This window comes from Chanodichthys erythropterus, chromosome 2 (assembly GCF_024489055.1).
Source record: "Chanodichthys erythropterus isolate Z2021 chromosome 2, ASM2448905v1, whole genome shotgun sequence".
NCBI classification, from domain to species: domain Eukaryota; kingdom Metazoa; phylum Chordata; class Actinopteri; order Cypriniformes; family Xenocyprididae; genus Chanodichthys; species Chanodichthys erythropterus.
The window spans coordinates 5,300,200-5,367,659 of record NC_090222.1 but is presented as its reverse complement, the minus strand read 5'-3'; the positions used below and the strand labels follow the sequence as shown (position 1 = coordinate 5,367,659).

Genomic DNA, 67,460 nt, shown 5'->3' with positions numbered 1-67,460 from the left:
ACAATAATAATTGTGTTAATTGCAGTGACAATGAATGAAGAACTCACTATTTGTATATAGACTATTAATATATTAATGTAGAGAATACAATATATTAACTATGAATGAACTATAAACTAATAGTTTGCAAATGATTTGTAAGTAGGCTACGTTATTACTGTATACTTATTATAAAGTGTTACCAAAAGGGTAATTACAAAAAAAAAAAAAAAATGCTGTTTTCTAATTTATTCCTGTGTGAATTTTCAGCATCATTACTCCAGTCTTCAGTCTCACATGATCCTTCAGAAATCATTCTATGATTTGCTGCTTAAGAAACATTAATTATTATTATTATCAATGTTGTTATCAAACAGCTTAATATTTTTGATATGATACCATTCAAAAGTAAGCAAGGACACATTAAATCAAACAATAGTGACAGTAAAGATATTTATAATGTTACAAAAGATTTTTATATCTATTTCAAATAAATGTTGTTCTTTTGAACTTTATATTCATCAAAGAATCCTGAAAAAATGAAGCAGCGCAACTGTTTTGAACTGGTTTTGTATATGTATGTGTACAGTATATATACAGTATAGACAAGACAAGAGAGGTCAGATGGAGTCTGACTGAATGTGTGTCAGTATGTGATGGCAATGGCATCAGGTCATTATTGTAACCTACATGTGAGGTGACTGCTGGATCACTGTGTTTGTATTGTACTGTTTGGTAGGTCATTGTAAAAGATACATGCATGTTTACAGCGCAGCTTCTTATATGAAACACAGACATGAGAGGTGAGTTAAGGTAATGCTATGAAGGATTCAGTGGTTTATCATAATGCCGTATATCCTGCACACACTCAGGGGTCGTCTGCGTAGACATGAGGTTAATTCTCCTTCACTCGCCGTCAGCGCAGATCTGAGCTACAGTATGAGATGTTACTGCATGCGGAGGATGAAGCCTTCAGTCATATGAGACGCACAAAGACATGCAAAAAGTGGAATATGTTTTGATAAATATTTCTATACATTACAGATAAATTGTTTGCAGGCAATTTTTTTTATTTCAATGGACCACTCTAGACATTCTACTAACTATAAGTAACTTTACAACTACATGTAAACTAACTCTCATTAGAGTATTAGTAGACTGTCTTTTCAATATCTGCTAAGATTTTATTTTGATGCTCCCAACAGACATTCTTCTGACTATAAGTGACTTTGCAACTACATGTCAACTTATTCTACTAACTCAACAGACTACTAACAGTCTACTTCAGTCTTCTGATACTCTAATGAGAGTCAGTTGACATATAGTTGCAAGGTTACTTATAGATAGTAGAATGTGCAAAGTGGACCATCGAAATAAAGTGTAACCATAAAAATGTATACTTTCATTCAGGTTTCATTTAAGACTTACATTTTTACACACACACACACACACACACACACACACACACACACACACACACACACACACTCACACACTCTGTTGTGAATGGAGACTCAAGCAGGGAATCCAAGTGCAGCGTTTATTTAGTAACAAGAGTGGTCGTACAGGCAGGGTCAAAACAGGAGCAAACGGAGGATTATGGGAAATGGAGTCCGGAGTGAGTATGAACGTGACAGGAACAGATGGTGATCGTTACACACACACCCAAAAAGGAGACTTTTTTTAAAAAATTCTATCTACTGAAAATTCTGAACAGTAGTGCATGTTTTTACTATAATTTTATACAGACTGCACATTGTAGAACAAAAAGAGATGTTTTATACACTGCTCACATTACATATAGGGTAAAACCTGTTTGCCATGCCCATATTGTCAAAAGATCCTCAAATGATAAAATGATTAAATTAAATGTTAATTTACTTTAGTAAAGTATTTTGTCGTGGACATTCTCAATACGAATCTGACTTCACCACGGACAATTTAAACAACTCCTAGTTGTTAATATAATACTACAGTATCTCGAGGTAATTCCCTGAATTCCTGAATACTTACAGTACAATCCAATAGTTCCCTTAAGTATGGTGATGGCGTCCCATCAAGAAGGTACAGTGCTCAGCGTAAATGAAAACACACCCTTTGAAAAGTAACATTTTAAACAATATCTCAATGAACACAAAAACAATTTCCAAAATTTTGACAAGACTAAGTTTTATATAACATTTGTTTAACTTATAACAATGAAGTAAGGTTAATAATATAACTTAGAGAACAAAATTTTCAGTTTTACTCAAATTAGGATGATGCAAAAATGAGAACACCCAACTGAAAGTCTCTGGAGCAATGCTAAATTTTAGACTAAAAAAGTCTATTTTAACAAGAATTCAACCACAGTTGAGTCTAATTATTCATTACCCAGGTGTCCAGCAGACAGCTGACTATAAAAGGGTGTTAAAACCCCTTCCCATGTCGTGCTGTCAGCAATGGCACCACATGAAAGATAAATGTCACAAGACCTGAGAAAGAAAATAATTTCTTTACACCAGAAAGGTGAAGGCTACAAGAAGAACAGCAAATCTTTACTTAGCAGTCAGAATACTGTAGCAAAAGTGGTACAAATTTTTAAAAAAGATTGAACTGCAACCATCTCACAGAGATGTCCAGGTCGTCCACAGAAGTTAACACCTCGACAGGAGCGTCTTCTGACGAGAAGGGTTGAAGAAATCGGCATGCAAGTTCACTGCAGTTATCTAAAGGAGTAGAAAGCCAAACTGGGGTGACTATTTCCCATGACACAGTACGGCGTACACTGCAGAGGAATGGCATGCATGGGTGCCGTCCACGAAAGAAGCCTCTCCTAAAGCCCAGGCACAAAAATGAGTTTGCCAGGGCTCATGCTGACAAAGATGAAGACTACTGGGACTCTGGAGTGATGAGACCAAGATAAATGTTTTTGGAACTGATGGCTTCAAAACTGTATGGCGTCACAAAGGTGAGGAATACAAAGAAAAATGCATGCTGCCTACAGTGAAACATGGTGATGGCAGTGTCCTTATGTGGGGCTGCATGAGTGCTGCTGGTGTCGGGAGTTGCATTTCATTGATGGCATCATGAATTCACAGATGTACTGCTCTATACTGAAAGAGAAGATGCTACCATCACTCCGTGCCCTTGGTCGTCGTGCACTTTCCCAACATGACAATGATCCTAAACACACATCTAAGGCCACTGTTGGATTTCTGAAGAAGAACAGGGTGAAAGTGATTCAGTGGCTCCTGATCTGGACCCAATCGAACACCTATGGGGAATTCTGAAGAGACAAGTTGAGCATCACTCTCCATCCAGCATCCAGTCTCTAAAAGAGTTCATTCTTGAAGAATGGAAAAAGATAGATGTTGCAAAATGTCGCCAACTTGTTCATTTCATGCCTAGTAGTCTTGGTGCTGTCATTAAAAATCATGGAGGCCATACAATGTACTAGATGTAGTAGTTTTTGTTGTGGGGTGTACTAATTTTTACATCACCCTAATTTAAGTAAAACAGAAAAATGTGTAATCTACGTTATATTATTAACCTTACTTTCATGCTATAAGTTAAACAGATGTTATATTAAACATTTTGGAAATTGTTTTTGTGTTCATTGAGATATTGTTTAAAATATTACTTTTCAAAGGGGGTGTACTCATTTACGCTAAACACTGTACTATCACTACCTCAATCACACTTTAGCTGTTACTTTTGATGTCCTTTGAGTGTAGTACTTCTATTCCTCAGCTGCGCAGCATATACCTGACACAACTTTCAAGTTGCTCTTTCCAGAAATTAAGTTTTATTTATGGCCGGGAGATCACTGGTAACAACCGAGTGAGTCTCAATGAATAGAAAGATACATGCACATTTAAGTCTTACAGTTGAGTAAAAATCAATGTCTTCTTCAATGTGATTTGTACTGGCGATTGGTTTGTTATGATCTAAGCTAATCATGAGACTTTTTGGGTATGTTTACATGGTCTTTGACCTGAGCATCCTTAGTCTGTATTTTTTGTACATTTCATTTTGAAAATACATACAATACTATTAGATAAAATATTTCTATCACAACTTCAAAGTACTTTAAAAAACACACTGACAACCACCGGAATAATACAATTACCAAATAAAATGTAATTCTAACCATTTATTTATTTATTTATTTTTTTTACAGTATTTTACAGTAAAAATTACTTCCATGGTCTTGTTACTTCTAAAATAAGCTGAATAAGGTAACTTGTAATTAATGAAGTAAAATATTTCTGTAGCCTTTTTACATTCCGTTTGTGTTTTCTCCAACTAAAAATATCGCAGATGTTCAGGCTGAATATTCAGAAAGCTTCAAATGACCTACACTGAAAAAAGTAGTGACCTGTTTTACTGTGTAACTAAAGGAGTGTCAAGTTCAATGAATGCTAACAAATTAAATGAAATAAATAAAAGTTGTTTTCTGCAAGTAACTCTGTATCGTACCTCCAAGTGAACTTATCTGAGTGTTGCCAGTACAGGACAGTCACATTTGAGCTGATCTTTGACCTCTGGCTGTGTGCCGAGCAGATTTCTTTCTTCCTGGAAACAGAACCAGAGCTGACACACAAACAACCAAAGTCCCTTTAAGACAAGTCATTTCACTCGGCGGCCATCTTAGAAATGCCTCTCAGGCATTCAAGTGCAGCTCCTAGCTCTTTGGTATTCTCCAAAACTGTTTGTCAAGCTTTTGATTAAATATTTTATATTTGAAATCACCACTGAAATCTATATTTCTATAAATTTCTATAATCTATAAAATTTATATTCTTCAGGCTGGATCAAGCGAATGCGCATGCATAGTCCTAAATGCGAGTCTCTTGTGACTCATTTCAGAGGCGCGATTGTGACTGTTTCTATAAGAACTGTAGCTTCTAACAGCCGCTGCAGTGACACAATGACTTTACCAATTGGTGATTGGCTGTTATTTAGAAGGCGGGACTTATTCCGCAATATTGCGCGTTGCACTTTTTCCCATTCAAAACAATACGAGTGATGCATCTTGTGTTATTCTATAGTCTTTGACACAACTGACCTGACTGCAGAATGATGAGATAATCATACTTATGTCATAATGCCATGTAATTTGAATTTACATATTGTGTACTAGAGTAGCTACTAGTTTTCAATAGCTGATATTAGGTTACGCTTTATTTTGATGGTCCACTTTAGACATTCTACTAACTATATAAGTAACTTTAGTTAACATGAAACAGAAGTTGCGATAGTCTTTTCCTTATTGTGACGTATATCCAAGTGAAATTGCCTTTCAAACAAGAACAAATGTAGGGCGGGGCTTGATTTGTCCATTAGGAATTGATTGGATGGTTGTGGTTTGCTATTGGTGGATCTCATGTGAGTGACAGGTTGCCCCGCCCTCATGCCAGTAAACACATCATCAGTGAAGAGAAGAGAGGGAGGGAAAGTTATTTTGATTAAAAATTATTGTGATGTGCATGCACAAATCATTTTGAAAAAAAAAAAAAAAAAATACTGCAATATTCCATTAAAAAACAATCGTCCATTTTGATTTCTTGGTGACTTTATATAATTGATAAAGTGATTTCATATATTACTGTGCTAGTTTCATATCTCTCATATCATTTTTTCTTCACAGATAATTAGACAGCACTCAAATCAATTTCTCGTGTTCCTAATGTTTTTCTTGCCTTTCTTTATTCTTTTTGTTCGTCACAGTTGCATTTCTGTTCTTTTAAATAGAAGCTTTTTAAGCATCATAATTTTATCTAACTTTAAACCAGTTTTTAGCCTTCAGTATGCTTGTTTGACACAGATGGAGGTTTATGAATGATCACAGTACAGTGTGCATTGTCACATTTTATTTTATGCACAGCGATCCTCTGAGCTGTCTGTTACATTGTTAGACCTACATGGTAATTAATGAGTCTCTAATGTGAGCCAAAGTCTGTCCCGTTCACTTTTCTCTCAGTCTTTCTGCTTTGTGTATGTGCATGTAGCCTATTCCCTCTGACCTCAATCAGCGTCCATCTGTCTCTGTGGCTGCTGTGCTGGATTTCTGCTCAGACTTTAATTAGGCCGGTTATCTTGTTAAGACCTATGACAGCATGTGGCCTAATGTCCAGTCTGAGGAGTTTCCTGGACAGTGGATACACAGCATGTGCACATGCAAATGAACAAGTTGTAGACAAAAAAGTTGTATAGTGAGTAACACTATCAAAACTTTGCTGAAAAATCTGTTGCACAAAATCTGCTCCATGCTTTCTGTCGCCTGATTGATAGTTTATACTTTTTTTAGCAAGTAAAATGCCTTTCAGTATAATTGTACAAATGTCCACCTTCAGCTCTTGATTCATGTCTTTTTGCTGTGAGATCTTTAATGATTTCTATAAAACAAATGTAATAATAAATGGAGATATAATTAATTTTGAAGATTTATTAAGTGTTAACAATGAGATTATGTGGTTTTTATAATCAATTAACACTGCTTTTGTCATTTATGACAAGATGGACAAAATCAAAGTCCCTTTAAGACAAGTCATTTAACTCGGCGGCCATCTTTGAAACGCCTCTCGGGCATCCTGGGCAGCTCCTATCTCTTTGAATGGGGAAACATCAAATTCTCCAAAACTGTTCGCCAACCTTACGATTAAATTTCATATTTGAAATCACCAATGAAATCTAACAACAACCGGTTCATAAATTTAGTTTCTAAACGCTTGAATCATGACAAAAAAACTGTATTTTTCAGGCTGGATCAAGCTCATGCGCAGACCTAAATTCACGTCTCTTCGGAGGCACGCGTCTGACTGTTTCTATAGAAACCGATGATTCTAACTGCCGCTGAACTGACACGATGACTTTACCAGTTGGCGATTGGCTCTTATTTAGAAGGCGGGACTTATTCCGCCATATTGCGCCTTACACTTTCTCCCATTCAAAACAATACGAGTGACACGTCTTGTGTTATTCTATAGTCTTTGACAAAATTTGCCACCAAAAAAGTCATTCGGTTTAACCAAAATTTCGGGTTTACCGAATTAAATTTTTGGTTATACCAAATGATGATATTTTCATGCTGATATCTAGCTAGCTAGTTAGTTAGCTTGCTAGTTATCTAGCAAAATGACAATCCAACATTTTATATTCAGTACAAGTTTTTAAAATATTACAACATTTTCCATGTTTTATAGCGGTTGTCCCGAATGACCTGATGTTTCGGGACATGCGTATGATGAAGTGAAAACATTAATTGTTTAAAGAGTTAAAAGAGAGTTAGTTACTATCCTTCATGACCATGTGGTCCTTTGCAGGTGTCTTAATGATGTCACATCCTGTCACAAGATATTGACCGCATGACTTGACACAAAATGGTCCCTTTATATTGGTTACTCCAAATGACATCAATGAAATTCATTTTTCCGGACATTCTTTCTCATAACAAAGCAATGACTTCTACACATAATTTTAATACTATTTTGCACTATGTTGATATACGCTGTTATAAAATCATGCAGAAAAATATATACATTTATTACATTTTAAGATATTTTAATCACAAATAAAGTGGCCTTTGGACGGTTAAACCAAATGACTTTTTGACACTTGAAAATCTTTAAAATACATTTATATGTAGCAAAATATAATTAAAACCTTTTTGGTTCAATAAGAGATCTAGTTGTACTACCTTACATACTTTGGATGTCATATCTTGTTTTTTTTAACATTATTTAGGCCTTTGGACAAAAAAAAAAAAAAAAGACCCATCACGTCATTGACCCATATTTAAAAAAATCGGACTATTATTTAATATGTCAGGCTTTACAGGGTTAAAACCAGGTTAAAATTTATCTTAATTTTGCAGTTAAACTCTTCCCTGAAATTGTCATAATAATCATGTAATTTTGTTATATATATAAAAAAAGAAAATATTTTTCACTAGTGCTTTTGGATTCTGCTGTGTATCAGCCACTCTAACAGGTAAAACAGGATTATTATGACACCCTTCAAGATAACAACACTTGTCAGATCTAAAGGTCTTGGCGGCACATCCCAAACATTTCGGTGAAACTGTCATGAAATTGCTAAATGCAGATTCTTGAGGCCTTTGGGTTGTTAATGTGCACAGGACAAAATGGATTTTAATTGCTGTTTAGCAATGGGGGTGACAGAAAAAAGCAGTTAAGTGGAGGAGGAAGAAAAGAGGAGGAGAGAAACAGAGGGGAGGCGAGTTTTAAAGAGACTCTTCTGGATTAATTCCCTTACAAGCTGTTTGGTGACTGAGTTGGAATAGTACAGGACTTACTAGTGACAGGACAAACAGAGAGAGACCTGCAGGAGACCACACATCAAGACAAATGAGCTGACAGCATCTGTAACATTACTGTAAGTCTCCATTAGTAGCAGATTTTTTATGGATATCATAGACCTATCTCTATATATCTATAGCTCAGGTAAGGAGATTGAGATTGTCTGATGTTTTACTGAGAGATTATGTGTTTTACTTGAGTGTGTGATATTGATGGATGTGTTCCAGTTCTCTGTGTCTGTTTATATTATACTGTCTATGATTATATTTCATGAGCAGTGTCTATGTAGGGTTGCTATAAGGCATTATTTATCACATGCATTTCTTTGAGAACTGCCTTTTTCTTCTTTGCAGATTTGTTTTCTATATGAATTGTGCTTTTGTGCAGCTGTTGAAGTTATGATTAAGGACTTTTTTTGACAGTGGTTGACAACAAGTTACTACATGATTTGCTGGTGGACATTGTTATTAACACTGCATTTAAAGACTGGAATACCCTTGTGAAAAGGAAGTGTGCTTAATTGTACTGAATGTTCACTTGTAGTGTACTTCAAATCTTAAAAGTATATATATATTTTAAAACCTGTACAGACAAAATTATATTAATGAAATAAAAAGGCCACTTGCTCTTAAAGAGATTGACTGTTTCTTAACTCACTTAAGTGCACTTTTAAAAAGTACACTTTGTAATAATGCCAAATGAAACGTTTTTACACATTAAATCATTATTTTTTTTAAATAATCTTTTGTGGTGCTCTAAAGAAGTACACTTATTTTGATGTGTTGACTAACATACTAAAGCAAGTTTACATGATTATAATTTTAAAGGTATTATTCAATATTACATTTGAAGTTAATATATTTAACATAATAACTCACAACTTAATCACTGCAAGTTACAAATATTGTAATTACAAATATATTTAAATACATGACATACAAGTATATTGTAGTTTACCAGAAATGCTTGTCAGTACATTCAGCAGTACACTTAAATCAGTTATCAAAGAATTTATTATGAAATTAAATATAACAATGTACTAAAGTATGTTCTTAAGTATGTAAAAATATAAATATAATATAAATTTAAACTAAAACATTACATTCAGTTTGCATATTGTTAGTGTATTAGTAATAGTTATAGTGTATTACTTCTGTAATAAGTGTTCTTTTTAAACATATGCTAAAGTTTACTTCTTCTTCACAGGGGTAGTTGTACCTCTCAGATATTCTTTTTGCCATAATTCTGTAGCATTTCACAGTAAGTTTGGTGTTTTTAAATGTTGTGACTGCAACAGCCACTGTTTTGCTCAGCCATTTGCTGTTCCAGATGAAGATCCAGATGGTTCTTTACTAGACTAGAGTTGGTTGTTTAATACTATTTTATGGATTCAGCAGAAGGCGAATTAAACTGCATTGTGTGTCTCTGACTTAAAGTTCTGCCTTCGTTCGAACCCAACAATCAGGCTAATCAAGTGGATTTAGACTGGAAGATAAACCGAGATGAAGTGAGGATTGAGAGAGACTGGGGAAACGGCTTCATGCTGTTCTCAACTGCTGCCATCTGTCTTGCTTTCTAAGCTCATGACACGCATGATCTTACTGCACACACATTCACGCGAGCACACGACCTGTGTGAGAGGGGTCTAAAACACAATGTATTTAATTAATAGGATATTCTTGCTGTATATGTGTGGGTGAAGTCAAATGAACTTATATTGTTTAGTATTGAGGTCAAAGGCACTTTGGTTTCTTTTTGGTTTCAAGTGGTATTTGAATCAGAATATATATAACATTCAGGGTTTAAAATTCAGAAGAATTGGCTCCTTTTAAATTTACAAGAAGAAATTTGATTTTATTTAATTGGCCACACTCAGCATGACATGAATTGAAATGACAGTAAGAGGAATGTACTCAATTGCATATATATATATAATATCTATACTAACTATCTACGAACTCAAGCCCAATTTATACTTCTAACAGCAAACAGGAAGTATAAGGCAAACAGGAACAGAGCAAATAGAGTGAAAACGTAAACAGAATATACATGTTACATATATACAGTGTGTATATGTATATGTGTATTATATATATCTTACATTTTTGATTCATCAAAATATCCACCATTAGCAGCTATCTAACCTAAGCTGGGTTCTAATTGGTTCATTGTATTCTAATCTTAACTGGCAATCAATTGTTGAAGCTATTAAGGTGTGCTGACCCAAAAAACTTTTACAAACCTGGGCCAAGTTTAAATCAGTAACCTGCATCACTGCTGGCAAAGGGGCATGTCTGACTTTGACATGTATATTCTCATTATTATGTAATCAAAATGATTATTGCTGGTCTTCAATGATAATGTCAAGTTACTGTAATGTATTTGCACCAAAAATGATAAGGATTTATGCTGATGTCGTCCAAAACCACACTTTGCCTGGGGTGTTTCCAAACTTTTGGAGGGCAGTGTATATTTGAATATATTGATTATATATTGATGTTTGGCTCTATTTTGCAAACATGTTGCAGTACATTTTTTGGAAAATAAAAAAGAAAAATTCTTCCACCGAGATCAGAGTCAGTAAATATAACAATATAAATAATCTATAATTACAATATGTGACCCCGGACCACAAAACCCGTCAAAGATATTTTTTTTTGAAATTGTGATTTATACATCATCTGAAAATTGAATAAATAAGCTTTCCATTGATGTATAGGACAATATTTGGCCGAGATACAACTATTTGAAAATTTGCAATCTGGTTGCAAAAAATCTAAATTTTGAGAAAATCACCTTTAAAGTTGTCCAAATAAAGTCCTTATCAATGTATATTCACTTACAAAAATATATATTTTTTAGATATTTACGGTAGAAAATTTACAAAATATCTTCATGGAACATGATCTTTACTTAATATCCTAATGATTTTTGGCATAAAAGAAAAAATAATAATAATAATTTTGACCCATACAATCTATTGTTGGCTATTGCTACAAATATACCCCTGCGACTTGTGACTGGTTTTGTGGTCCAGGGTCACATATAAATTAAATACAACAGCTTAAAACATTGATTATTAATATACTGTAATGTTTCTAGAATTTCCCCACAGCCTATGTTTTTTATATGAGAACATGTTTAGTTTATAGGCCTACTGAAAAATAAAATATATTGAAAACTACAGCATTTCATTGAATTTTTTATTTATTTAATTCAAACTCAGCAGCTGCACAGGAATTTAAAAGACTCTCTCGGTTTGAGTTTTACTTGCGTATGCACTGAACATTGCGATAAATTCATTAGTGAAGCTCAAGCTCCCTTCTTGTCACACTCAGCTGTGTTCTTCTCATGAAACTCAGTCCAGCCCCCTGCCAGCTATCCCAAGCACTTAATTAATCCAATTAATGGCAAAGTTCAGCAAGTAGAAGATACAGCACAGACTGAATACACTCTCTCAAACAGACACGATCACCTGCTAATCCTCTGTAGACCCTTGATGACGACTCCTTTCTTGAGTTATCCTCATTAAGAGAGACTCTGACGTACACACATCCACTTGTGCGTGTGGAAATGTTTGTCCTTTATTAATTCAAACAACTTAAACTGATCATCCCACACATCCCAAACTAAGCATTCTTCAGTGGTTATTTGCAGAACTCAAGTGGAGCAACCTTGAAACCTTCTTTGGAGCTCTTGATATTACATTACAGGTTCTTCAGATCAATCTATGGTTTTGCTGGGGTTCTTTGAAGCTTCAGTTCATTGGTGATTTTTAGAAGAACTAGAGAATAAAAACCTCTTTGAGGATGATGATCTTATAATGGATTTCCTGTGGCATCAGGCTGTCAAACCCCTTCAGTTATAGCTGGTTCCTTTATTTTTATGAAGAAAATAGTAGTCGGGCTGTGTTATGGTAGAAAAATGTTGCTGTGCCATTTATAACGTTGTTCCTTGTGGTTAACAACAGTAAATTGCAATTTGTCATAGTAACCCTTTTAAAAGTATGCTAAAGTATGCTAAAACTCCTTCATACGGTACCTACAGAATGAACTACATCAACAGGGTTATTCTTCAAGAACATTAATCCATTGAACTGCAGACAAAGCCCTACATTTTCTTTCTTACAGGATAGCTGATCAGTTCTGTAAAACAAAAAAGGTATTTCAAGGTTTAATGTTTCAAAGGTTTAACCAAGGTCTTCCGAAAACTTACAATCATCAGGAATGACAAGAGTTTTCTTTTGTTTTGTTTTTCTTAGCTGCTCTGAATGGACAAGAGACGGATCATCAGACGGATTACTTGTAAATACACATGGTCTCTGAACGGCTGATGACCTTGGAGAGGAGGAGGCTTGAAAAGACACAGTAAGCAGCAAGAGACAGTTTTACAGGATTTAGAAGACAAGGACAAATACAATCCTGTAAAACAGACTAAAGAAGCAGAGAGATACAGATCCAGAAGCTCTAAACATCAAATAACTGAAGGATAAGCCTGAAAAAATTTGATCAGTTCAGCTGTATTTATTCAACAAATATGCATCCAACGAGCTCTACAGCAAGACTGAGGACGGGTGAATGGATTTCCTCATTCTTTTTCTTCTTTGCCATCTGTCTTTCCGTATGTGCTGGGACTGGAATGCCAGGTTCAGACTACAACCCTCATCCTCGTTTCATTTGTACCCCCATTCCCGCTGATGCCGATCCCGGGTGTTTCCCCACAGCAGGTGGCCCAGCTGGCCCCACTACAGGACACCACGGTGGACCTAATGGGAACAGCAACGGCTGGTGGGGAATGTCCGAGGAGGCAAAAGCAACAATCCTGCACCTGCGGGAGAGTTTGGTGCAGCAGAAAGAAACCATCCTGGACCAGAGGGAGACTATCCGAGAGCTCACTGCCAAACTGAACCTGTGTGAGGGCTTCAACCGTGGAATGGGCAGCCATGACGACCACCCACACCACACACCTGCACACCTGGCTCACCACGCCCACCACGCCTACCCGACAACACCTGACACTGCACACCTTGGGTGGGTGCCGCCGGATGGTCACCACGGCAGTCATGGAATGGAGCCGGGTCACTATGGGGATGGGTTCGGAGGACATCATCGCGGGAAAGCCTCGCTGAGCGAGAAGCATGTCACGGGGGAGATTCCTTCAGCCTCGTCTACACCGGAGCAGATGAGCAGGATGCTTCAGTCCCTAAAGGAGCGGCTAGAGAGCCTGCAGGTAAAGTCAGATTTATTTATACAGCACTTTATATAATACAAATTGTTTCAAAGCAAATACACAGTAATAAACAGCAAAATAACAAAATTCAGTCACCTGATAGAGTTTGGGTTCCTTGCCACTGTCGCCTCTAATATTCATCAATATTATTGATTTGACTGTACTGACACTATTGGATGGGAAATGAACTGAGCTGGGATGTATTTCCCAAAGCCAACTATGGTCGCAAATTCCGTCGTTACCAATAGAGTTCAATGGAACTTGCGACCATAGTTGGCTAACGATGCTTTTGGGAAACGCACCCCTGGACGATTACATCACTGTTTTCCACAGAGCTGCTTTATCTGAATTAAACTCATTTCATATTCGATGATCTTTACAATGGAACTGACTCAAAACTGAACTGACCTCAGATGAACAATGACACTATTTTCCTTTTAGAGAAGTAAGAGTGTCATTGCTCATCTGCTCCGGCATGGACGAGGGTAAAGGAATCTCCCCTGTGATAAGGTCCTCGCTCAGCAAGGTTTTTTAACTTTGACAAATAATAGTTAGATAATATCTAAATAAGTATTCAAATGTACTTTTAAGCATAAAATCAAGATTTTTGTACACTTCAGACTGTTAGGTTTATGTTTGCATTTCTTGATTTCCGTGCCTTTGTTCCCTATGTTCCCGCTTTCCATTTGTTGTTATGGCTACTCAATTGACTTAGTTAGATTAGTTGACTTACTTAGTTGATTGTATCCCTCAGTTTTATCTGTTCTTTGACCAATCCCAAGCAGTGTCCCACATTTCATTTATGTCTGTAGGCTATTTCTTTTATATAATACTAAAAAATGCGATCAACGCTTAAAAATTCATTTAGGCAGCCGCAATGTTCTAGCTTGAGCAGGAAATAACCAGTCAATGCATTCGCAGAGATGGATTTTTTGCACAGTCAAAGGAATCAGTGTGCACTTCATCAAAACTTTTTAAATACAGCTATACCAGCCAGGACTTCTTCTAGACATCTACTGGATAACATCTTGATTAAACCTGCCAGATCTAACAAAAACACTGTTGGAAAACACTTTTAATTTCTGTTAAGCTTGTGTATTTTTGTTAAAGCTGTTCAATTATTAAGCAATGTGTTTTCTTTGACTCATTTTCCCTGAATATAGTTGCTGTTAAAAATGGAAGTAAAAGAGAGATGCATGTTATTCAGTTCATTATTATATGTAGTAGGCTGAATAGGTCAGATTTTGAAATATTAATTTCTAAAGTCATACACCAGATTTGAGAACATATAAAAACAAAATAATCTTTAGAGTAATTGTATATAGTTGGAAAATAAAAAACATGTTGAAAAGCAAAACTTTTTCAAGTCCTGTCATCTTAAATTCTAATGCAATGAAACAGCCATTGGCAGGGGGTGCTGCAGCACCCTCAGCACCACTAGTTCCCGCGGCCATGCGTGGAGAAGTTCAGCTTAGCCACCTGGTGTCCTAAAGTGACCTTGAAGACACTTTCTTGAGTGGGCTGGATGACCATCTTTTCCAACTGCTGCCAGTGGAAGCTACCACCTGCATGCTGGCACAATACAAAGATTATGCTCTTTGGCTAAGTGGCTCGCCCTTCACAGTTGACAAGATGGAAGAGGAGGATGTCGTCACTTAGCCACAGCCTACCCAGCCCACTTCCATCATCCTGTCACCACCCATCCTTGTTCCAGTGACCCCACTTGCCTCGGAATTTCACCCTAGGAATTTCACCCCTTACCCACTCCTACTCATGCTCGACACGAACCCAGATCCACTGCCACGGGACCTAAAGCCTGAGCCTACCACAGACCCCAAAAACAAGCTGAGTCTGACCAGGTGTGTTAGTCGGCCCAAATGTTCATCCATGAGCCTCAGCAACTGTTCATTCCAGAGCCAGAACCTGCACTCTTGACCTTCAGGGACATCGAACCAGAGCCCACTGCAGACCCAGAGACTGACTCTGTTGAGTCTGACCAGGTGTGTGAGCCGGTATTCATGGTCATCCCTGAGGGAGTGCTGGTTGAGTTTGATATCGTGGAGAGTTCCATTAATCATCCTCCATCCTCCTTGATTCCCTGATCCCAGCCTACTTTCAAGCCCAGTCTCCGCCACTGTTCCCACCCAGCTCCAAGTCTCTAACTGACAGCATCAAGTCTCCTTTGTTGCTGCTGGCCTCCGAGCCCTGGGCTCCACCTTGGCCTGTAGAACCATCGGCTCCACCTTAGCTTAGCAGTCATCACTTGTGCTTCAGACTTCCAGATCTCCACCTACGCCTTGTCCCTCCAGCCCTTTGGCTCCACCGGACTCTTCCTTGCCTCTGGGTCACTGCTGTCCTCACACCCACCAACTATGCCCCAGTCTGCAGAGCCCCCATCTCAACCTTGACTCTGCAAGCCTGCGGTTCCGCCTCGGCCTTCCAGTCCATCGGTGTCACCCTGGGTCTTCATCTCCTCAACTTTATCTGGGTCTCCTCCTTTCCCGGCTCAACCTCAGTTTGGCAGGCTCCTGGCTCCACCCTCGCTCTTCTCTCCATCGGTTCTGCCTTGGGCCTTTGTCTTGGCACTGCTATTGGCCACTCCTTGGCTCCTCCCTTATCTTCTCCCTAGCTTCTCTCTCTATTGTATCCTCCCTGGCTCCTCCCTCTGTCAACTCCCCCATGGACTCTTCATCAAATGGACCTTTTTTCTTTGTTTGCCCCCACCCCCACCACCACTAAGGTGTGCCTTCCGGGACATGGGAGTAATGTTTATATTTGCATTTTTTTTGTGTGTGTTATCTGTATGCCTTTTGTTCCCTATGTTCCTGCTTTTCATTTGTCATTGATTGATTATTTGATTTCCTCCTCAGTTACCCTGTGTATTTATAGCCTTCAGTTTTAGTTGCTCTTTGTCCGTTCTCATTGGTAATATGGTGGTTTGCTTACATTTGCTAGTTTATCCTGTTCATTTTGGTTTTTGAATTATTGTAATTAAAAGATACTGCTGCACATAGATCCTGCCTTAAATCATCCTTGCTTTAACCCTTGTTGATACGTACATCTACTGGCCATTATTATCATAACATGATTTTGATGGTAAAGATAAGAAATGTACATGTAAATAAGATCGAAAATGAGATCCAAATAACCCAAATCTCTAAAGAAGTGCATAACTTTATTGTCGCTACTTCAAATTAGCGTTATATCATTTCATTAAAAAAGAAAATGCTACACCTTTACTACTAAAGCCAACAGCCAATACCAAAGTGCATAATTTTATTAAAACTACTTCATGGAAGTTAGTGTTATAACATTTCATTCAACAACAAAAAAGATACACTCTTACTATTCCCGCTTAAAAAATTACGGCAAACAACCAATGTGTGACCATATTTGAACTGCCTGTCAAAGTGAAATGAAACTGACGGGACACTGTTTCTCTTGCTTTTAAACATTGAGGGAGCGTGTTTCATTAGGATAATGAAAGTCATCTTGTCAATTTAAATATTATATGAGGTGAGATGTTTTGAGCAGTTACCAACATCAGCAGCATATACTACCACACTGTGCTGACCTTTGCTTAGACTGCTGTGATTGTGTTTGCAGACAAGAAACACTTCCACCAGCTATGCAAGTTCTCTGAAGGATCTTCTGCAGAGGAAGATCAATGCTCTAGAACAACAGATGCAACACCATTCTGCATCGCTAACCAGTGCCGGTCACAGTGACCACGAGGATGATGATGATGATGATGGTCACCATGTCGACGATCATGACCACAGCCATCACGAGGACAGCCATGATGACAGAGACCACGACAGCCACAACGATCATGATGATCCTCACGATGAAAGCCACCATAGTGATCACCATGATGATGATCACCATGACGACGATCACCATGATGACAACAGCCATGACAATGGACACCAAGACAACGGTCACCCTGACAATGAGGTTTCTGAACATGGCTTTGAGAGGTTGTCGTCTTATAACCTAAAAGGCCACAATGAAGCACAGGGTGGAGTGCACAGCAAACTGGACGCGGTTCTGAGTCAACTGCAGCACAGGCTTACTGACACTGGTAAGAGCGCGGTAAAAGAACACACTAGTTACTTCTCATCTTGAGCATTTAAATGACCAGGCTGGAGAATCCAAATAAAACTTAAGCTTGGCCAGTTTTGGTCCTTAGCTGTTTCTAGATTGTTCACCAGCTGGATAATGGACCTGATAGAGCACCTTGATCAAGATGATTAGGATTGGTAGACCACCTTTGATGGGCAACAAGTCAGTTACCTTGTTCTAAACTAATATGAGCTGTTTTTACCTCTAACCAGTGTGCGATCAAATCAGAGGGGGAATATTTGAAAGTCATCATTGAAATTTTAAAGCTGATGTCCGTAACTTAGCTAGTAGGCTATATCGTGTGTGAGGTGGGTCATTTATAGCCTTTTCTCACAGCAGCTGCAATAATTAAACTTATCATTTGGATGGCGGATTGTATGATATGACAAATTAATGTTAGAGATTAGACTGTAAAGAAATTGAAATCTACAGGTAACGCTAATACACACTTAATACACAATCACGCAATGCTGATGTTGTTAAAATTAACAATTTGAGAACAAAGTATAACAATAATCATAATCTGAGCTAAGTGATCAATAGATTTAATCACCATTGGCAGCGCAAATTATTGCAATGCTTTTTTTCCCCTTAGTTGGTCAGAACAAAAGTGGCAGACATGTTTCTTACTTGTACAGATGACATTTTCTGGGGAAAATTCTTACTTCAAGACTACAATCTGTGATTCCGAATTACAGTATCCACACTGGTGCAATGACTGACAGCAAACATTTGATTCATCCGTGTTGTCGTGCCGATGCGCAACCCACGTAAAGATGATAATTCCACAAACAACTGCAATTGCAGGTTTCAAACAGAGATGGCGACAAAGATGCAAAACTTACGGACTGCAGCTCTAATGTAGGTATTTAGACTATGTAGAAGTAGTGTAATTCATTTAAAATGAACAGTAAAAATACAGAAAATACTTGCTTAAAATGAATTAACTAAATTAAATATATTTTAACAATTAAACTATTGACTATAACTTACAGGTCCCATGAGGTATTAAAATAGGCTGTCAAACATTTTGAACACATTTCAGAAATCTATCTTGACAAATTTGTATTATCTTCATTTCATCTTAGTCCATTGGCTGGTTAGTCACTTTAGACAGGTTGCAACTTTTTAAAGTCAGTTACATAAAAAGATAGCTTAAGATAATTTAAAACCAAAAAGTAAGACTAACTACTACTTGATCAAACCAGATTTTAAGTCAAACTTATAAGTTTTAGTGTTTTACAAAGCTGCTTGCAAAGCTGAAAATAAAACCTGTAAAACAAGATCAAATGAAAATCTGTTTTGGTCTCAGCTACTGCATTGCGCAGACTATTGCTGTGTCCGAAAGCTTGGGCAGCTGACTTGTTGCCTCTGTAGGCAGTGTTTGTGCATGAAGGCATCTCACGAAACTGATTTTGGACAGACTTCTGAGGCAGCGTAATGGTTTAATGATCTACAACTAAATAGAGTGAGCTTTGGTGATAACTAAGTGAAAATTGAATAGGCTACAATAGCAATTTCTCTCTAGAAATGACATCAAATGTTAAAAAAGTTGGTCAGAAATAATTTACACAAACTGACCAACCAACCGCAACTTAAAGACGCCATCTTTATTTTTTTTTTAGCTCAGATGTCACAGAATGGAACACACAGGATTGTGGGATACCAAAGGCAGTAAAGGATACATCTGTGCTTCCTTCACAAATCGATCAGATGAATGTACAGTATCTCAGGAGACAGGAAGTGAAGCTAACATTGGACTCAGATGTGTCTTGATGCCTTCCTACCTGAGAAAGCATGCTCTGAATGCAGCATTTTTCAGCTTTCAGACTCAGCCTATAGTTAATCTTGTGTCATGTCGAGGATGACAATAGCTAGTAAAACTGTTGACCTGAAATGTATAAACATTAGACTTAAAGTTATAACATTATTAATCCAAGTACTTGCCGTTGCACTCAGAATATGTAATGCATGTTTTAATATAATGATAGGAAAAAGTACATCGCCATCTACTGTCAGAAATTAGAAATGCATCCCATCTGACCAGGAAAGGAAACTCTGCTCTCTGCCTCTAATGCAAACCTTGACACTGATTATCAAATCCACAGGTTCTAGAAAGAAAAGCACATCCACTGAAGCTTTCCAGATCGGCTTCCCCCTGCGAACCAACTACATGTACGGTCGTGTGAAGCGCACTCTGCTGCACGAGATCTTCTCCTTCACGCTGTGTTTGTGGATAAAGGCTGGAATCGGGCCTGGACTTGGAACGCCCTTCTCCTACTCTGTCCCAGGCCAGGCCAATGAGCTGGTGCTCATTGAGTGGGGCAACAACCCGATGGAGCTGCTCATCGATGACAGAGTGAGTGAAAGTGTAAAAAGTGACCAAAAAAGTATTATTATCTGGCAACAGTTAGCTGGCGTGTTTTGTTTATGCCCTTTAAGCTGCAACGCTGTTCTTGAATTAAAATTGTGAATGACACGTACCCTAGTCTCAATCAGAGTTTTAAAGGGACAGTTCCCCCAAAAATGAAAATTCTGTAATTTACTCACCCTCAAGTTGTGAACTTGGTATTTTTTTCAAAAATGGCCGATTGTTTCGCTAGATAAGACTCTTATTCCTCGTCTGGTATTGTTTAAAGCCCTTTGAAGCTGCACTGAAACTAATTTTGACCTTCAACCGTTTGGAAGCCATTGAAGTCCACTATAAGGAGAATAATCCTGGAATGTTTTCATCAAAAACCTTAATTTCTTTTTGACTGATGAAAGAAAGACATCTTGGATGACATGGGGGTGAGTAAATTATCAGGAAAATGTTATTTGAAAGTGGACCAATCCTTTAACTGTCCAGTTAGACAGCTCTGTTAAATATTATTCTATAATATCTAGGTATTAAATAAAAGTAAAAAAATCTGGTGGGAATTTCAGTTGATCCAGTAGGATCTTATTTGAATCTTAGATGATTCTTTGAATCCCATTTGGATCACTGTGTTTAAATTATGAAATAAATTCCAAAAAGGACCCCAGTTCACATTTCTTAAGGATTTTTTTTTTTTTAATAAGACAAATTAAGGACATATGGTGAAATTAGTAGCGGCCTTTGCTCACTTGAAACTGGCCTCGTAAACAGAAGGGGCCTCTGCTTGCCCCCCACCATCACGGAAATGAATAGAAAACAAAAATGCCACCAAAATGAATAAAAATGATCCCCCAAAATTCAAGATACATGGGGAAAAAATGCCCTTATATGAGTTATTGTTTGTAATAGTTATAACAGGATGTAGAGTGCTGTTTTCCCAAATATCAGCACGATTGCAAATGTAATAGCCTATTGATTTCATACAACAGTTCAATAAACATGAAGCTAATGTTAGGTAACTTTCATTTTAGACTTAGAACATTGTCTATTTTTGTCTCTATTTCACAAACAAAAATAGTTCCAAACAAATCCACAGAGCCATTGTGTGTCTCTGAGAAACATGGTGATGTTTCGATACTGACTGAATCCGTGTTTTGAATGAATCTTTTGACTGAATGATGGAGGGCTTCCAAATGTTTCTTTGAAACGGGCCACCGAATTGCAAAGGCTGCCTCTGGGTGAAATAAGAGAAGCACAACAGAAAATAAAATGTTTATTAAGAGAATTCTGTGTTTAATAGAGGACATTGTCTTGCCTCGGGTTCACAGGCTGTTCCTCTACCCCTCTCGCTGAGTGATGGTAAATGGCACCATGTGTGTGTGACGTGGTCAACACGAGACGGCCTGTGGGAGGCCTATCAGGATGGAGTGAAGAGAGGGTCAGGTGAAAACCTGTCCCCCTGGCATCCCATCAAACCTGGCGGGGTCTTCATACTGGGGCAGGAACAGGTAACATGCAAGCACAACATACAGTACAATCAGCTAAAGTCATATTTCTCCCTTGACTTGAGCCATTAGACAAACCACCAAGAACACATTACTAACGGCATGGCAACACCCTAAGCCTGGTTTCTCCCAAGTTTTTTTTCTCTCCATTTTAACACCTATTTGCCACTTGTTTGCCACCTGATGTCACCTGATGGAGTTTGGGTTCTTTGCCGCTGTCGCCTTTGGCCTGCTTAGTTGGGGACACTTGACATTTGATATTCAATAGTATTCTTGACATTTATTCAATAATGCTTCTGATCTGCCTGCATTGACACTATTTTTTAAAGAGCTGCTGTGCAGCCAAATTATGTACCAGTTATCAATGTAAAGCTGCTTTGACACAATCTACATTGTAAAAAGCGCTATATAAATAAAGATGACTTGACTTGACTTGTCCCTGGCATTGTGGCAAAAGAACTGATACTTAATTAAACTCCTGTGAGAAAAGAAAGTGCTCTTGAAGTGTGCTTAAAATCTTAGTATATATATATAAAAAAAAGTAATGATAAATTACTTACAGATAATATAATTTGATTCAAATCAAATGCCACTTAAGTGCACTCAAAGAGAGACACTTCATGGCTGTTTCTTTACACAATTAAGTACACTGGTCCCGCTATATATTAAGTGGCCTTAACTACTATGTACTTGAATCAAAAAATAAGTACAGTTTACTTATTGGGTTCATATTGAATTGCAAAACACCTTTGCTGCTATTGAGGTGGGATACGGGTAAGATTAGGGAAAGCTTTGGTGGTATGGGTAGGATTAAGGGAAGGGGTAAGGGTTAAGGGATGGATCAACAGTGGAATTATAAATGTAATTACAGAAATTAATTACAGATGTAATTACATGCAGGTGTTTTTAAAATATTAGTACAATGTAAAAACGTGTATGTACACAATAAGTGAATTGTATTAAATGATTAATTTAAACGTAAGTACATCGTAGTTAGGGCCACTTAATACAAAGTGGGTCCAGTGCACTTAAAAAGTGCACTTTGTAATGTCAAATATATAATATATAAATATACACATGACAAACAAGATTCATTAAAATATATTTGAGTTTAGCATAAATGTTTGTCAGTACATTCAGCAGTAAGTTATGAGATTACATACAAATATGTACTTAAGTCCTACTTAAGTGGGTCAAAAATGCACTCTAAAGTTCAGCTAATTGTATTTAATATAAATATATATTTACATAATTCATTTTAATTCAGTTGCAATTAAAATGCAGTTGTGTCAGAAAACATTACATTCAGTTCACACTTAAGTATATTCTTTTAAAATGTATTATTTCTGTTATAAGTACACTTTTTAAAAGTATGCTACTTCTTTTTCACAAGATCACAAGTCATATACCAGGAGACTTCATGCTAATGAATAAGCCAACAAAGTTGTACTCATGAAGTTGACTTTATGAATAAAGACATAAGATGTTGAAGTAAGATGCAGCATCTGTTTGGTGTTGCTAATATAATATCACCAAATCTTCCATCCATGTTTTCCCAGGACACACTGGGAGGTCGTTTTGATGCGACGCAGGCGTTTGTTGGAGAAATCTCAGACGTGCAGATGTGGTCTCATGTTCTCACACCACATGATGTCTACAGCCTGGCTTCATGTGGTGGTCATATGACCGGTGACATCATCGCCTGGTCAGAGTCAGTAGTGGAGCTGCATGGTGGGGTCACCAAATACCCCTTTGACCCCTGTCATTAAGAGTAAAGAATCACGGTGCAAAAGGACAATCCATTTACAAATATCAGAGTGCAAAATGTTTTAAAATAAGCTTGTTTTGAAGCACTCTGATGATTTGTCACCTGGTTGTAATGCAAAATCATCCTGTATACCACTTCAAAAACATTGCCTTCTGTTTACATAAGAAACTTGAATGATCCCATGACCTCCAGGATTTCATCAGGGACCCGTTTTGTATTGCTAATGTTTTCTTACTGAACTTTTTTATTTGTATTCTATAAATGGCACTTCGGTGTCATTCAATGTTTGATGCAAGTATATGACATATTGTCATAACTTGGATAGAAAACCATAGAGGACACTAAATATGTAGATGTTTGTGCAAAAAATAGGAAAGAGAAAAACTCGATGCTCTATCTTAGCAGTGAGTTGAACTTAAAAGATTGATTTTCTTGTACTGTAAGAAGAATCTAAAAATACAGCGATACCAAAGAGAACCAAAGAGTTACACACCGCTGCTGAGACAGCATTTGATCAGGCCACGTGTACCAATGTTGTGTTTGTATTTTTTTTTTTTTTTCTGGTTTTAATGTACTAATGTCCAGATGTTACTTACTTTACTGTGCTTGTCCAGACTTTTGATGTTTTAAGCTTCAGATTTAGTGTAGTAGTTTGTTTTAGTTTATGTAATCTACTGTAAATGTGTTATTGATATAAAAGAATATACATTTCCACTGTAATGTTTGTGCATCTGAATTTATTATGCATTTACTGTTTATTTAATTGTTTTCATTTGTTTAAAGATTTGAAAAATGAAATACAATAAAGGGAGTGAATTTTATTTCTTTAATAGCAATTTCATGGTTTCTGACTAATTCTAAAAACTTTTTTGCATAATATTTTAAATGAAGTTGATTTTCATTGCATTCCAAACTGAATTCTTAAAGGATTAGTCCACTTTCAAATCAAAATTTTCCTGATAATTTACTCACCCCCATGTCATCCAAGATGTTCATGTCTTTCTTTCGTCAGTCGAAAAGAAATTAAGGTTTTTGATGAAAACATTTGAGGATTTTCGAAAAAAATACAACTGTATATGCTTTATATAAACAGATGATCGCCTTGCACGTGCTTCTGCTTTCCGTATTCTTCAAAAAGCTTACACTGTATGTCCTACGCCTTCCCTATTCAACTTAAGGAACGAACGCAGCGGCAGTTTCGTTTTTTTCCGTAAGTAGAATAGGGAAGGCCAGGGGCGTCGGACTGGGGGGGTAAAGGGTACCGAGTACCCAGGCCCCGAGGCAGGGGGGGGCCCTTAGATGTCAGTTTTCTATACATACATATACATGCACTAACATTTGTATAGCATTTATTTACAAATAAAAAAGTTGCTGTGCAAAACTAAACTTGTAGTTAGGCACTGGTTTGGTATAAAAAAAGTCATTTTCATGCTGTGCAGGGCCCCACCACCCCTCTCGAATCAATGTAAATGGTACGACCCGCAGGTCAGGTGCTTCTGCGGACCTGCGGTGATTCGTGAATCAGTTAATGAGACAGGAGCTGGAGTTAGCCGTGATATGAACTAGGAAGACAGGGGAAGAGTCATGTCTTTCCTTAAGAAAGGAAAATCAGGGGCTCAAAAACGAAAAGAAAAGAAGATTAAAGAGAGAAAGGCAAATGAGGGCAAGCAGTTGCTCACTCAGGTTTTTGAAAAGAAAGGTGAGCTACAAATGCATCATCGAGCATTGACATTGTTTTAACATAAATATCTACTCCAGGTAGAATAGCATACATTTATGTTCGTACTCTATTTGAATAATATACCAATACTTTATAGTATCACACCCTACATAGCGAGCAAACAATATTTCTGAGTAAATAACGGAGTGAGAAGCAGACGGAGGCGGAGCCTGCGCAGCTTGTCTCCTTTTCTGCTGCAGTTCTCCCCAGTCAGAACTTTACATGAAAACACTGTATATTTCCCTCCATTATCAAAATCTAACACCCGCGAAAACACAGATCTTTAGCGCCTATTTTACCGCATTGTTATGCAAATTAGCTCGCGCACGCTCTTACATTAAGTACAGGATTGTTCTCAGTTTAATGCACATCTTAATGATTGAAAATGACTTATTTTAAAACGTAATTCAAAGACTGAATGTCTAGTTTGGCGGTTAGTGTACCCTGTGATTCTATAGTCTGCATTTATTTTAAACAAACAAATAATCAGCAATTAACTTGTACTTAGCCTACACTTTAAAAAGGGTATTGTGACAATAAAGGATATTTTAGCAAGTTAGTAGTACTTTTGACAATGAAACAAAAATGTATTAATCAGAGTGTGGCTTATTTTGTTTACATTTTAAGTGTTTTTATGATAAAAATGCAATACCCCACCCATTGGTATCACTATGGTATTTGGTACAGGGGCCCAGCAAGATAGTTTGTACCCAGGGCCCAAAATTTGGTGCTACGCCCCTGGGGAAGGCTGATTATATATATATATATGGATGGGAAGGATTTATATATTTTTATATAATATATATATATAAAGAATGGATGGGAGGGAGCATGAAGAATAATTTTCACACATGAATTTGCACCTCTGAGTCCAGACCTTAAATTCATTGTAATTCTTTGGGATGTGCTGGAGGAGACTTTTCAAAGTGCTCGACTCTTGCATTGTCAATTTAAGACCTTGACCAAAAATTGATGGAAATAACATCACAACATTTGTTTCCATCAAGAGGTACATCAATTTGGACCCAATTTTGCCTTCAAAACTGCCTTAATTCTCAGTGGAATAGATTCAACAAGGTGCTTTAAACATTCCAGCACATCCCAAAGCTGCTCTTTTGGATTGAGATCTGGTGGAGGCCATTTGAGTATAGTGAACTCATTGTCATGTTCAAGAAACCAGTTTAAGATTATTTCAGCTTTGTGACATGGTGCGTTATCCTGCTGGAAGTATCCATCAGAAGATGGGTGGCCATAAAGCAGGGATGGGCAAACTCTGTCCTGCAGAGTTTAGCTGCAACCCAGGTAAAACTCACCTGCATGTAATCCTGAAGACCTTCATTACCTGGTTCAGGTGTGTTTGATTAGGGTTGGAGCTAAACTCTGCAGGGACAACGGTCCTCCAGGACTGAGTTTGCCTATGCCTGTCATAAAGGGATGGACATGGTCAGTAACAATACGCAGAGAGGCTGTGGCATTTAAACTAGTGGTTCCCAATCCTGTTCTGGAGGTACCCCAACACTGCACAGAGAAAGGAGACATGCAAACTGTGCAGTGTTGGGGTGCCTCCAGAACCAGGATTGGGAACCACTGGTTTAAATGATGCTAAGTTACTACTAAGTTTATGCCAAATTCTGACCCTGTATCTATATGTCACAGCAGAAATCGAGACTCATCAGACCAGGCAACGTTTTTCCAATCTTCTATTGTCCAATTTTGGTGAGCCTGTGCAAATTGTAGCTTCCTTTCTTTCTTTCTTTCCTTCCTTCCTTCCTTTTATTTATTGTTCTTGCTTGCTTACCTAGTCTGATGATTCAGCTGTGCACAGATCCAGACGTTAATACTGGCTGCCCTTGTCTAATGCCTTGAACATGGGCTGGCATATGCAAATATTGGGGGCGTACATATTAATGATCCCGACTGTTACGTCACAGTTGGTGTTATGTTGAGATTCGCCTGTTCTTCGAATCTTTTAAACAAATGAGATTTACATAAGAAGGAGGAAACAATGGAGTTTGAGACTCACTGTATGTCATTTCCATGTACTGAACTCTTGTTATTCAACTATGCCGAGGTAAATTCAATATTTAATTCTAGGGCACCTTTAAACTTTGTCAACAAGTTTGGTTTGAAGACGAAAAACTTACCAAGTGCAATGTTCTCTCAACATTAACATGCACTCACAGTGTTCATTGTGTGTGGCTTTCAGAGCAGAAAAGAAAGCTGCCACTCTCCGTATGTTTTTCTGTCATCACGTTCATTTGTAAATTGTACAAGCTTTTTTTGTCTATTAGACCAAAAGATCTGAAAAAACCTATACATCTACCTGCCCATAGACCCTCCCCTCAAAGAAATCAGGACAGAAGTGGATGAAAGAGACAGATTAAAACACCAGGTGTAAATGGGAATGTGTCTCCCTCATACTACTCATGATCCGATCGACCAAAACACATCTTAACACCAGGTGTAAACAGGGCCTAGACTTGATGTGGTGAGGCTGAAATACATCTGTTCACTTGTGCTGTGACATTATGAGAAGACTGGCCTGAGTATAGCAGTGGTTTGCTGAGGCACAAAATAACAAGATTAAGCAGCACTAATCGTTCAAGTTATCAGTCAGGAAGTGAGCTAACAAGCTAAAGCAGAGTAGGACGAAAAAACAACACACTTATAGAAATGTGTCTACCACCGGTAGTATCTATCTACTATATTGTTATAAAGATCTCATTGATTTAAAAGCTATCAGAATTTCATCTTATTTTATGGGCATATCAATACTTATTTCATGGCTTTGCATGTTATATACAACGGTCATCCACACAAACTGAATGACAACTTAAACAGTTTTACTTTAAAAAGGTACTTAAAGCATTTTAGTTTTTTTTGTAAATAACAGGTTAATGCAAATACAAGAATCACACAGTATGAATTTGTATTAAAAAAATGTTTTCTTGTGAGGCATTGAATATCGCTTCTGTTTTTAGGTTTAACAAGACAAATATTTTCAAGTACACCTTGTTGGGAATAATAGGACTCACCAGCTATTAATAAACACACACAACATGAATGTTTTTTTTTTTTTATCTCTTTTGTTTATTAGAGTTGATTGGCACCAGTGTACCATAACTGAGTTTTCATTTTGCTACATGAATTTCTCAACAATCTGTACCATTCTGTGGCCAATCAGTAACAGGGAGGAAAAAAAAAAGAAAGAGGAGGAGGAAACGCTTTCATTTGTCCTACTGTATTCACAGACTAGCTGAAAGGCTTTGGCACCTTTGCACTTCTCGTCAAGAATGCCCAGATTTAGAGTCTCCAAAATGTATTCAAGTCATCAGAGTCATTCTACAGTCTTCATCAGACCACGTCATGCCCAAACTATTCGTTTAAACACATAGCTTATATCAAGGAATGTACGGTTGCAGTCAGCAGTTTAATGCCATTTAACACTTGGAGATCTCTCTCAGTTATATATGTATGGCCTGTGGGTTAACATACAATACAGTGTGAAGCAGGTTCACCTCAAATGATTTGATGTGGATGCTGTATACTGGCATCCTTTACGTGTGCAGCAAAGCTTAAACCAGTTAAAAACTGCAGTACTGATTACATACTCATAGAGGGCACTAGAGAGTAAATCAAGCTGTCCTTTAGTCAAAACTGTGCTGAACTCTATTAAAGTGCCATAAACGTGGATTCTAACTCCAAACTATTAAATATGTCTTAAAGTCAAAGACATTGATTACTATAGCCAAGCTTTATATTAATCGGGAAAAATCACAAAAGTCAAGCAAAATACACTGCTAAACAATTCTCAGTATTAACCGTTTCATAATTAGTATATTTAAATAGTGTGGTTATTATGTTAGACTCCAGACGCTATTAGTGTTCCGTATAATCGGCCTTTAAAAATATTTCTGGAACATTCCTTATCGATTTGTTTTGATCAAGTGCACGTGGTTTTAATTGTCACTAGAAGCTTGTCGACTGCGATGCCAATTTGCAGATTTGATTTAGAAATACAGAACGCTAATAGTCGCCTTAGACGTGCCCAAAACACTGGGATTCACCCTTTATAAAAGATGCTTCAATTCAGTACAACATGCAACCCCGATCCTTATTTCTCAAAAAAAGAAAGAATTGGAAAAACAATAAATAAAGATGCTAGCAATTTGCGTTGTAAACAAACATAACAACATGTATATACAAACAGAAAAAGGCAAAATATAATGTACATTGGTAAAAGCTGCCATGGACTCCTTCAAACTGAACAGCACTGAGTAAGAGGGAGTAACTAGTTTCACACGAGCAACAATACAGATACGCCTGGCACATGTTTTAGGATCAGGAATCATATAAAGTTATGTTTGTGGGGGATTAAGCAGCAGACACGTCTTTCTCTGCCAAAGCAAACACACATTCTGAAAGATCAGACTTTAACTGCACAATTTTTGGCCAATCGAGACGGTTTGCTTGTAATGGCACAGAGTAAGAGAGCAAATCTCACTAAACCTGTCAAAATCATGTCCCAATCAAATTTCATCCCAAATTCAAAAGAATTAAGAAATGAGGGTAACACTTTACAATAAGGTCTTTACAACATTTACTAAAACATTTCTAAAATCAAAATTTGTAACATTATTTAACACATTGTGAACTAACAAACTACTGTATTTATATTAACTAATATTAACAAAGATAAATAAATGCTGTAAACATACATCGTTCATTGTTAGTTTATAGTAACTCATGTTAACAAAAGGAATAGTTCACCCAAAAATGACAATTCTGTCAACATTTACTCACCCTCATGTCTAAAGACGCATAAGACTTTCGTTCATCTTTGGAACACAAATGAAGATATTTTTAATGAAATCTGAGAGATTTCTGTCCCTCCATTGACAGCTACGCAACTACCACTTTGAAGCTTCAAAAAGTTCATGAAGAGATTGTACAACTAATCCATATAAATTGAACAGTTTAGTCCAAGTTTTCTAAAGAGACTCGATTGCTTTATATGATGAACATTGAATTTAGGCTTTTATTCACATATAAACATTGATCAGCGAGCATAAACAGAAGCTCAACCAAACATAATTGACACACGCGAACAATCCTCTTGCTGAAGCTCAAACGTGCTGCGTAACCAACCCAATCTCATGGCAATTCGTACGTATTTTACGAAGTGGCTAATTCGTACAAATTCGTATTACGTCACTCGTACGAATTCACGTTTTTTGCTAAATCGTACGTATTTTACAAGTTGCAAAATTTGCATAAATTCGTATGAATGACCTACCCCTAACCCCGCCCCTAAACCTACCTCTCACTGGGGTTTAGACAAATCGCTCAAATTCGTACAAATTAGCAACCTCATAAAATATGTAGAAATTGGTCGTGAGATAGCATTGGCGTAACACATAAGAATGAACCTCGTTGGTTCATGAGTCTGTTAACAACAACTGATGTGTGTTGATGAATGTTTATATGTGAATAAAACCCTCAATTCAATCTGTTCATCATATAATGCGATCGAGTCTCTTCAGAAAATTTGGACTAAACCGCTCAATTCATATGGATTAGTTTTACTAACAACTTTTTGTAGCGTCAAAGTGGTAGTTGCTTGGACTGTCAATGGAGGGACAGAAATCTCATCAATAATATCTTTATTTGCGTTTCGAAGAACTCTTACGGGTTTGGAACGACATGAGGGTGAGTAAATGACAGAATTTTCATTTTTGGGTGAACTATCCCTTTAAGAAATTAGACCTTATTGTAAAGTGTTACCAAATTTAGATTTCATTCCACCAAACATCTGGGTGTATTTGGAGGGAAATGTGCTTAGTTATGAAAAAAGGGCAAATAATAAATTAAATGATTAAAAAAAAATCATCTTGGAAATCAGTTTTACTTTCTTTTTGCAAAATCTATTTTTCTTCTTAGTGTGCAATATAATCTGGACATATTTTCATGAGATTCCCCCAAAAACAGTTTTGCAGCCCCAGCGGTTTAAACAGTTTGTTTAGTTGAAACACTAGTAAGAACATTCAGAAACAGGGCTGTGGGGACTTTTAAGGCTCTTTTCTCAAAGGTGAAGGAGCTTATTTAAGGATTCACATACAATGAGATGTGTTTCTACAGATGATTTGATGGGTCAGTGAAGTTGTCATGATATGATAATCATGTGCCCTATACCATTATTATTCTATATACCAATTTTAGTCTAAAAAAAAAAACTGATGGGATATGCTTTACTCAGTCTTGATATGTAGTGTGAATAGAAATGACCTTCATTTACATCTTCATATATAACATGTAAATAAACTCAAATGAGTACAAGACAAATAGTGTCAGTTCAGATAAAATAACTAAGACAGGCAGCAGAATAGACCCAGTAAATCAACAGTGACTGAACGAACAAAAGCCTTCAGTGTGACTGAAGCTTCCTGCTCATTTCTGCTAAAGGCTCGGTTGAATCTGTCCCTGATGATGGTGGTGATGAAGAAAAATACATCAGGCTGTTTGGTCATCTACCCTGTATGTGTAAGAACTTCACAGTAAAATGCTGTAAATAGCAGGAATGGTGGTCAGACGCCACCCAATGTGAGAGCGGAGGAAGTACAAGTGAACGTGAGCGCTGTCAGTGATGAGGTGAGGATGGAGATGCAGATTTAGGATTTGCTTGTCGGTGAAGTTCTATGGAATGTCAGCGTAATATAGCGTGGGACTACAAACTAGTGTGATAGTGAAGAACACTGTAGTGTATGAGTGTAGTAGAAGTTTTAACATAAGAGACGGGTAATTGTGCAGTCCAGACCACCTAAATCCAAACCAAAGAAGATGACGTTCAGGTTTACCCAACGACATCCATCTCTCCATAAAACCAGCATTACGGATTGTTCTGATGAGAGGACAAGAGCTACCTTAATGAAGTATCATTGGTTTCTCAGAGAATGGATGGAGTGTTTGGAAGGATGGAGGAGAAATGGAGGATTTCTAGGGTTGCTCTTCTTTTTTCTTCAGGGAAATGCGCTTCTTCCTGGCTGCAAGCATCTCGTAGAAGGGGTCCACGCTCACAGCAGACCTGCAACAAAAACAGAAGATTTGCAGAGTTGGCATATATTTCCTATTTAATCCTATAGAGCCTACTGTAGTATATTTGATGCAAATTTCGAAGGCCTCTAAATGATCACATTTAATCTCCAAATTAATGTACAAACAACATATAGACAGTATATTTTAAATATCTAATCTAACAGTTCAGAAATAAACAGAAAGTTATCAAATACTTCACAGTCTTCACAGCAGAAATTATAAGTTAAATATAGATGAATCCTTATTAAAGCTATAAAAGTTATTCAGCCAAGAGTGAGTGATTTTCTCTGTCTTTTGTTCTTTGATTAACAATTATTAATAATGACAGCAGCAGGTTTATTAGGCTGCTGTCACTTTAAGATCTGACACATATGACATGGATCTGACAAACCTCCGATGTCCTCACAACTCTTTACGCTCATTTAAGACTGTGCTTACGAAGATACTTGACAAAGCAGGCATTTTGGCAGAATTTTGTGTCAAAATACCCTGTAATGTAATCCATTCAAGCCTGAAAGAGAACTGACTGAGGCCAGCGCGCTGTCTGAAATGGCTTTCTGTGCATACGAGTCGTGTGTCACACAAACAGGAGATTCACAGTTCTTTTTTGCATCTTATCACACTTGAATGAACAATAGCAGGATCATATAATGTAACGCTATGACGGAAGGATGAGGGAAAATTGTTAATTGAGTTAAATATTTTTAATACTATACTAATAATATTTTAAACCGAAAAAATTAAATCGCATGCGTTAACGCATTGATTTTGATAGCACTAATATTTCAAGATGAACACTTTTTTTTTATAAAATTCATGTTAAAAGGCCAGTATCAAATTATGATCCAGAGTGATGACTGATAATTATATTTATGTAAGTATCTGCTATACTGTTATAAAGATCTCATTGATTTACATTACACAATATCAGAATTTCATCTTACTTTTTGGCCATATAAATATCAGGAACTGCAACAAATTGCATATTTTTCCTCAGTTTGAGCCTCTGAAGGGTTTTTTACATCCTTAGCTCCATATTCTCACTAAATCATACTATATGAACCATAGAAAGCCTCATGTATCAAATAAACTATTCAAATGGAACACATAAGCAATTCTTTTTTATTTTATAGATTTTATAGATTTTGTCTAACGGTTCAATAAACTCTTCCATTAAATTAGATTTTTTCGGACTATTGTTTTATGTCAGACTAAACATCATGCTGAGGGGGGAGACATACTGGAAGGCTTGTGAGCGTAAAATTTACATTTCAAATATTTGTATCTGTTATTTTTGTGCCCTGAGGAGTACACTAGCAAATACACTGCTATTCCCATCAGGAAATGCAAACATACTTTAGATAAGCAAATATTTGTCAGAAGCTGATAAAAGCTTGCACTGCCATCAGTGAAAATAATTCCGGTGCAAACTTTCCATTTGAGCCCCTTTGTCAGGTCGCTCTCGGTGTTAATAGTCCTTTACTTATTTAAATGCCTCGTCCTCTGAGATCTTCATAAATCCCTCGAGCATCTTCATTCAGCACTCATGGTTTACTCACTTGATGCTGTGGATCCATTCGTCCTTTTCCTCTGGGGTGGGAGCTGAGATCCGGTAGACCATGTGGTTTCCCTCCACCACTCGCCCGTCAGCCTCGGTTTTGCATGCTTTAATCAGCTGTCCGCGGTTATTAGGGATGTACAGCTCAAAACAGTTCTGCACAGAAAAAGCAACACCATGAACAAACAGAGCCCACAAACCGTTTTTGATATACTGCCCCGCCCTAATGTTACATCAAATAACCTGTAGTTGATTTATGAAAAGCATCATTGAAATTGTTATATTTGATTAGCTGCATTTGGCTTACTGGCTTTCTGGGATCTTCGACCTCTCGAATGCTCAGGTTCTCCAATGGTATGATGCCTCTGGGCTCCTTGTCCTAAAGACACAAAAACACTCAGTAAATCAGACAGTTCTTCCCATTAGGGGCCAATTCAGAACATACATTTCCATTCAAAAATCTAGCAAGTCTCTTCTGCTCACCAAGGCTTTATTTATTTGATCAGAATACAATAAAAAATTTAATACTGTGATATATTATTACAATTTAAAATATCTGTTTTCTATATGAATATATTTTAAAATGTAATGATCAAAGCTGAATTTTCAGCATCATTACTCCAGTCTTCAGTGTCACATGATCCCTCAGCAAAAAAAAAAACAAAACACAAAACTGTATAACTGACTGATTGTCCAATTCATTATCTTGCTTAATAAATAGCTAATTATCAGAAATACATCTACTTGTTATATAAAGTCATTATACAAAATCATTTTACACAAAAGAACTGTGTAATAAGATGAAATATTGCTGTTTTCATTGACTTACTGTTGTGTACTCAAAGTAATAGAGGCAGTTATCTGTCAGAATGAACCACCGCCTCTTCCATGTTTTCACACGACCTCCTGAGAAAGATGATTACACTGGATTAGAGGTGCTTTTTAGACAACAAATGACTCATTTCCTCTTGTGTCAGCCTGCTAATGAAACTGCACAGACACTATATCTACACACATTATATTATTAGAAGAGTGAAATCCTTAAAAAACCCAACAAAACTAATTTTACTAGATTTTTACATTTTCTGCAGAAAATGTAAGTGATGTTTGCCAGTGCAAAAATCTTTAACAAGACGCTGGTGTGTTGTGAGTGGATGCCTGAGAACAATGCTGCTTCTTTTGTGTTTTGGTTGGTTGCTAGGTGGTTGATAACAGGTAAAAGTCAAAATAGCTCACAGTCTCAAGTCTCTGAGAATATACACTATATGGACAAACGTATTGGGATGCCTGACCATTACACCACATTGCAATGACATTTTATTCTAAATGCATATGGCGCTTTTTCCACTGCATGGTACTGCTTGGTACGGCTCGCTTAAAGGTCCCGTTTTTCGTGTTTTTTTTTTAAGCTTTGATTGTGTTTATAGTGTGCAATATAACATGTGTTCATGTTTCGCGTGTAAAAAAACACAGTATTTTTCACATAATTTACTTATCTGTATACCGCTGTTTCCACTGTCATAAAAACGGGCTGATGACTTCCTTTTTCTATGAAGTCCCTCCTTCAGAAATACGTAACGAGTTCTGATTGTGCCAGCGGTTCCTGTGTTGTGATTCGACAGCAGCTTAGCGTACCCAGAGCCATAGAGAGCGCACCTTGCCCGGAAACATCACGCCTCTTACCATAATGTGTGTTGCACAAGTGCCGTAGTTTTACATGTGGATTATAATTTTCGGGAACCGAGTTAAACATAAATTGTAACCATTGATCTCTAAGTACAGCATCCCTGGGAAGGCCAAACTAAGGTGATTGGACTGCGGGATGAAAATAACAGCGTTTCGACGACATGGCGACAAACACACTCTACAAACGCAACTTTTGCTCTTCTCCGTGGGAGCGCAACAAGACCACACCCCCTTTTTTGTGTATTCCTGTGGGCGGAGGTTAGTCAAACTGTTTTAGTGACGTCATTAAAGAAGGAAGTAGAGGGATGTAGTCCAAACTGTTAAATAAAATATCTCGCTTGGCATTGAACTTTGAGCTTTAAAATTTTACAGATTTTATTTATACTCTAACAACAACATTACACACTAACTAAAGTTTGAAACATGGGATCACGAAGAACGGGACCTTTAAATAGTACCACCTTGGTTCAGGTTCTAAGTGAGCCGTACCGATACTAAAATATGTGAGGTGTAAACACTGCAGATCACTGATTGGTCAGAGAGAATCATCACTACCATTGTCATTGGATTTGAAACATGAGACACCAAACCCGCTAGATTTATATAATCAGTAACAGGCACCACAGTATCATTTGTTAGCACAACTTTTTTAAACGACTTGCTTTAAACGACCGTGGCTGTATCGTGGTCAGTAGATGAGGTGCAGACTCGTTGGTATCCACGGCAGTAGAGGCAGCGCAACTATAATTATCAGTCTATAATCCCACCCACTTTGAAGCCCTTACCCTTATTTTATGGTCTGATCATTAGTGATGGGATTAGCTAAGCTTTTCAAAACTTCGAACCAACTAAACCAATTGCTTTGCTAAATAATTCAGTTTCGAATCGCTGTAAACGCCACATGCTGGTGACACCTGCTGGTCAAAATGATGTAAATGTAACGTAAACACAACCCAAAAATGCATGCACCTTTTCAAACCAACTGCAAATGTTTTATTGAAAGTAATCTATTAAATGCAATTAACAAATCATCTAATACCCATAAATATGAAGTGTTATGAAAATATTTTACGATTTGTAGGGATTGTTTTGTTTGTTTTATGGAGAGCTTGGTTAATCAGGCCAATAAGAGACTTTTAACTACAAATCCTTTTTATTATAAAAATGTGAGAGAGAGATCGACCCTACTGGTGAACCATTGGAATTTCATACAAAGCATTGTTTACTGAAATCACGTCAATTTGGCAGTTTGATACACGCTCAGAATCACTGGTTCGAAACAAATGATTTGCAAGATTTCAAAGCTTCACAAAGCAGTTCTTCGAAAAGTACCCATCACTACTGATCAGTAAAGTTCCAAACCTCCTGCAACAACACATATCATTTGAGGAATCATTCATGTCTGAAGCACAAACACTACAATTAGGGATGCACCTATATTTACTACGCTGAAATGTATCGGCCGAAAATGGCATTTCCGAAAATATGGCACGCTGCCCCGCCCTGCTCCTCAGTGCTCAGGTTTCACTCTTGCGCAGCATTTTTTGTACCTTTGCGAGCGGCACCGCTTCCTAAGATGCACAAAAAAAAAAACTCCACAGGAAGTGGTGAAGTCAAGCAGTCTGACACAGATCATTAACGGCGGGTTCTTGTGGTAATTACAGTATGTCGGGCAGGAAATCCAAATGTTTGCCTATAATCCATAAACCTCATGGCTCATCATTTGACACTTGTAAGTAGCAACTTTACATAGCCACTCTATAGCATATCTAGCATATCTATGTGTTTTTGAGGAATGTGGAAGCTAAAGTATAGCGCAATTAATGAGGAGCCGGCGTGATCACTTGCATCTTTTTCAACTTAAAATACATCATCTCCATCATACAGATAAGAGTAATACATCGTTCCAAACTATAAAGGGTGTAAACTCATAATAACAACAAAATGTTGTGCTTTTATAAAATAAAGAAAATAAACAGAAGGAGCTTTCTGCCGTCTTTATCTCTGCGAACTTGAGTGCGTCATATAGGCTAAATGAACTGAACCACTAACTCATAATCATTACTTTTCCCATTGCTTTCCTGCAAACTTTATGCGTGGGCTTGAGCGTGGAATAGCCTATGCATATGTTCCACCCCCATGTGTAAGTAATTAAATGAATATAACGCCCGATTAGTCGACTAATGGCTTAAATGAACGACTGCTAGTCGACTAGAAAAATCTTTCATTGGGGGCAGCCCTAGTTAAATATCATTTCATTTCATAGAACTGAATAAAGAATAATATATTGATATTAGTATATTGATATTTAATATTATTTTAATATATTTTCTGTCCAATTATGGTGTTACTTAAAATAAAAGTGTGGTTATTTTATTTTATTGGCTTGTATTTTTTAAATTTAGATTCAGTAAATCTAATTATTGAATTTAATTAAAATGTGTAATAATACAATTATATATATAAAAACTAATTTAAAATAAGAAATTAATAATTATTTTTAAAAAGTAATTTTCGGTTTCGGTTTCCGGCCTAATGCATCCAGAATTTTCGGTTTCGGCCCAGAATTTATTTCGGTGCATGCCTAACTACAATAATAACGATGCTTTGCAAACATGACTAATAAGATCATTCAGTACTAATCTAAGCGGTCCTTCTCTACAAGTTGTTTTAGTAAGGGAAAAGAGGCTGTACGTACCTCCTGAAGGGTGAACAGCACCAGCAGCAGCAGAGAAATCACAGGTCAAGCAGAGCAGGAGCCAGAAGAGATCAGAAAAAGGGAACAGGGGGACGGGTCACAGGAAACAGAAAGACAGGAGAAAGAGACACGGGGAGAGGGAAAAAGATTCAAAAGCTTTTAGTGCTTGAGAGATCACAGAGCTCGCCATGCAGAAAGAAAGTAAATCTTCGAAAGTGCCAAACACATTAGAAGTGATGTTTCGCTTGGGTTTTTTTTTTTTTTTTTAGGAGAAAAAAAGTGCAAAGCGCAGCAATGAAACAGAATATCATGCAGTGGCAATGATAAAGACCCTGCCAGCAACTTTGGTTAAACAGAAACAATCCTGGCGTACATCAGGAGGGACTCACCCAATTTGAGGAGCCAGCCTTCTCTGTCAGGGTTGAAGAAGGTGTGCGTCAGGTCATTCCCATCATCCTCTGGGATCTTAAAAGGCTCGTTCTTAATGCTGTCATACAGATTCTGAAGGGAACACTCACATTGTTTATAAAAGCATTCAGTGTGAAGCGTCATTATTAAAAAAAGCCTTGAAAACCACAAGGGTCGTTCACACTGACAGCAATTCGGATTAACATAGAGACCTAAAGTAGGGCCCTATGAAATAGTTAAATAAAATTTTAATAATCAAAAAGCAGGTCTAATTTATTGATAGAGAAACATACATAATTTAACAATTTATTAAAAGATTAAAAAACATCACATTTTCTGTGTTGTCTGTTTTAATTGAGCTGGACTTATGATTTAATACAAAAACAGTGGTGAAAATGAAGGCATAAATGAATCTTTTAAAAAGAAATCAAATGAAAATGAACAATTCCTTTTTATTTTTGGCAAACAAAATGCTGCACAAAAGAGGCTTACCATTAAAACTGTGTGATAGCCCATATAATAAAGTTAATAATTTTATTATTATTATTATTATTGTTGTTATTACTTTAAGAAGTAAATTCACACAGTGTCACACAGACACGTAGAACATGCAGACTTCATATTTCAATTGCAGTCTAATAGCAGTTTAATATTCACAGACACTGGTCCATATAACCATTTAAATAATTGTACCGCCTTTTACATTTACATTTGTGCATTTAGCAGAGGCTTTTATTCAAACAATTTACAAGAGGAACTTGTAATATCCAACAATATTTGTAATATAAGGTAGCAAGCTAGAAAAGATAAATGCAGAGAGACGTTTAAGAATTAAGACTTTTAATTTATTAATCTAAAATGTGTCAAATTCTGTGACATTTGGTATTATACTGGAAATTCTATTTTTATGACTGGATTCTGTGATTCTGTCAACATTGCAGAAATCATAGTACCCTGCTGAAGTCATTCGTTTTCATTATTTTAATAGAATTAAAACGTTCACCGCGCTCTCCCAGCCAATCAGGTGCCAAGACCTATATTTCAAATTAAGAATACAAAAAAGGTCTGCACTGCAAAAAACTTTAATTGAAGTACACAGGAGATTTTGGCCCGTCAGCTGTCACTGACGAAGGCGAAGAGCCAAAACGTTTGTCATCTTATCTCCTGTGTACTTCAATTAAAGTTTTTTTAGAGTGCAGACCTTTTTTGTATTCTTCATTATTTTAATAGCAAAAAAATACACAGTTCATCTTTAAAAAGTCATTAATGGTTCAATGACGTGACGCTATTGTTTTTTGTGTCCATATAGTTTAATTAAATTTAAAAGGGTTAAAATTTCTAAATAAATTAGCAAATTACTTGCATACATTCTCTTTTTTTGAGGACCAAGTCTGTTTTAATCCATTTTGAGAGAATATTTGGAGGATGGTTGCAAAAATGTCAATATGGTGTAACCATAAAAAAAATCATACCAAATAACTGACCTTGTTTAAAAAAGGTGAAACTAAAAAAAAAACTCTTGAAAATATTAGGTTAGTTTATATTACATCTTTAATCATCATCCTAAACTAGAGATATTTGACTAAATTGGCCCCTGTAACAGAAAGGCTTGTAATAGGAGTCAGACTGTGTAACCGGTTTCAATTTAAAATCAGATTTGACAGGCATTATCATAGACACCTATGTAAGCACATGATCTTGGTGGGAATATTTAAAAAAAAAAAAAAAAAAAGTTAATACTCATGTCACATGGTCTTCTTTTAACAAAATGGCTCCTTGAAACACTTCAGGAATTTGTCGACTTATAATTAAGAATTTAATTATTGAGAATTTCCCCTTTTTTAAACAAGATCAATTATTTGGTACATTTATTTGCAATCATCCCCCCAATATTCTCTCAAAACAAATTAAAACCAGAAAGTTTAGACTTAGTCCTCAAAAAAAGAGAATGTATGCAAGTAATTTGCAAATTTGTTTTGAAATTTTAACCCTTTAAATTTAACTAAACCATATGGAAACAAAAAATAGCATCAGTTTCATTGATTTGCAATGAAATAAGGGTATTATTTGGCAGGATTTGGCAGTTTCATATGATTTGCACTGACCCTAATGCTGATTTTATGTAATAGCATTTTTATTACAATATACAAATTACCCAAGATATAATCACATGTTCAGACTCACTCTGAGCAGATCCTCTGGTAAATCTCCCCCATCGTTGATGCCTCTGTTCATGCTGATGAATCGCTCCACCGTGGGCTTGTCCCGCACATTGGGGTTGTGCAGACTAGTGTTCAGCATGATGATGGCAAACGACAGCACGTAACAAGTGTCTGCGGGCAGATGACAGAGTTTGAAAATGAAACAAAAACTGAAGTGCAGCAGCAATGAATTACGTGTTTGACAAGTTCTGAAATGTACTTAGTGTGTCAAAGTGCATGACTTAAACCAGCAGTCGAAACAGATACACTTAATTATAACTATACTGAGCATTTTAGAATCAAAACTATGAAATAATACAAATGGGAACTGATCAAAAACATGTGAAACTGCTGGTGTACTGTACATGTTAGATGAACACCTCAAAAGCTGTGTGTGTTTGTGTGTGTGTGTGTGTGTGTGTGTGTGTGTGTGTGTGTGTGTGTGTGTGTGTGTGTGTGTGTGTGTGTGTGACCTGTGCTCTGGAAGACTCCAGGATTGCAGTGACAGTATCTTTGCGCAAAGGCCTCCATCATCCTGTCGATTTTCTGAGCCTCGCCTGGCAAGCGGAAACTCCACAGAAACTGCCTGCGTTGAGCAGAAATAGACGGACACACCATGAACACAAGCACAACACAATAACTGTATGAATACTACAAAAATAACCATGTTTTAAACATACAAAAACACACAAAACAAAATGAACAATACGTTGCTAGATCAACCTCGATAAAAAAAAAACTAAAACTAATACTGTTAAAAAAAAAAACAATTCTGTTAATTGAAATAAAGCTGAAATAAAATAAAATATAAATATTAGTTGAATTATTATTAGAAATCTTGTCTTGGCAAAAAAAAAATTGCAGAAATAAGTTTAAGTTTAGTTAAGTACTAAAATTATTAACTGGAAATAAATAAAACTAACAAAACTAAATTAAAGCTAAAAAGCTTAAACAAAAAGAGCACAAAGAAATTACTAAAAATAAAACTAAAATCAACATGAAAACAAAAAAAAGCTAATTCAAAATATTAATAAAAAAAATTTAAGAAACTAAAATAACACTGAAGAAAGTTGCTGATTTACCGAAGTGCTTGTACCAAGTTCAGATCTGTGAATTCGTGAAGATCAACAAAAGCCTGCAATACTTTAATATTGAAGTCATCTCTGAAAGAGAGAGAGAAATGTTTTAACAACATTAAAATCACTGATCTATAATATCATAAATCACTTTACATATGCTTGTTGCTTTATCTGTTAAACAGTTTCCAAGGTTAAACCCTCTCAGAAAAGTGTCTTTAAATTCATGTCAAATGCACCTCTGCTACAATCAATCGCACATGCATGTCTTTGGCTATTATACACATTGAGAATCTGAAATACATAGTTTTTATACAATAGATTTAAAACAAAAATATAGTTTTGCACATGCTTAACTTATATGTTATTGTACTTATTTTTTTTTATTTTACCAACTGGAAACTTCTTTTTCTTGTACAGTCAGAAAAATATAAATAAATAAAAATCACTGATATAATACAGCTGAAGTGTACCTTTCACCCAAATAGTCTCCTATTGCAGTTTTATTGAGTCCTTCTCCTTTGTACAGAAACTGAGCAATGTCCTCTGAAGTGTGTCTGAGAAGCTCATTCTCCACTAGGAACACAATGCCCTGTGGAAAAAAAATTAAAACGTAACAAAATGTTTAAAGGATTAGTTCACTTTCAAATGAAAATTACCCCATGATTTACTCACTCTCAAGACACCCTAGGTGTATATGACTTTCTTCTTTCCGATGAACACAATCAGAGTTATATTAATAAATATCCTGACGCATCCCAGCGTTATAATGGCAGTGAGAGATAGCAAACGATTATCCACATCCATCCATCATAAACATACTCCACAGTCTGGCGGAAGCTAGATATTTTACTTCATAACTTGTTAAATATAGATTTTTTTTTTTTTTTTTACACAAACACATCGCTTCAGAAGGCCTTTATTAACCCCTCAGAGCCGTGTGGAGTACGTTTATGATGGATGGATGTGGATGGAGACACTTTCTTCAGCTTCAGCTTCATTGGTATCGTTCACTGCCATTATAAACCTCGGATGCGTCAGGATATTTATTATTATAACTCTGATTGTGTTCATCGGAAAGAAGAGAGTCATATACACCTAGGATGGCTTGAGGGTGAGTAAAGCTGGGGGGAATTTTCATATGAAAGTGAACTAATCCTTTAATATTTCACAAATTGTCCTGCCAAATAATATCCTTATTTTGGCAACATATTTATATGTGTCAGAGAAACCTATATGTGTTTTCATAAAACGCTAATCTTCTTTTAAATGTATTAAAATTAATACTTTTATTCAGCAAGAATGTATCAAATTGATCAAAAGTGGCAGTAAAGACTTTCAATTTCTATTTCAGATAAATGCAGTTAAACGTTCCATTCATCAAAAAATCCTGAAAAAAATTTACCAGTTTCCACAGAAATATGAAGCAACAACTGTTTTCAACTCTGATAATAATCAGAAATGTTTCTTGAGCAACAAATCAGCATATTAGAATGATTTCTGAAGGATCATGTGACACTGAAGACTGGAGTAATGATGCTTTGACATCACAGGAACAAACTGCATTTTAAAATATATTACAAGGAAAATTTAATAATATTTCACTATATTACAGTTTTTACTGTATTACTATATTACTATACTTTTGATCAAATAAATAAATGCAGTCTTTATGAGCATAAGACTTCTTTCAAAAAATCTTAATGTGTATACTTTATATATATATATATATATATATATATATATATATATATATATATATATATATATATATATATATATATATATATTATATATATATTATATATAAGCAACTTTGTTTTTTTTTTAGTTTTCATTCACTTTGTTTATGTTGGAAAACAGTGGCAGAATGGAACGGTGGATTTCTTTATTACTTTTAACTTCACTTTTAGGATGGCTTACCTTTTTCGGATCCATGTTGAATTTTTTCCTGCCCATGGCCACATGTCGACTCTTCTGTAATGTTTTACTACAAAATAAAAGACAGGAGATCAATATTGTTTTCAGAACCTCCTGAACACACAGCATGAAGAGTTCAAGTTCATGTCAATGGCTGCACTGTTCACACAGAGATAACGTGTGTGCGCTTTTATTGAGTGTTATCTATCAGAGAAGGCAAATTGGAGAAATAAAAATATCTATCAAACATCGGAGGAATTCTTGTATGTTTCAGTTCCCAATAATATAAATGTGAGCCTAACCTGCCCTCTGTGCTGGTCTCCAGCCCCTCCACCTCTATAATGGCTTCTCTCAGCTCCTCTTTCAGTCTCTGGATCTCAAGAAGCAGCGCTCCTTTTCTGCGCCGGATCTCCTCCAGCTCGGAGCGCTCCTCTGGGCTCAGGTCCGCTGGGACTGTGGAGAGAGAGAGAGGGAGAAAGGAGGACGAAATGAGGACACAGGGACTGTGGATAGTTCCTTTCCTATTCACTACACACGGGCCTCTTTCGCACGAACCCCCCCGTCTTCCACGTTACCAATCTCTCATGTTCCTGCTGCACTTGACATTCTGTAACTGCTGGCCTGTGTCTAATATCATTCACTTTATGATGTGAGATGGAAACGTAATCGGGATTCGGGGCAGTGCACATGCGCAGGAAACTGTTTGCATACTGGAGGAGAGGTTTACGTTCGGATTCTCTGTGGACTAAAGGATGACTCTTGCAACACCAGCGGCTTTTTGGAAGCTTTAAAGAGAGCAAGCCAGGACAAAACAGAGCCAAACCCACAGAAGCTCAGAAAGCAACGCCTGCAGGCAGACACACATACTCTGACGTTCCTCGGAACAAATTTTCACAATCTTAGGATCTGAAGCCTCAAGTGAATCACTTGAAATAAAAAACATGACACTATTAGATTCTGCTTTTTGAACAGTCAGTGGTATACAATGGGGTCTAAATGCTTCTATTTTAATACATTTTTTTCCATTACAAATCGACTGATGTTAAATGATGTTAAATTTGAAAATGAATTGATTTTGTAAAACTAAAAATACCAAACCCATCGAACCGCTCACCCAACTCCACCCCATTTCAAATATTTTAATTGAAAACAATTAAAATATTGAAAACAGCACAGCTCCTACAAAAATGTTAAAAGGCTCACGATTAAAAAACAACATGCCAATTCAGATGATATCAGTTTTTCATCTGCCATTTGTACCTTTATACTTCTTTCAGTCCGCAAATCCTAAATTTGAACACATATACATACATTTTAAAGATTTATTTTTGTTGTTATTTTTTAAATTGATTAAATAAATAAAATGAATCTGAGAATGTCTTAATATTTGGGGTGTATCTCTCTTATTGCACTGGAGCTACATGAACTAAAGCTGATGTTCTCCAGCATCTTGTGCTTCAGTGGAAGAAGAAAATCTGACCATCTGCAGAATCACATGACCACTGACATACATTTACATACTAAATCTATTTACATATCCTCTCTGTACATCACTTTTGGCCACTACTGCACATCTGGTTAGCTGCATAGAAACTAAGGCTTCATCATAACGTTTCTTTGTTGTTTAAATCCTAGGTTTTTAATGTGGTCTCAGACTTTTACATCTCACTGTACGCAGGCCTTCATGCCATCTCCAGATCTTCCTGTAAAGAATGAAATGTGCAGCAGGACTGATGATGACAAGCATTTCACTCTGTGTGCTGCATTAAGTTCATAATTCAATAAAATTAAGACAAATCTGTCTGTGACAGACAGAAATACTTAAATATCCAGTAATGCCACTCAAAAGATGTATGATGATGAACAGCTGAAAACTATGAAATTTTTATGACACACTTATGAAAACCACAATGTTGACATGGATTTATTCAGCCTGTGATAAAAGCAGAGACACAATACAGATGTAAACAACTAAAGGAGGCCGAACATGAATGAATCCAGAAGATGGACAGCTGGATGATGTAGTAAAGCTGCAGAAATGATAGATGTGACGACGAACTAATGACATTAGGTTTAAACCCTTTAAAATAGAAAAAAAATCCTTCTGCGTGAAGCCTTTCCGAGGCTCATAATGATATACAGTAACGTAATGCGGCACTACACACAACAATAAACCAGCTTTACTTACTGTAGTCCAGATCATCCATTTTGGGGGCTTTGCTTTTAGGCATATATGTGTCGGAATCGAATGTCATTCAATAACCGAGAGATAAGGATATATAAAAATATACCCCACAAACGAAAATGAAATAAATAAATAACTAGGCGGAGGACCGAAAGGACTCAGACAAAGGAGGAGTTGAGAGCGGAAGTTGCGCCTGCTGTCAGCCAGTGAAATTCACGACCCGGAACTGCGGCCATTTTGGTAAGGGCTAGTTATTTTTAGTTCGTGAACAAAAAACAAAACAAAAACAATCTAAAAGTAGTATAGACTTATTAGATATTAATACTCATTCAGTACGTAGTAGTAGAAGAAAACTTTTAGTTTTAACACATGTAGCTCAGTGATGTTACAACCAGCCGAGGTAACAGGCTAACGCCAAAGTAAACATGACCATCAATTTATTTTGCAAATCATTACCAACCCCTATCAGCTCCTTCCTCAAAACATTTCAAGAATCATATTTCAAAAAGGTACAAAAGAACCCACCCATCCCCATGCTATAGCAAGCCTACTTATTCTTATGATACTTTAGCCAGCTTATTCCATATAAGAAAGAGCGTAAACTAAATGTTCTCATTATATGTAACAATAATGTGTGCTGAAATACTAGTTCTAAAAAAAGAAAACTTAAGGCCCTAATGAAAACTCAAGTTTTATGAATGACTGTATCCCAAGCGTGATCACACTGGTGTTTTGCATTAATAGTTTAGAAAATAGTAAGTCATTTCTTTTCTTCTTTTTTTGTTTACAAATTGTCTAACATTGGAGTAATTAATTAGGTTGTCACCTATAATTATAACATTATATATAGCCAACTGATTTTTGTTTGTACACCGTGATTTTTAGATCATGTTTTTTTCCCAGGCACATTTTACCAATTCCATACCACATCAATCTTAAAAACTACTAATAATTTTGTATTTGGGTGGATGACATGACATACAGTTCTACCTGTCCATAATGTCATTTACTAAAGAAAATGTTTTTTTTTTTTTTAAATTTATATGCTTATGTTGTTCCTCTAACAAGATATTACTACAGCGTACCATAGCTTTAGTTGGTGTATGAAGACCAATACTTCAAATTTTGATCTAAACATCAAAATTGTCATGGTGTGACTGTCCGGGCTATGTGTCACTTTACTAATATGACAATATATCTCAGCAAAGTATAAATAATTGATAGATTTACAGTTTAAATAACAGAATTAGGCATTTTTAATGAACAAAGAAAGTGTTGATGTCTGTGCATGATTTTTAAGCAAGTTCTGGCCAAATACATTTTGTCCGTAAAATGGGCATCATATAGTGTGACATTAAAATCTATATGTTGAACGGGCAATAATTTGGACAACATTATGAAGCAGAGGTCCACACTCAACCAGGACGTTGCATTGTCATCTTTAAGGTGGTTTGGAGGGTCATGAGGTGAGTTCTGACTTTTGATTTTTACTTAAAAAGCTCTGTATCTGATTAGCTCACTAGTGGTCAAAGTTTTGTGTCTTATGGTGTGACATTATTTGCATAAAAATGAAACACTTTTTACAAATTTTACTCATTTATTCTTAAAAATCATTGCTGTCATGTGGCAATTTACGTGCCAAGTATAAGCTAGCTGTTTTTAGTTAACCGAGAGATTATCTTAACTGAGCAAAACGTCATATGGTGTGACTGTTTTTTCCAGGGCACACCATATGATACATTTGTCACACAATATGACATACCCCTTTTTTTGATGATAAATAAATAATCAAAACATATTGTAATAAATTAATGGTGAACATTAAATTACCCATCCAATTAAAGGGTTAGTTCACCCAAAAATGAAAATAATGTAATTTATTACTCACCCTCATGTCATTCCACACCCATAAGACCTTCATTCATCTTCGGAACACAAATTAAGATATTTTTGATGAAATCCGATGGCTCAGTGAGGCCCTCATAGCCAGAAATGTCACCAAATCTCTCAAGATCCAGAAAGGTCATGTGACTACAGCGGTTCAACCTTAATGTTTTGAAGTGACAAGAATACTTTTTGTGTGACAAAAAAACTAAATAATGACATTTTTACAACAATATCTAGTTATGGCCCATTTCAAAACACCGCTTCGGAGCTTTACTAATCGAATCAGTGGTTTGGAGTTCCAAAGTCATGTGATTTCAACAGTTTAGCAGTTTGATATGCAACGTGAATCACTAATTCGAAACAAGATTTGAAGCTTTATGAAGCAGTGTTATGAATCATTAGATATTGTTGAAAAGTCTTTATTTTGTTATTTTTGTCACATAAAAAGTATTCTCGTCGCTTCATAACATTAAGGTTGAACCGCTGTAGTCACATGAACGGTTTTAAATATGTTTTGAGTACCTTTATGGATCTTGAGAGGTTTTGTGTTCTGAAGATGAATGAAGGTCTTACGGGTGTGGAACAGCATGAGGGTGAGTAATTAATGACATTATTTTCATTTTTGGGTGAACTAACCCTTTAATGTGTTGCTTTTCAAATGTATACTTAATTTAAATGTTTCACCATGTTTGCCATACTTTGCATATTAAAAGATGCAATTTTTTGTTTGTGTCAGGCGGAAATGTCAAGTAAAGAGAGGACACAAAAGTACAGGGAAAGACTCAATTCAATTATTTTTTCTTTTCTGTATCTTTTATGTGTCTCTCCACATCTCTATCATTTTCTCATCTCTTGAAGGAGGAAGGGAGTGCACACTGAATGCCTTGAGTTTTCCTCTTTGTTTCTTCTCTTAATACCTTTTCAACTTCCACTGATGTTTAAAGATCCCATGTGAATCTGTTATTATCCCATGGGTATCTGTTTTTACTAATACTATAATAGTCTATGAATTTTCAATCTAAAACATTCGGCTAATTGTAAATTGATATTTTTTACTGTTTAACAGTTATAACACACACACTGTCCTCTAATTTTAAAATGTTCATGTTGAAGTTTCTTGACATGATATGGAGTTTGATTTACTCATATTTCATAAATAAAATCTTAAAAGTTTTAAAATGATGATAGTAAGTTTCATGATTTTTAGTCCTATTAATGTTAATTGAATTAATTGAAAGATGAATGCATATAAAATACACTTTTTTTTTCAGTTCGTCATATAGTGTGACACTATATCATTTGGTGTGACATTCAGAATTGTGACAATAAAATTACTTTTTTTGTTATAAATCATAAAAAAGTCAATGGAGCAAAAGAGAAATAGTATCAGCAAGAGTCACAGGCATTTTGTTAGATTTATAACAGAGTTTGTCAGTATTAATCTAAAATATCTGGAAAGGCTGAAGAGGTATGTCTTACTTTGCACAATGATTTACAAAATAATACAAAATATATTGGATCTGCACCAAAAAAAAAAATTAAATCTGAAGATAGTAATGATAAAGGTTTATGGTTTAGTTAGTTACGTAGGGAGAGTATATCTCATTTTCATTTTATATAGAATAACTTTTATGTCACACCATATGACAATTTTAGGCACAAATGCAACAAATTGGTGAATAAATCCAATTTCCAATACAAAATCTAAAAAACCACAACTATTTTTGGAAATTCAAGAGTCAGTACAACACAACTCAATATTTTTTATGCCTAATATTTGAAGTTTAAAAAAAAAAAAATGTTTTTCAGGCTTATATGTCAACCACCCATTTAATAATATATAAGTGATATATAATTTCTCACAAAGGCTGGAAATGAAAAAAGCCTTATATTCAGGTGTGCAGAATAATTAGGCAGGTTTTCTTTTACAGGCAAAATGAGCTAAAAAAGAGATTTAACTCAGACTGAAAAGTCAAAAATTATTAAATACTCATGAGAAGAATGCAATACCAATGAAATACTATAAATTGCAAAGTTTAAGCATGACCGTTGGACAGTAAAATGCTCATTGGGTCAGTGGGGTCAGACAAAAACAGCTGGAGAAGAAAAGACACATGTTAACTGCAAAAGAATTAAGGTTAAGAATTAATTGTGAAACCATCAGGAATCCTTTAGTCTCCAGTGCCACCAATTTCCAGAACTGCAACCTACCTGGAGTCTCCAGAAGTGCAAAGTGTCGGGATCTCAGAGACTTAGGTTAGCTAAATAGTCCTGAAATATGACCCCCACTCCAGAATCTGGCAGTAAGTTTTGGAAGATCATTCCATATCTGCAAGACAGACATTTCAGGATAAGAGATGGAGTAAAAATGATCTTCCAAAACTTACTGCCAGATTCTGGAAGATGAATTCTTCAAACAGTTGTACAAGAGGATGTGGTGCTGGTCTCTCTCAATCTGTCTGTCTATAAAACCGATAAAAAAAACAGTCTTTAAGTATTTTATAACACTTCAGCTTGTGATTCTTATTAAGTGGGGGTCATTTTTTAGGATTCTTTAGCTAACCTAAGTCTCTGAGATCCTGACATCTTGCACCTCTGGAGAAACCAGGTAGGTTGCAGTTCTGGAAAATGGTAGCGCTGGAGACTAAAGGGTTTCTGATGGTTTCACACTTAATTCTTCACCTTAATTCTTAATTATTTTGCAGTTAACATGTCTTTTCTTCTCCAGCTGTTTTTGTATGACCCCGCTGACCCAATGAGCATTTCACTGTCCAACGGTCATGACTAAACTTTGCAATTTCTAGTATTGCATTGGTATTGCATTCTTCTCAAGAGAATTTAATAATTTTTGACTTTTCAGTCTGAGTTAAATCTCTTTTTTTTGGCTCATTTTGCCTGTAAAAGAAAACCAGCCTAATAACTTGAATATATAAGGCATTTTCCATTTCCAGCCTTCATGAACAATTATATATATCACTTATAATTTATTAAATACAAAATTAATAGTAGTTAGTAAGATTGATGTGGTTTGGAATTTGTAAAATGTGCCTGGGAAAAAAAAATATGATCAGAAAATCAACTTGCCTAATAATTCTGCATATGGTTTATGTGTGTTTGTCCAAAATTTCATTAAAGCATGTCCGAGAAGGAAGGTAAAGATTTAGGCATTTTTTGCTTTTTTTTTTTTTTTTGCTATGGGCCATTATCCCACCATGGTGAACGTGATTTCACAAAGTACCAACATCTTTGTTGATCCTGGAACAACATTCCAATCAACCAATCAGATTTGAGGGACAAGTTTACCCTTTATGTCATGTTTAGGCTTACAACCTGGGTTAGGTGCTTCCACAACAGTGTTATTCAACTATCACTTCCCTCTGATTTTAGGGATAAGTTATGGATAGGGTTAGGTTTAGGGGTTGGGAAAAGGTTAGGACTAAATTTTCGGACAAAATATGTTGATCCAGGAACATGTCTTACTTGGCAAAATCACGGTTCCATCTGACCACTGTCTTTATAAAGCTGCTTTGGGAGAAAATGTAATACAATAAGAGCTATGAAGAGATGATTTATAGAAATAGGAATTCCTGTCACATTTGCTGATATGTATGTAGGCTCACTTTTCCTTGATGGTAATAAATCATTTCATACGCCTATCAAAATGTCTCTCTGAGGTTTTCCAGTTTGAGAACCTCTTTACTAAAATATATACCAGATGAGCTGATTACATGACGTGACAGACTGATATTACCTTTCACAGAAATAACCAACTTTACTTAATTCTTAGAGAACAAATATTTATTTTTTTTCTAAACTTCATACAGTCTTGTAAATAAAAAATACAAATTAAAAAAAGAAAGAAATAGGATTGTCAAGGCTTTATATCTCTTAGGCATCATGTCTTAAAATCATAAATATTGTCCAATTCTTTAAAAAAAAAAAAAAAAAAACCTCGGAGTTCAATAAGATATTAAAATACAACATATCAAGTATAACATTTAAATATAACAAAAAATGCTATAATTGACAAGTTACACTGTAACTGTAAGGGAGTGCCAGATATCACAGCCCATTATGAGGCTTGTTTTGTTGTGATGTAACAGTACTTTGAACTAAATGACAATAGTTAAATAGTTGTTGGAACAGTACAAGTAGTTAATGCAAAAAAAAAAAAAAAAAAAAAAATCAGGTATAATGGAAAAATGTGTGCGGTCAGATATCTGTGTATTATTCAACCTTGTGTGGCATTAATTCACTTTACTCTGAATCTATCAGAATAATGATTGGTTTTATTTAGGACACTTGGTTTTACAGGGTTCTCCTGACTGGAAAAGTCCATAAACGCTAACCAAAGGGAACATTGACAGGGCACCCAACATAGAGCCCAGCTGCACCACAGCTCCACACCACACGAGGGCGCTGTGGCCTTCATCTCGCAGGATCACTCCAATAATCACCTTCACATAGGACAGAGTGAGCACAAATATGACCCAGGTTATGACCTAAAGAAGGGACAAAGAGAAAATGGAAATTATGTGACGTAGTTGCCCTCACATTACATTTGTGCTGAAGTATGTAGTACTGTGCACTGTACATCTTGTATATGTTGAATTTCTAACAAATGTAGTTAGAGTAGTAACTTACAATTAGATGCCCTTTTGAATTCTTTAAAACAAGGTAAATGCCAGTGCCAGTATATTTACTTTACTGTCACATTAACAGGTCTAAATGAATGCTTGCACAATATGGAACAACTATCACCAGTGGAAAGCATGTGTGTTTGTGTGTGTGAGCCTTACAATGAGAGCTGCTCCGAGGTCATGATTGATCAGCAGAGGGCAAGGGCTTAGTGCTGCCATGGCCATTATATACGCTCCAAACCCGGTGCCCGTCACTGTCAGAAGCGCCATCAGCACCAGAGACCTTGAACATAGTCAGGAAGTTAGATAAATTTGTATAACAAAAACATGTCAGCCAGTCAAACATTACTTGGAAACAGAATAGTTGCATACATTTTTCTAGTCAAATTCATTTCTTTTCAGGCACGTGCACACATAGACAAAAAAGGGGCTTGAGCACCTGCCCTTTTTCTTCCTCGAAAGAAAGTGCCCTTTTTTCTGGGGTGCTTCTTTTTTTTTTTAAATAAATAAATAAATGAATATATATTCCTCTTTACGTACAGCTTCCCTGTCAAACAAATATGTTTACTGAACAAAGCAAATAAAAAAATACTATATATCAGGTCGGCTTTGTCGAGTTCAGATTATTAATACATTTAACGCTGCATTAATAGTTTGTCCACCATCAACACATCTGCCTGATTTGATACTAATGAAATTTATGTCATATTATAATTTCAATTATTTTAATGTGCTATGTATTGCGTTTTGAACCATGGTAAAGATATCTGTAGGGCTGTCAATACCAGAAGAGGAGCATCCATGAACAGCATTATTAGACAGTTTTCTAAGGATGCACGATTTATTAAAGCTATTTAAAAACCATAATACAGCATTACATAATGCTATTCTTAAATCTATGCTTACACAGGATAATACATCAATAAAAGTTTAAACCCTTGCTCTGTCTTTGCATGTTTGATGACCATATATTCTTGTTGAAGAAATTACAGTGGCTGTAGCATTTCTATCAAAAAAATATTATTTATATAATGGCCAAATATTATAATTTAAATAATAATATATTTTTAATTATGGTGGTTGGCTTTAAACGTGGATTTGATCGTGCTGTGCTGTGCAGTGTAACAACAAAAATCAGCACGCTTTTGGCGCCCTCTGCAGGCATTTGTTATAATATATAATATATTTATAACATTTCAGGGGAAAAAACTCTTGATGTGTTTAAATATGCAGATTAGCTTATTTTGGTTAATTTAGAATAAATCTACAGATGCAAACAGACGGATGGTAGTAGGCTTAAAACAAACACCATCTAAATGTGTAGGGTTAGGGTTAAGTTCTTCCCATTAGAGTAAAAGAAGATATTAAAGCAAAAATAGACCAAAATCTTAAAATTGTCCACTACATGAAAGAAGTATTCAAATAACCAAAAAAATTAAAACAATTTATTGATTTGTGCAAAATAAACAGTACATAATAGTAAAACTATGTCCCTCTCCTCGGTGCAGTCATTTATTCTAAATATATAGCTACTTGAAAATAGTTACTGTTGTCTGCTCTTGTGATAAACTCTAGTGAATACTAAAGAAGACCATGATCTTTGTGTGAAATGATTATTTTGTAGAAATCTGTGGAGTATAAAACAATTGTGTGAGTGTAAGGGAAGTCCAAGTTGTCAATATATTTAAGGGTTCATTATTTTTTAAATAAATAATTATGAGAAGTGCCCTTTTTTCCACTTGAGCCCCTGCCCCCCAAAATGTCTGTGCACGTCCCTGTTTCTTTTTACAATATACAGGCGGAGATGTATACTGTGATGTATACTGTGATGTCAGTAATGCCTTAAAGGCCGTTTGACACAGTTTTCAATTAAAACCAGAAAACTTTATTTGCGTTTTGGCCGTTCATTTACACGACAACAGCGTTTTGGGGGACTGAAAACACAAACTTTTGAAAATGGGATTCAATGTGTACGTTTTTTTTTTAAATCAATACCATTTTTAGTCATTTTCGCAAAACCATATGAACGGGATCGTTTTTGACAATGTTGTCGACTGTACACAAAAAAAAAAAAGCAAAGTTTTTTTTCTTTTCTGGATTTATTAGTAAATTGTTGTCGTGTTGTTAGTGCTTGTGGTGGATTTCTTAAAACTAATCATAATTAACTAACATTTCTTTTTCCTTAAAGGCTTAACCATTAACTCTTGAGAATAGAAAAGTAATTACTAAGACTGAAAGTGTTGTGTGTTGTAACAATGGAAACTTTTTTTTAAGCTTGACAGCATCCAGATATAAAGGTGTATAATAATCCCATGACATATTGAGAAATCAACAAACTATTAACTTTGTGATTTTGATGATCCTGTGATTCAGTGATTCTGATCTAAATTTGCTTTGCCAGTAATAGGAAGGTGGAAGCTAACCAATCATATTAGACTGATGATAATGAGTAATACATCATGTTATTTTGACTGTGTGATGATGTACCTGAAAACCTGCTGTATTTTTTTTTTTTTGGTGGTGAGATTCTCTGAGATTGTCATGAGAACTCTCCCAGCCGTGATTAAAAGCATTCAAGGACATTTGCTGAAATTTGTCTGGGTTATTTACTGCGCAGCATATAGTGTTCAAAAGGGTCAAGATGTTGACCGACTTATAATTATAGAGCATCAATTAGGAGACATTTAGGGGCGTCAATTAGGAGACGACCCAGGTAAACGAAGGATTAGTTCACTCAGAATTAAAATTTCCTGATAATTTACTCACCCATGTCATTCAAGATGTTTTTCTTTCTTTCTGCAATCGAAAAGAAATTAAGGCTTTTGAGGAAAATATTCCTACTTGAGGACATTTTTTTCTGCATATAGTGGACTTCACTGGGGTTCAACGGGTTGAAGATCCAAATGTCAGTTTCAGTGCAGCTTCAAAGAGCTCTACATGACCCCAGATAAGGGTAAGGATCTTATCTAGAGAAATGATCTGTCACTTTCTAAAAAAATAAAAATTACTTAACCACAAATATAAATATACTTTTTAACCACAAATGTTCGTCTTGCACTATGCCACACATTGCGTAATCACATTGGAAAGGTTATGCATGATGTAGGCGGAGGTATTGAGGTAGGGCAAAAAACGCCATCTCATTCTCTCCTCCAAATTCAAAATTGTCCATTGTTGTTTTACCATTTTTTTTGTAAAGAGCGTTTGACTTTGTCTTTGCACATTTGCTTTGAAGACACTGGATCAGTACTTCCGCCTAATTCACGCGTGATCTTTCCTACGTGATTACATTGTTCATGCCACAGAGCAGTGCAAGACGAGCATTTGTGGTTAAAAAGTATATTATATATATATATATATATATATATACACACACACATTTTTTTTTTTTTTTTTTTTGAAAATGAACTTTAGTTTCTCTATATAAGATCCTTATTCCTTGTCTGGGATCATCTAGAGCTCTTTGAAGCAGCACTGAAACTGCAATTTGGACATTCAACCCAATAAACCCCAGTGAAGTCCACTGGAGAAAAATCCTGGAATGTTTTCCTCAAAAACCTTAATTTAATTTCTTTTCAATTGAAGAAAGAAAGACATGAACATCTTGGATGACATGGGGGTGAGTAAATTATCAGGAAATTTGATTCTTTAAGTCAGGTGCGTAGGGGAAAAATCTACCACATGATTTACCACAGAGAAATTTTGATGGCTAAGCAAAATGACAATATAACAATGATACAAGTGATCCTCCAGATTTTAGATCTAGCTATACTGTTTATAATGTTGTCAAGCATATAAATCAGTGCATCAGTGATTGTGCAAAGAGTTTAGAATGTACCCTCATTTGTACAACTCTAGCATGAAATAATACAAAGATGTTTACATTGGTTGTAAACTGTGGAGAGAGATTGCTCAAAACTGCACATTGAACCCCTGTGTACCAGTCAAAAGAAGTATAATTTGCAAGGATGTGTGTTCAACTGTGTGCGTACACTAGCGTACACATAAATGATTAAATTATTATTATTATTGTTCTCACCTGATTGGTACAAACATGGCAATGAAGCATGCCACTGGATTTGCAACTGAGGACAAAGTGGCCGCAAGATGATAGGCTTGATTTCCATACGGCAAACATGAGTAAGACTGGACTGAGGGCAGGACTGCATTGGTCAATGCATTGACCCAGGCCAGAACTACAAAAATGAAGACCAGCTCTATTCTGCTGTAGGTTCCTTTTCCAAATGAGCTGCGTCGTTTTATCACTGAGCCTTCTGTGAAATCCAGCATAGGTCTCTGTTCTGGAGTCTCACTGTTCGGGGATTGACTTATATCAATCTTCTCTACCCGCTTAGAATCATCAATATAACCTTTGCTCTTGTGTTCCCGTGCCACAGCTGGGTGGAGATTGAGTAACAGGAAAGCTCCCAGGCACACCATCATCATCACACTGAGGAAAAGGAAGAAACCCTGAGCGGAGAAGTTGGCTGGCTGGTAGTGTGCCTCTAGTTCTCCATTGAAGGATAAGTTCCCAATGCTAACATTCGCATTAGCACTTGCATTTTTACAGTGGACCACCCCTACACCTTGGATAAGAGCCACCAGCGCTGGGACCAGACCGCTTAGACCTTCTCCAATGAAGTAAGTGGTGAGGTACTGAGGCTGTAGACGCATCATGAAGGGCAAAAAGGTGACGGACGAGGTGCAGTCCACAACAGACAGCAGGAAGCTGAGGGACAGTAAGGCAGCGCTATGTTCACCATCTGCAAAAGTAACTTTGAGGTTCCAGAGGAAAGCCAGGAGTAAGGTGGCCACCACGCCGACTGTCACAATCGTGTAGATAACGGGCCGCTCGTCCAGCACGCCCGGTCTGAAGCGGTGCATGAGCGTGATGAAGAGAGGGCCAATGTTGGCCATCTGGATAATTATTGTGAGATAAGAGGGCAGGTACCAACCCTCAGGAATGTCATTGACAATCAGAGGCAGCTCCACCCACATCCCGTTAATGGCCACCCATGATCCAATGCCAAAAAGGCAGGCCAAAACATGTGTGAACAATGACATGATGAGGGCACTGATGTCCACACGTCCAAAAGGCAACTGGTTTTTCAAGGTTATCTGAAAGATGGGAGTACAGGTAAAGTGATTAGTTTTACAATAGCCCCTCCATTTCTTTGACTTTCAAGCACTGTTTTGATGTCAGAAAACTATACATATACTATAATGAAGCAAGGAGATATTAACAACAGTACTTCAACATTATGGTGTATAACATTAAAGAGAATGTGAGTGGCGCTCCATGCCACAATGCTTGGGTGGCTTGTTGCTTAGTGGTTGCTAAGGTGTTCTGAGTGGTTGTTAGAGTGCTGCCGAGTACCGGTTATTGGCAAAAATCCATACCAAAATTTTTTCGGGTTGCTTCCTTTGCTGGAGCAGCTGAGAAGAGTCATCTATCATTATACAGTACAAGAGCGGCCTCTAGAGGTGAAATAAAAACTATCACTGACGCCTCGAGTTTGTTTTGACGTGAGACTGTGCACTGAACCGAACGGGACATTTTTTACCTCTAATACACCACTATGTCCAACTGCCTTGAGCATCCGGTTGGTGAGGTCTGAAAAAGATGCGCTCTGATGACGGAAGTGATCTCTCGCGTGTATATGTCAATAAGTGCGAGCGATCACTTCCGGCATCAGAGTGCATTCAGACCTCACACACCGGATGCTCAAGGCAGTAGGACATAGTGGTGTATTACAGTTGAAAAATGATATAAATACTGTTAGGTTTCTTACACAAACCGATCGTTTCGTGTCTTAATGTGTCGTCACGAGCCGCAGTGTTTAATTTGGATTTGTCTGTGCATGTTTTTTTACTCTTATAGTAAAAAGTTAGTTAAAAATCATAATTTGTGTTCTACTGAAGAAACAAAGTCACCTACATTTTGGATGCCCTGGGGGTAAACAGATAAACATCAAATTTTATTTTTGGGTGAGCTATCCCTTTGATATTTATATAGGCTATTTAGTTAATTTAATATGTACAGTACATTTTCATGGTTCAGTGCTAGTTTACTCTAAGTATTTTGTTTGTTTTCATTTAGTATCCATTTTAAAAACTATCTGTTGGTTAAGTGGTTATCGGCCAGTGTCGCTCAACCTAGTTATTGTAAGCGGTAAAATCCACTATCGGTCGACCTCTAGTTGCTAGGATTTTTTGAGTGATTAAAGGTGGTTGCTTACTGGGCCAAGTCAAAAATCACTGTGATCTTCTGGTCCCTCCTTCAATTTAAATCTGGGATTTTTTCAGTTGTTTTATGGTCCAGGGGTGTGTTTCCCGTACAACGATGTAACTCGCTGCTTAACTACCATGGTACCAGGCATTGCTGGAGAAAATAAATAGCAGTCACAGTAACTTTCATTGTTTGACTTTGAACCACGCTGGTTCAACAATAGGACTGTTGTTAATGACGTCACACACAGTGCAATTTAGTGTTGTCAAAAGTACCGACTGCGATACAAATTTTAAAAATGTGACCCTTTGAGCGGATTCGTTAACACCTCTGATTGGCCATTGTGTTCAGCACTCAACATAGGGTGAATTTCAGCTTGATTGCAACACTTTTTTAAAGTCATCTAAATGGCAAAATGTGTCCCGGTCAAACTGAATTCACCCTATATGTCTGTGATTGATACAATGATCAACACATGGGAGAGTTTGAAAGCACATAGAAGTGTTTAAATTTGAAAGCGTTTTGAAAGTCTTTTGAAAGCGAGAGCGTTTGAAAGCAGGCATCTATCAGTGGATCGTGTGTATCTGTGTAAGCGCTTGGTGAAGAGCGTCATTGATGTCTATTTACAACATGATTTTGAAGCATTGATCATTGCAGCCAATCACGGACATATTTGTTGAGCGTGTCAACACAATGGTCAATTTATGAATCCGCTCAACAGCGCTCAAAGCATCACATTTTTTAAATTTTAGTACTTTTGACAACACTAGTGCAATTAATGCCAGATTTCATAGTTCATGTGCACAAAAAACAAAAAAATCATGTAAACATGCAGTATGCAGTAATTGGTGTACACTTTACTCTCTGGTCATTCATTCAACAGCTTTCTCCACAAAGTAATTTCTCAGAGATGCTGCTGTAATGAACATGGCATCTGTGGATTACTTCACTATTTTTGATGGCCGTTGTTTTGTTTTATCTGATGTTTAAATGGCCGTCTCCATCGTATGTCATACTCCGGGGTTTCCTTATGCATTTCTGCACAGACACTCTTAAAAAACGGCACTGATTGTACTGCATGTTAGGTTGGTTTTTGTGCCCAAGAGAGTGATCGATTTAAATCCTTGTCTTTTTAACTACTTGTCTAACCACAAGTCAAGAGCTGCACTTCCAATCACACAAGTTTGCAATGCTGTTTGTTAATGTTCATTGGAACGATGGTTTTGGGAAATGTTGACAACAACAGAACCTACAATAGTTGGCTAACTAATATCTTGGCAAACGCACTTAACTACAAATTGTAAAGCAGTGGTGCCCAATCATGCTCCACCTTCATGCAGAGTTTAGCTCCAACAAACCAGCCTATAAGTTTCCATTAGTTTCCTGTGTCTCCTGTCGAAGGCTGCAACTGTTCTTAAATAAGACATTTTAACTGTTCTCAAATAAGACATCCTTTATGTTCAAAGATCAATTCATTTATAAAGCACATTTAATACAACAAATATTGACCACAGTGCTGTACATGGGACAAGGCAAAATTACAGTAACATCAAATTCAAATTCTATATCAATACAACACACAATCATAAATAAAACCTCAAATTCAAAGAGTCATTAAAGGGGGGGTATGATGCTATTTCATGTATTCTGACTTATTTACACTGTTAAAGAGTGGCATTCTCATGCTAAACATGGCTAAAGTTTCAAAACACGAGTTGGATGTATGACAGAGTATTTCTGAGCTAAAAATACTTCCAAATCCTCATAAACGTTTTTTTCGAGTATGGGGCTGTGTGACATCATAACGGTCGGAATGCCTTGTACAGGCACTTCCCCCGGAAGGGAGTGTGCGCACATGTCGACCAGAGAGAGAGAGAGAGCAAGAGCATGCCCATCAACGCGCGTTCGGCTTTACGGAAGTCGTCGGCAGCGCTGCACAGGTCACAGGACTTCACAAAATCAACAATGTCTCCAGAGAAGTGTGTTTTCGGTTGTGAGGGAAAGATAACTTTGCCCAGAGAACCCAACGTTAAGTGAAGCTGAGAGTTTTTGTGCTCACGCACTACATTGATGCGCTCTCGATATTTGTTATTAAAATAACCATAGCAACGGATAGTTGCAATTACTTTGTTATTTGTTAAAATTAATGGAGAATATCTCATGTTTTTCCGTGGCTGCTTGAGCCCTCAGGGATAATGTGATGGTGTATTATTGTATGTGTTTAAATACATTTGTTTAGCTGACCATTGATAGCTTGCAGACGATCGCTACGCAAAAGCTCCACGTGCTCGTGACTCTTTAGCTCCGCTCTCAGGACTCGGCTGTTTTCGGAAAGACTCGGTACAGCGTATGTATCTTTTAAAAATATGATAAAACAAAAGACTTTTTGGAGATATAAAGGATGCACTACTACTCTATAGGTACTCAAGATTAAAAGATTGAGATTGGCAGAAACTGTGTGTGATACCAACTGGAACTGAAAAACTTCAATAGTATTGTCAGTAAGGAAGGATTCAAAATTTTCTCAAATCTTTGCTAAAAAAGGAAGCTTTGGGACTGGTCTATAATTGCACAACACATTCTTATCCAGATTTGACTTCACTCAATAACTTGTTTTAATAACATTGTGGGAACAATATCTAGAGGTAAGCTTACGTACAATATCTGAAAGCATGGATAAAGAAAAGGGCTCAAGATCAGACAACAGAGCATGAGTTACAGGTATATCCATAGGCACATCTGAAAACTGTTGTATATTCTTTATGACATATGCGGCTGACAAACACAATCTCCGGAGGACGCAGCCTTCGAAATGAGACAGAGTATGCGGTTCTGAAGACCCTGATTAGCTGGTTCAGGTGTTTAGATGCGTTCACGCCATGTTGTAATTACCGCAATTACGTGATTTCAATTTGTAAAAAGCATTCATGTCCTTGTAGAGCTCATAATTACAGCTTGTAAGATAGGAGTTTTCTGAGAACTCCATTTTGTACCATGTGACCGCTGTACCAACTGACAGCAGCAGATTCATTTAAGCATTGATAGTGTTGCTATAGAAATGTATAATTCCCAGTCCGAGGACGTGAACAGCTCCATATAGAGCGTCATGTGTCATCCCGAGACTACTGTAATTAAGACATGGTGTAAACGCAACATTTAACATTAATGACACAAACCGCAACAGGTATATTAGGCTGCTGTCACTTTAAGACTCCACTATACTGACCTGTGTTTTCTTTCTTAACTGTTTACGTTCACTAAAGTCCTTTTTGTCGAGCCCTGCAGTTTATGTACAAGTTTGACTCAAGTTATTTAGTTAAATGTAACCAAATTTACATATGAAGCTAAACTAATTATCCTTCCCACATTATAAAAAAAAATACTTAAATATAATATATGACAAGTAGTTTGGATGGCTTTTAGTGGCTTCGCAACAGCGGGTCCCTTCACAGTCTCGTAATTTTTACTAAGACGTCCTTGGGCTGAAAAAAAAAGAGAGGATGATCCCTGGTATAGATGTATAGAATCGGAATTCTACATGTGTTAGTCAAAAGTATCAGTAATTAGCCAATACTAAACCTAAAAAAACAGACAACAACAACAACAAACATACCAGTCTTTCTACAGCATAGAAAGTTCAAAGTATATTTGAACTGCTGTCTGACAGAGAGGTGACTGCATTGTAAAAAAAATCAGCACATGCTCTATGGAGACTGTGTGTGGCATATAGTATGTGCTTGTGAACAGTTATGCAAATTCCCATCCTTAGCATACATTACTAATAGCATACATAACTACATACATACATTACACTTAAAATATAATATTTTCTATTTACTTGGCTTTAGCAAGACCCATTTTTTACTCATTTTGAATTTTTGCAGTGCTATTTTGTTATTTGAAATCACATTTGTCAGAGATGTCACATGACCTTCTCTATTCAAACTTACAGTACTAACACCATACAACAACACAGATTACTTATAAACTCATAATACTACACCAACAGTTCCTGTAATTACCTTTGTATATTCACTGTGATGACCTTTCTTGTTCTATGACACAACCATTTCCTTCTGCTTGATTGAATAATTCACCTCATTCACAATAACCAGTTTGTGAGTGGTTACGAACTCTCCAATGCCCTTGAATCTCTTTTTGGCTCATTGGTTTACAAAAAACACTCATGGATAAATCCAAAGCTACACAAATATACATCCCACCTGATTCTCCTGAAGTTTCAGTACATTCTGACAGCAGTTTCAACAGCCTTTAGCATGTGAGTTTGAGCTGGGTTTTTTTCACTCCTGTGTGCTCCTTGGCTCTCTCTCACTCTCTGATATTCACCTGATGGTAATAAGACCACGCAGGCGCGAGCTGTGAGAAGCAGGGGTCCTTTATCCCAGTGGGCTAACATTCAAAACCATGTGCTCAACTGCCTGTCGGAGAGGGAACAGGGAAAGCAAATGTAAGCATGACGCAACTAACCCCTCCCCTCCCCTTCTCTCTCTCTCCCTCTCTCATAACAACCTTGACGTTGATCTAAAACAGGAAGTGTAGCTTATTACATGACAGAATCTGAACTGACATTGAAATGATCCTTTAACACCCACTCAACAATTAAAAGTATTTTTTTTTACTTCCTAAATATGGGGTAAACAGTATACAAGCTCACAGTCTTTTATTAAACAATGGTTTTGAGAGGAACACATGTATAATTTGTGTCTCTTAGCAGAAGTGCACTTAACTGCTTTTAATTTGCACTTGTAATATACTTCAAATCTTAAAAGTATATATATATATTTTTTAATAATAATTTCAGATAATATGAATGAAATAAAAGAGAGTACACTTTCATGACTAGGTTTATTAAAACACTAACAAAAACGTCTCGTAACCCATGTTCTCTGAATAGGGAACAAGATGGTATGGGGAAACGCCCTTGGGTAGTGCTGATTTTCTGAACCTGTATAAAATCACACCAACTGCTGATGGTGCAGGCGCCGTCTCTGCAGCGCTACGTCACTCACTCTTGATAGAGTGAAGGCATCATCTCCCCCTCGGATTTTCGCTTGGCAGCAAATGTAGCATCTTGTTCCCTATTCAGAGAACATGTTAGAATAGGGAAGAAGATGCTGTGTAGCGATGACGCAATGGGAACGATATACCACACACGCTAACCTAAGAACTGCCAGATCTGGCCCAAAGAACTTTTCATCATTTTTTTTAAAACCAGACCAGACTCAAACCAGGACCAAGGCGAACAGTTCATGTTGAAAGAACCCGGGAACCAGGGACCGTGTCCAAATCCAGGTTATAAAACTTGATAAAAGAGTGCAGGGAGGACCAACCTGCCGCAACACAAATGTCCTCCAAAGGGACCAAAAAGAGCCTGAGAAGATGCAACACTTCTAGTAGAGTGAGCTCTAATGCCCAGAGGTGAAGGAAGCTTCCGCATCTCATAAGCCATGAAATCGCGTCTCTCACCCAAAGAGAAATCCTGTGCTTAGAGGAGACAAACCCTCTGCAGCGAGTCTCAAAGCACACAAATAACTGAGATGACTTGCACCACTGGCCAGAGCAGTCCGCATATATGCCTTTAAAGCCTGAACAGGGCAAAGGAAATGAAGCCTCTCCTCCTCTGCGGAGGCAAAGGGAGAGAAAGAATGAAGCAATGACCACTTGAGAACAGAATGACGTGGACAAAACTTAGGGACATAACCAGGTCTGGGTTGCAGAAACATCTTCACAAGACCTGGGGGAATCTCCATGCAAGGCCCACTCACAGAGAGAGCCAGAATCTGATCAGGAGCTGACTCCAAAGGTTCAAAAGGCAATTCCAATAACCTTTCCAGAACAACCGACAAATCCCAGAAAGGGACACTAATAGGACGCACAGGCCTCAAGCGCCTAACTCCATGCATAAACGAAGAGATGGTGTCTACCCAAGGGGACCTTGTCTGACTCCTGACAGGTGGTCGATAGCCACGACATATACTCTCAAAGTAGTCACAGCTGCTCCAGCCATAAATTTACCCTGCAGGAATTCCAACACTGAACTAACTGGGCAGTTAACTGGATCCACTGCATGAGTCGTGGACCAAGACTCAAAGACCTCAAATACAGCTGTCTTGTAGAAAGTACACAAGATTTATCAATGGTCTCCTGAACATCAGCGGGAAGACCAGAAGCCGTTAGCGAACGCTCCTGATCGGCCATACCCTCAGCCTTCAAATCTCCGGTTAAGGACTTACTTAAGGAATGCACGCCAGTTCCATTTTTCTGTAAGTAGAATAGGGAAGGTGTAGGACATACAGCTTAAGCTTTTTGAAGAATAAGGAAGGCAGAATGGCAAAGCACTTGCAAGGTGATCATTTGTGTCTATAAAGCATATATAATACATTTGTATTTTTTTAAAGAAAATGACCGATCGTTTTGTTAGAAGCCCTTTGAAGCTGCACCTTTAACCATTTGGAGGCCATTGAAATCCACTATAAGGAGAATAATCCTGGAATATTTTCATCAAAAACCTTAAATTCTTTTTGACTGTAGAAAGAAGGACATAGACATCTTGGATGACATGGGGGTGAGTAAATTATCAGGAAATTTTTATTTGAAAGTGGACTAATCCTTTAAGGGCAGCAGATTGCGTCTTAGCAGTACAGTATTTATCGACCACTGAGCTGACTGCTTCACCAAACAAACCTTACTGGCCGCCAAAGATGGCGTTCAACAGCCACCGAACCTGCCATTGTGCACCCAACCACGCATGCAACGTGCTTAGTCGCACGCAGTGCCAGTTCAGTAGCTCTGCTGAGCTCCTTGATTGCCTCCGGTGTCAGGCCCCCTGCACTTGTCCATTTTTCCCTAAGGATGATTCCTTGGCAGGCCTGAAGAATGGCCATGGTATGAAGCGGCATACCTGCCTGACCAGCCGGTATGTAGGATTTTCCCACAATGGTGGAAGTGGTCCTACAAGGCTTAGATGGAAGAAGAGGGTGGGACTTCCAAGAGCGAGTGGTAGAAGGCAAAAGGTGAGTGGCCAGCTTGTCTGCAACCGCTGGAATGCTAGTATAGCCCTACTAAACAGAACCAACCGGGTTGGTGAAGTCAGTGGCCGCAGTATTCATCAGACGAGCTGAAAAAGGCTGATTCCATGGTCTAGAAATCTTGTGATGAAGATCACTGAAAAATGGAAGCTTCCTCCGAATGGGGCGTGAATTAGATTGGCCGCTCAGAAAACGCTTGTTACGCTTAGAGGATTGAGAGTCGTGATGCTCGTCAGATGATTCAATGTTGAGTCCATGGCCACCTAGCAGCCAGGCCGCACTTCCTCGCTGCTAGGTGGGAAAGCTTCGGCCACAGGCCCACAATCTGACACTGTGGTGAATAAAACATTCTCCATTCCAAAGGAAATGGCATCACATGCCTCTGGACTGGGGCATAAATAATTGTGGAGAAATTCCACTGGCGAATCAGCATGGCAAGAGCACTCAGGCGAGAGAGAGAGAGAGAGAGAGAGAGAAACTGGCCTGCTTGCTCTCCATAGTCTTGAGCTCGACATCCGATCCCCAGGCATCGGATTCATGAAGGGCGTCAGCCACTTCATTTACCTGCGATCGACGGGGGAGAGCGGATGAATCCTTATCAAAATAAGCAAGCCTCGCACAGAGAGTTTTAAGCTTAAAATGCTTGCAAAACTTGCAGCCAGAAGCACCATAAATAGCCTTGCATGCATCCGACAGGCCCATGCGTTTGACACACTTACCATGCAGATCCTCACTTGCAATAAAGCGAGAGCACAGTGACTGGCAACGTCGAAGATCCATTGCGTTTTTACCAAGAGGAGAACGAAGCAAGTTCCACTAAATGCAGTTGCTGAAGCACAAAACTCAAAAGGGAAACTCCTACAAATGCATACAAAAAGGGTCAGCTGCAAAAACAACTCAATCCTGACAGTAGTTTTTTAACGCCAAAAGAGGGTTTGCGCTAGCGCAAGCTGTTAGTAAATCTGGCCCTAAAGCACATGTAATGTACTTGATTATAATTTTAACTGTAGTGTGTTATTTGATATTGCATTTAAAGTTGATAAATGTACTAATTTCCAACTTCATCATTACAAATATATTTAATTACATGATATACAAATACAATAGAAATTACATTATTTTAGTTTACCATAAAAGCATGTCAGTACACTTTAACCATATTTCAAAGACAATAGAAGCAGTTATGAAATTACATATAAAGATGTACTTAAGTAGGTATAAACTCTTAAATTCAGCTAATTGCATTTAATATAAATTTAGACAATACTTTTTATTTGATTGCAATTTACATTCAGTTAAGTGTCTGAAAACATTACATTACGATCGCTCTAATATTCTTTTAAGTATATAATCTCCATAATAATTACACTTTTCAATGCTAAAGTGTAATATTCTTTTTTTTTTTTTTTTTCACAAGGGAACAGTGCGTACTGCACCATTATTATTTTATTTTTTTTTATTTTGGCATTTAATTTTTTTTTGTCACAGCATGTTAGTGAAAAACTGCAGCATCCCAAAATTGTTATAAATGTGAGTAAATATGGAAGTAAAATAATGCCATTTATTTTTGAAACAAAAAGCATCTTGAATTGCACTACTTGAAAAAAATATGCATTGCATTAACCATGCTTGTATTACAATGCATTGTATTTTTAAGGCTTGCATTTTTATGGGCTGAAATTCAACATGGTGTATATTTAAGTTGTGAATATTTTAATTCAAAACACTTCAAACACATTTTCATTGTTAAAAATGCAGTAATCCATATTCATCTTTCAGATTTCATTTCCAAAATATTCATTCTGTTTAAAAATACAACCCAAAATTCTCAGCAGGAAATTTTCTG

At 36.8% G+C, this 67,460-nt stretch overlaps 3 protein-coding genes across 5 annotated transcripts; 1 reads left to right on the top strand and 2 right to left on the bottom strand.

Moving 5' to 3' along the window:
- The first annotated feature begins 12,920 nt into the window (after positions 1 to 12,920).
- Positions 12,921 to 23,266, top strand: si:dkey-283b15.2 (neuronal pentraxin-1). The gene is made up of 5 exons (XM_067392047.1): positions 12,921 to 13,511; positions 17,118 to 17,601; positions 19,745 to 19,995; positions 21,321 to 21,500; positions 23,057 to 23,266. Exons 1-5 carry the CDS (start codon positions 12,921 to 12,923, stop codon positions 23,264 to 23,266), a joined length of 1,716 nt encoding a protein of 571 aa, XP_067248148.1.
- Positions 23,267 to 28,076: 4,810 nt separating this feature from the next.
- On the bottom strand, positions 28,077 to 46,021 carry cyth2 (cytohesin 2). Its single transcript, XM_067400316.1, has 12 exons — positions 45,813 to 46,021; positions 43,927 to 44,077; positions 43,628 to 43,694; positions 42,178 to 42,296; positions 41,711 to 41,791; positions 41,102 to 41,214; positions 40,612 to 40,760; positions 38,409 to 38,520; positions 34,465 to 34,541; positions 33,943 to 34,014; positions 33,637 to 33,791; positions 28,077 to 32,066 (listed from the first exon to the last, which is right to left on the bottom strand). The coding sequence occupies exons 1-12, from the start codon at positions 45,877 to 45,879 to the stop codon at positions 31,979 to 31,981; spliced, it is 1,251 nt and encodes a 416-aa protein (XP_067256417.1). The 5' UTR covers positions 45,880 to 46,021; the 3' UTR covers positions 28,077 to 31,978.
- A 5,495-nt stretch (positions 46,022 to 51,516) lies between these two features.
- Positions 51,517 to 63,007, bottom strand: slc52a3-2b (solute carrier family 52 member 3-2b). Of its 3 annotated transcripts, XM_067400306.1 has the most exons (5): positions 62,789 to 63,007; positions 58,576 to 62,047; positions 56,376 to 57,454; positions 52,496 to 52,619; positions 51,517 to 52,198 (listed from the first exon to the last, which is right to left on the bottom strand). In XM_067400306.1, exons 3-5 carry the CDS (start codon positions 57,398 to 57,400, stop codon positions 51,986 to 51,988), a joined length of 1,362 nt encoding a protein of 453 aa, XP_067256407.1. In that variant the 5' UTR covers positions 57,401 to 57,454; positions 58,576 to 62,047; positions 62,789 to 63,007; the 3' UTR covers positions 51,517 to 51,985. The 3 variants fall into 3 exon arrangements, with proteins under 3 accessions (XP_067256407.1, XP_067256387.1, XP_067256397.1); XM_067400286.1 differs by lacking the exon at positions 58,576 to 62,047; XM_067400296.1 differs by lacking the exons at positions 58,576 to 62,047; positions 62,789 to 63,007 and adding an exon at positions 62,588 to 62,779.
- Between the last annotated feature and the right edge of the window lie 4,453 nt (positions 63,008 to 67,460).

What these genes read in the sequence shown, in the direction of transcription:
- si:dkey-283b15.2 (XM_067392047.1), top strand. Translation starts at nt 12,921, where the DNA reads ATGCCAGGTTCAGACTACAACCCTCATCCTCGTTTCATTTGTACCCCC. An exon ending in GCTTACTGACACTGGTAAGA is followed by an intron (nt 17,602 to 19,744) that starts GCGCGGTAAAAG and finishes TCAAATCCACAG; the next exon opens with GTTCTAGAAAGAAAAGCACA. An exon ending in TCATACTGGGGCAGGAACAG is followed by an intron (nt 21,501 to 23,056) that starts GTAACATGCAAG and finishes ATGTTTTCCCAG; the next exon opens with GACACACTGGGAGGTCGTTT.
- cyth2 (XM_067400316.1), bottom strand. Translation starts at nt 45,879, where the DNA reads ATGACATTCGATTCCGACACATATATGCCTAAAAGCAAAGCCCCCAAA. An exon ending in TACCAGAGGATCTGCTCAGA is followed by an intron (nt 38,521 to 40,611) that starts GTGAGTCTGAAC and finishes TGTTCCCTTCAG; the next exon opens with AATCTGTATGACAGCATTAA. An exon ending in AGGCTGGCTCCTCAAATTGG is followed by an intron (nt 34,542 to 38,408) that starts GTGAGTCCCTCC and finishes CATCTTTCTCAG; the next exon opens with GAGGTCGTGTGAAAACATGG.
- slc52a3-2b (XM_067400306.1), bottom strand. Translation starts at nt 57,400, where the DNA reads ATGTCATTGTTCACACATGTTTTGGCCTGCCTTTTTGGCATTGGATCA. An exon ending in GCCATGTTTGTACCAATCAG is followed by an intron (nt 52,620 to 56,375) that starts GTGAGAACAATA and finishes ACTATGTTCAAG; the next exon opens with GTCTCTGGTGCTGATGGCGC. An exon ending in ACCTCGGAGCAGCTCTCATT is followed by an intron (nt 52,199 to 52,495) that starts GTAAGGCTCACA and finishes TCCCTTCTTTAG; the next exon opens with GTCATAACCTGGGTCATATT.